This window comes from Amphiura filiformis, chromosome 7, assembly GCF_039555335.1.
Source record: "Amphiura filiformis chromosome 7, Afil_fr2py, whole genome shotgun sequence".
Classification (NCBI taxonomy): domain Eukaryota; kingdom Metazoa; phylum Echinodermata; class Ophiuroidea; order Amphilepidida; family Amphiuridae; genus Amphiura; species Amphiura filiformis.
In genome coordinates this window covers 64,176,226-64,236,617 of record NC_092634.1, presented here as the reverse complement: position 1 = coordinate 64,236,617, position 60,392 = coordinate 64,176,226, and the positions used below count along the sequence as shown (strand labels likewise).

At 37.0% G+C, this 60,392-nt stretch overlaps 3 protein-coding genes across 3 annotated transcripts; all 3 read right to left on the bottom strand.

The window, feature by feature from the left end:
* Window positions 1-20,267: 20,267 nt before the first annotated feature.
* LOC140158006 (beta-1,3-galactosyl-O-glycosyl-glycoprotein beta-1,6-N-acetylglucosaminyltransferase 4-like) lies at window positions 20,268-26,708 on the bottom strand. The gene is made up of 3 exons (XM_072181255.1): window positions 26,703-26,708; window positions 21,939-22,070; window positions 20,268-21,212 (listed from the first exon to the last, which is right to left on the bottom strand). Exons 1-3 carry the CDS (start codon window positions 26,706-26,708, stop codon window positions 20,268-20,270), a joined length of 1,083 nt encoding a protein of 360 aa, XP_072037356.1.
* Window positions 26,709-30,609: 3,901 nt separating this feature from the next.
* On the bottom strand, window positions 30,610-38,870 carry LOC140158005 (beta-1,3-galactosyl-O-glycosyl-glycoprotein beta-1,6-N-acetylglucosaminyltransferase 4-like). The gene is made up of 3 exons (XM_072181254.1): window positions 38,838-38,870; window positions 37,216-37,344; window positions 30,610-31,473 (listed from the first exon to the last, which is right to left on the bottom strand). Exons 1-3 carry the CDS (start codon window positions 38,868-38,870, stop codon window positions 30,610-30,612), a joined length of 1,026 nt encoding a protein of 341 aa, XP_072037355.1.
* Window positions 38,871-43,043: 4,173 nt separating this feature from the next.
* On the bottom strand, window positions 43,044-57,294 carry LOC140158004 (monocarboxylate transporter 13-like). Its single transcript, XM_072181253.1, has 5 exons — window positions 57,259-57,294; window positions 55,632-55,818; window positions 54,116-54,256; window positions 43,964-44,773; window positions 43,044-43,214 (listed from the first exon to the last, which is right to left on the bottom strand). Exons 1-5 carry the CDS (start codon window positions 57,292-57,294, stop codon window positions 43,102-43,104), a joined length of 1,287 nt encoding a protein of 428 aa, XP_072037354.1. The 3' UTR covers window positions 43,044-43,101.
* Window positions 57,295-60,392: the final 3,098 nt, after the last annotated feature.

Genomic DNA, 60,392 nt, shown 5'->3' with positions numbered 1-60,392 from the left:
ATATTAGGCTTCAAAACACATCTAAACTATTGCTTTCTTCCTTTTTGTCTATCTGGATATTTGTATACATTGTATGTCGTTTGTTCGGGTTTTTTTATGTAGGACATGCTTTGTTTGAACAAAATCTTTAACCCATATAGCAGATAGTGCACATAAATGGAACAAAAAGTGCATCTGGCCGTTTTCAAACCGGCTACCTTCGAAATACTAGCACAATGGTAACCACCCGGGGTAACCACCTGAGGCATGTTGCAAAAGAACAGAAAATTTACATGTAGCTCTATAGATATTTCTGGTTCAAAGGAGTATACTAATTTCATATGCTTTGTTTGTGGGTGTTACAGGAATTGCCGTGTATTTCAAATACCGTATTGTTTAATAACGCTCCCCCTCTAAAGGCCCCCTCCCATTTTTCTGTGAAAAATTGACAAAAATTCCATGCTATATTGTGTGAGTAAGCTTAAAACTGGCATCATCACACCAGTCAGTCAGTCTTGTCAGGGACGATCGGTAAATTGCATGGACAAAACCTGTTATGACTCACACTTCCATCCATTCCATTGCCTAATTATGGTAGAATTTCACCAGATTCTTGCTTGATGACGTATTTACGGGTGTAATTTTGATGTATTTACCACGAAAATGATATTTTCCATGGGTGTCGCCATTAGTATAGCCGTAAATCCTCTTTTCTACAGGAGCAACATCAGGAAATTTAACCTGATTTTTAAGTTTTTTTCACTGACAATTCACCTACAATATACACCCCCCTTTTGGAAAAATGCAACGCCCCCAGGGCGTTTATTACAAACGATACAGTATATCTACTTTTTACACAAAAGAAAACAGATTGAAATAATAGTAACTAAACTGCAGACAGATTTTCACTAAAAAATCAACAAGGGTTTACAAATTTGCACTAATAAGGGAAATTATTTCACCATGGCACTACGAACTTACACACTATACCGCTGTATCTAAATACTCGACAGCTTTGTAAGGTCAAACTTTTCACTGTGAGGTTACCACACTTGCGCGAAGCTGTTTTGTGTGACCTTTATGCTAATTCAGTGACCTGTGTTCACTCACGCTGCACTGCACTTCCCGCCGTGAATCAAATCATCCTCCAGACACGCTCTATAAGATATGCTAATGCATGGAGTACACAGAATTACTTTGATCAATACCAGTTAAACAGGTGATTGGTATTGTACTCCATGCATTTGCATGTCTTCTGTAGCGTGTCTGGAGGAGAAAAAAATAAAAACATGTTTCTCGAGAAACATGTTTATTTTTATTCGGCCTTATGATCTTTCATGCACCCTATACACGTAGAAACGGGAAAATCCGAAATATTACTCAAATTTGGTCCAACTTTGGCGTAAATGTAACACAAAACTAAAAAATGTAACACATTAAAATTTGCACAGTGTTATACTGTGTAGTTTTCCGATGATGGAAAAAATCAAAGAATTCATCGGAAAAATCCAGGAAATTGTGAATTTTGCGATGAAATTTATACCACAAAATGTTCCCGAATTGTCAACTTGCCTAAAACTTCCGATGATCAAAAAGATCTGCGCTGAAAAATGTCATTATTTTCCTTATTTCTTCATCGATTTTCAAGGTTTAAAACACTTTGTGTACATTGTCATTTTGTCTAAATGCAAGTAGAAAGTTGTCAGATTCAAAACATCATTCAACCCTCAAAGACCTTTCTAAAATCCCCGTATCGAACACACAAAGATTAAAAGTTTGGCTGGTCATTCGGCAAACATCGGCAGGATCTCGCTGAGTCGACGGTGATTGGTCCAGCGGCTGGAGCATGCGCGAGTAATTTAACAAGCATTTGGATACAGTAATATTTGTAGTGCATGGACAATTATATGTCAGGACTACATAATTAAAGCGATTTGTTACAAAATTTACAAATTGACTATTAAATGTCAGGACTACGTACTTAAAGTGATTTGTTACCTAAATTTACAAATAATAAAATATAATTATACGTATATGGGATGTGTCATCTTTTAAGTGAAAATAATTAATGGATTTCTTATTACTTGCAAGTTGAATGGGTTTTTATCTTCTAAATCAGTGACCTTCATAAAATGATATAGCTAAATTATATCATCCCTTGGTGAAAATTGCTTATGGCATTTTAACGAGGCTGTTGACTCCAAAATTTGTTTGTCTGAAGAATTTTGCATTTTGTGATTAATATATACATGTGGACACTTTCTTCCCACTTTGAATGTCCTTTGGTTTTATTTGGGAAAAGAAAGTAAAATAAATATTTATTAAGGCAAAAAAAAAGGTTTGTCTCATCGCATGCACATTGGATTTCTGATGATGTAAACGTTCAAAAATCAAATTTTATTTCACAATTTTATTTTATTTTCTAAAAATGAAGGCAAATTGCCATTGATTTTATTGATAAAACAAATGTTTTCCTGTTTTGCCAAATGAAACATGGTTAAATCCTAATCCTTAGCAGTTAGAACCAATGGCATTAAAAGTCCAATTTTGGAAATAAGGCCAAAAACATTCAAACCTAATACCTAATATACCTAATACCAGAGAACTAATGACTTTGTGTATTTGTTATAAATATGCAGTTCTGATACCTTCCACTAAGAATGCGACAAACACCATTTGACACAAATACCTATAGATTTATATCTTCCGCTCTTCTCTAGCGTGCCTTTGTGACTCAATTGGCTAGAGCGTTGTGCTAGTATTACGAAGGTCGCCGGTTCGAATCCAGCCAGATTCACTATAGCTAGTTTGTTTTTTTGGGGTGTTTTTTTTTCAACGTTTATGTGCACTGGCTACTCTGGGGAAAGATTAAAAATTAGTTCAATGTGTATTTGTGTTCTGTTAACAGAACAAAATTACCGGTACATCACAGTGGTCTTTAGGGCAGGGTAATACAATCATGCATATACATGTATAATTTGCAAGTGCCAAATCTGAACAAATAGAAATTTTGGGAACAAGCTTTTTTGTGGATATCTACCGAAACATACCATAAAAAGAGGATACTCCCTATACCAACTTACCCCTTAGGCAAAAAAAAAAGATTGTTTGTTTGTCCTCCACAACTTTGTCAGAGTTGTGTCAGTCGGTCGGGATTTTTATTTTCTAGTTTGGCCTTAGCATGATATTTCACCAGTAAAAAGGGCAATTACCATTTTTATTAGTACCAAGTCTCTTTCAAATTGTTTTCCTATTCAGAATTGTTTAAGGCCCATTCACTGATCCCAGCAAAAGTGGAAAAAAAAATTGTGTATAAATTGCTTAGTGAAGGATAAGTCATTTGGTATTTTTGAAATGAAAAATTTGGCAAACAAAAAGAGAAAGCAGCATTATTAACAAAGTTGAAGCCCTTTTTAATAAATACATGAAATAAATACAAGGCTTTCAGCCTAACCACAAGCAGGCTATGTTAACACATCTACATGTATGCTACTAATAAATGTGCAAAAATATGGATAATTTTTATGATTTTCAGAATGAGCAAATTGTCATTTTGACCCCCCCCCCATATTTTAAACAAACAAATTAGTAAAATAGTGGTAATGAATGACAATACAGGGTGTAACAATAAAATTTGTACAATTGCATTTTGACTTCTCAGGAACGAACTAAAAGAGTTAAAGCACAAATGCTATATGTAATACAATTCGTAATATCTTGGCTAAAAGAAGACGTTTAGTTGGTCTCTTTACTAGATTGGGTTCAAAAGTTATGTCCGATTAATTAAATCATCCAGAAAACGTGTTGGGCCACTTTTGCCATGTTTGTGCATATCAAGTTTGAACCGCGTAGATATGCTTATCGTGCATTAAACATCAAAGAACTGACACAAAAGAATTATAAGTGGTGTTTGTTTGTATAATTAACACCAACTTAATTATGATATTTCTTTAAACTCTATAAATGAAGTCATGAAAATTCTTTCAAATTATCTTATAGATAAAGTAATTTCTCATATCCCTGAGATATCGTTGGTAAAACTGAGAACAGTTTTTGCATCCATTAGTACAAAACAATACAATTTTGAAATTAAGTTCAGCTGGGCTTCTAGCTGTTCTGGGGGCGACCACTATTGCCAGCATTTCTGTTAACAAATTTCTCATACCTTTTACATACTTCTCATAGTATTATGTAATTGTTTGACTTGATGGAAGATGTGATCTTAAGGTTACTGCTTGACTCCATGTGATACCGAATGTCACAACCATAAAAATACGCTCTTCCAACGAGAATTAGGGTTGAAGTTGTTGAGCTGCAGCCACGATTTCTAGTAAATGAGGTTGTTATTTCAGTGCTTAGTTGTGACTTTCAAAAACTCAAGAAGCTATTATATTATGTAATCATTCCTACCACTTTGAATACCCCATTGTTTAAAACTACCTATTATAAGAGCACCGTTCAGGCTGGTCCATGGTTCAACTCTATTCAGTCACTTTCGTAACACTTAGTGGCCCATGCAGTTTTAAGACTAGGTTACATAATTGCCCATATCTTCATTTGTATACCATTAATGTTATTGGAACAAAGTTAATCTGGTGGCTAAAGAAATTATCTTGATAGATATATAAATATCAAACCAAAAAATAAGCGGCATCCTTGTGTCATTCTATTTTCAAAATTGTACAAATTTTATTGTTACACCCTGTATTAACTGAGCACCATCTGTTTTTACAGGCATTGCATTGCCAGGATTTGGTATTTTTTTCTCTGTAACTGTCTCGCCCAAAGCAAAAAAAACACTGCAACCAATGATCTCAAATCAGTTATTATTGCACAGTTATTATTGACTTATTGTTTAAGCCAGTTTCAAGTGTAACTGTTCCATTAAATGGGCTGTTCCAGTTAAAATACATACACCCCCTATGGAAGACATGACCTTAAAGACCCATTCAGTCATCCCAGCGCAAGTGTAAAAAAAATAACATTGTTTATAAATTGCTTAAAAGTGAAGGATAAGTCATTCAAATTGACATTTTGTATTTTTGAAATGACAAATTCGGCAAAAAACGAAGAAAACAGCAGTACTGAAGAAGTTGAAGCCCCATTCAAATACATGTAGCATTTTGTCTTAAATACACAGCTTTCGGCTGAACCAATCGCAGGCTATGTTAGCACATCTATGACAATGACAAAGGTGCCAAAATCTGAATTTTGATGATTTTCATGATCGTCCGGATGAGCAGATCACTCAACGAGTCACCTATTCAGGTAACCCCCATTTGAAATTCACACTCCCTGTGTGGAAGAGTAAGGTCATGTCTTACATAGGGGGTGTATGGATTTCAACTGGAATAACCTAATTGCCTGTATGGGTTAACTAACCACCAATGTCAAGTGCAGACAAGATTCCTGACCTTCCAAAATAGAATTTGTGGTCTGTGAAATCACAGGTATTATTGTATTGTAGTCAGACGTAATGATAAATGACCTTCCTTTTTAGCGTTTGTGTTACTGTATAGGCCAACTGTTGTGTAGGTGCAATGACTTGTTATTGAATTTGAATTGAAAAGGATGAGAAGAATTTGTTGTCTGTGAAATCACAGGTATTATTGTATTTGTAGTCAGACGTAATGATAAATGACTAATTACTTTTTAGCTTTTGTGTTACTATACAATTGCATGGATGGGATGACTTGTAATTGGATAGAAAAGGATGAGAAGAGTAGACAAGGTAATAGCACTTTCGGGAATGTGTAAATCCAACTTTTTTACAGTACATGGGTATCAACTCAGAAAAGATACCTTACACTTTACATGCATTTCTTGCCTTTACTGATTCACTATGTAGTGCGACATGGGTCAATAGTGATAAAAATACCTAAATTAATCGGCTGTATTCCATAGTGGGGTACGACTAATAAACAACTTTTCGAGAAAATCAGAAATGGCAATACATTGTATAAAATCGAGTTGCGTATTCAGACATTCATTATATTTTGCAATTGATGTGAAATTTCTGTAGTAAAGTAAATAGATTTTATTTTTATATAACTTTCGAAAGAAACAGAGACGCATTATTGCTGGCAAATTGAAAACAATAAATACAATGATATGTCATAATGGAAAACACACAAAATGCAATACCCTAAGCTTCACCACCCTGGTCACCGTGTAATCCCTATGGCGTTTCTTTTTGCCGGCTTCATTTCGTAGTGGCTTATCGGTCCGATATGCCACTATGAAATGAAACGAGGTGATACACCACTGAGACACACAATGTTTTTTATTTTGCTGATATTTTCTTAGTTTGTTTACTATTAATGTGTATGAAAAATGGTTGATACACCACTATAGAAAACACAAAATTTCACTTGTAACGATATACCATATTTAATTAATTAATAATTAATTAGCTAATTTTCACTGCTGAGACGTAGCAAAATGAAAGAAAACATCATTAAAACGTATGTGCCAATTTGTAAAAAAATGACCAAAAATCACAATATTCCACTATGCAATGAAGCCGACGTATTGCAAGACCTGGATGAGCTCTGTTAATTGTGGTATATCTTGTCACTACAGGGAAGAAATGCATTGTGGGAAGTGTAAGATGTCTTCTCGGATAAATAATGCAGCTTCTGATTTTTCCTGTTCACCAATAAATCCTACTGATATTGAAAGGGCATATATTTCAATGCCATATGATTTATGGGGATCAGTACAAAACAAGCAAAGATGTTAAACCCACGCTAGAAATAATTGTGATCCAACTTTTCAAAGTCAGATTATAAGGCTTGCCTGTTTAACAATAACATCTGATATCCAAGGACATACTAATAGTCCCATGATTTATGGTGGTACTATAGCTAAGTTCAACAGGGTATAAAATATAGCCTGTATCACTATGCATTCAAATTGCTATAAAAATGAAAACTTTGTAATTCTGACAATTAATTATTCTCTGCTTGTCATTCTGATGAAGTAAAAATCAACTGATTTGCAATTTCGAAGACACCCCCCCCCCCCACCTCTCCGATGTAACCAATAATCAGCTGCTTAGTTTTGTAAGTAGAAGGCAATTCAATCAAGGCCCACTGTGCCGTTTCACTTGTTTTCAACTGGGAGGAATTTTTGCATCTTTTAGTTGGTGAATGACTATAATGTATAGCGGGAAAAAAATAAAACTTTCGGGCCTCATAACTGCTAAATTATTTGTCTAAAGAATATAAAAGTATACATTTTTAGACTGGAAATGACTTGCTGAATTCATCTGTGAGGTCAATTTTGGCCAAAATGCTCATTTTGGAAAATCCCAAAAACAGTTTTTTGGCCCAAATTTTTTAGTGCAACGTAACAAAAAAATTGTTTGGCCAAAATTTTTTTTTATTAATTTTAAAAACTAGATAAAATATCTAGGACCGTTTTTTTTATTGTTTTGAATTTTGAACAAATTTAAAAAAATAGAAACAAAAAAAGTCAAAAAATGCAAATGCAAATATTTTTGGTGAAGTTGGTCAAAATTAAAAAAAATGAAAAAACTGTCCCTAGATATTTTTATCTAGTTTTTAAAAATTAATAAAAAAAAATTTTTGGCCAAACTATTTTTTTTGTTACGTTACACAAAAATTTGGGCCAAAAACCCGCTTTTTGGGATTTTCTCAAAATGAGCATTTTGGCCCAAAGTGGACCTCACAGATAAATTCATCAAGTCATTTACATTCTAAAAATGTATACTTTTATATTCTTTAGACAAATAATTTAGCAGTTATGAGGCCCGAAAGTTTTCATAATTCCAGGATTCAGACCAACCTTAAACCTGGCATTCCCCAATTCCATGTTTGCTAGACGTCCGAATCGCTGAAATTGCATGGAACTTATCCAGTTCATTGACAAATTGTAGCATAAATTTCATTTAAAGAACTATTTTTGATTGAAAATGCACGCAAAAAGGGATAATTTCCGTATCCTACCGATAAAATCACCATGAACGAGCGGCCAATTTTCAAAATGGCGGACCTGGTAATAATGGTTGAGCTTACGTTCCTTTTGGAACATGCAATGACCCTGAGGCATTTAATAGAGTATAAACATGGTATATAATCAGTTTCAGTTGTACGAATAGGTATTTTATTATAATATGTATGTAAACAACACATTTATTGATGTGCAATTTTATTGTTAATGAAATGATACTATATAATTACAACAGCTGCAGACCCATATTTGAATGTTCATATAAAAAGTACAGGATATGTCGCCAAAAAATGTTACAAATTTAGTATAGAAAATATTTTTATTGGCAGTGTGTAGCAGGATGTCGGGTGTGACAGGGTGTTTTTTTGTTTGTTTGTTTAGCTATTTAAAGTTCTTTGTCAAGACCAAAGGAAAAACTTATGTTTTTCTGCTGACAGTTTCGCCAGTGACCTTCTGGCTTTCTCAAAGCCATTTATGTTGTTGTTGATCCATCTGCTTGGAGCGGGAATACCGGCCGGATGTTATTGTTTTACCGGACGTACTCCTGTCTCCAACGTTGGTCTTGAGCAGAGGATCAAAGATGTGGCTTAGAAAGAATGTCCCCTCGTTTCTGTTCATGGTGTTGTCTCCTCTCTTGCGAATCCATACTGATTCCTTGACCCATCTTGCCCTGCGGTTTTCTTGGTCTTGGCAAAGAACTTTAAATAGCTGATGTATAATCAACAGACCTGATGAACCTCTTCAGTCATGTTTGTTTGCTTTTGTGTAATTCACATCAATTTAATAGGGCATGTCAAATTTAAAATTCACCTGTATAAAATACTGAGATGAGATGGGATAAAATGCTTTGTAAAGAGGAAAACAAAAATAACTACCCATTTGGATTTGTTTCTAGATTTCAAAAAGTATTTCTTCAATTGAAAAGATTTTTTGGCATGTATCATCAGCAGACTCATAGCATCACACTAATTTCACACATTTAGTTGACTTCATGCTTGAATGAGCACACATTAAATTCAAGAGTTCACTAGTTGCAAAAAGTTAATATCAAGTACTCGATTATAATGCAAGTTTTCTTGATACCGGGTGCTCGATTATATTCAAAGTGTACTTGCTAATAATGGTTGCCCGATTTTTCCTGATACCGGTTGCCTAATATAATGCAAGTGCTGAATTGCAATTGCCCTATTCTGGTCATACAGGCCCCGGTGGGGTCACTCAACTTGCAATACTGACCGCACGATCGTTACCAAAATCGTGGAAAAAGAGGTTATTTTTAGGGCTTGTCCGCGGATAAAATTGTCTGTGAAATTGGAAAAATAGGTGTGTTTTATCGTACAAATGTCCATGAAATTGATAAAAAATGGGTTTATTTTCTCCCGATCCCGTGGATAGCTGGCCAGATAAATAAGGAATAAATTTGGCTTCCCACTTCGTACTCATCCCATGATCAATATTGTTCTCGGTTCTATTTCGCGCGTATCCTTAGCATAGATTTGCGGAAATTTTTGGGGTACTACATGTAGGCTACTTGAATTCTGTGATGCCCTGTTAATTACAATAAAAAAAAACCACATTCATAAACGCCTCGTCCTTGAAAATGTTGAAATAGGGCTAAATAGCAAATGTGTCCTCAGAATCTTAAAAAATAGGGGTGTTTCAGAGTACCATTTTGTCCTTGTTTTGGAGTAAAAGGGGGTAAAATTTCATGATTTGTCCTTGAAATCGACTGCGAAAGGGGGTAATTTGTACTTGTGGTAACGGTCCTACGTGTCCCCCCTGCCAGGGAGTGACCCCACCGGGGTATACAGGCAGAGCATGATATCAAATGAGTATCGCTGATAATGAAATTCAGTAATCTCTCCATTCATGTGTGATTGCTCATGCATCAGAACACCTGTGGGATCACTGGGTATGAATATGCTATGAGTCTGTAGATGATGTATTTTAAAAATCTTTTCAATCAAAGAAATGCTGTTTGGAAATATAGAAACAAATCCAAACTTGGGAATTGTAGTATTTGGGTACAGGCCTCAATGTGGCGTACAAAACACAATTTGGCCACTTACCTTTAAGGTTATACAATGTATTGTTGGTCGAAGCAGCAGAAAAAAAGTAGTTCACAGTATCTTGCGAAATGGTAGTGAGCTTTAGCAAAAATTGCATTGCTCAATTCATAGCGAGCGTGTAGAAGAATTCAAATATCACAGATATACTTTTGTAGGTCCTGTGGTTCTTGAGTTATGTTTTTAAGAGGGCTGAAACAACAAGAAGTTTGTAAAACGTACATAACTCATTAACAACAATAAATTAAGCAAGTTTTCAAAGTATATGATTTGTAGAATGAACTTTTGCAAAACACCAAAGTGTTATTTTTCAATAATATATTGATTCAGATAATGAAAATAGATTTTTTTTTGGCTGCTTCGACCAACAATACCTCGTATACCCTTAATCGGATTACTTTAAAATGGTTATTTTATATGCAAAGGATTTCACAAACATTGAAAGTTTTTTATTTTGGGTGTTGTGTATAAAACCCATTTCTTTTTATTTGTAAATTGAATTGTTTAATTATGTGTACAGTACTATCAGGCACCAAAGCCATATTTGGTCTTTCTTTGGATCGACCGTCGATGCTGCTTCGATGCTTGTTATTAATGAACTATCAACTAAATTAATAGGATTTTATATTGGTCAATAAATTACATACACGCATTAGTGCCAATCCGGCTTGAAATGTGGGAGGGACAACCGGGCAAAATTGTTAAAAAGTGGCTGAAAAGAACAAAAAGTGGGTCATTTTGCCAAAAGGTGGGGGGAGCATGTCCCCCCTCCCCCCCCCCCAGATTGACGCCCATGCATACACAAATGAAATGTTACACAATTAACATTAGTCAATTCATTGATATTTCATATATAATAAGGATCGACCAAGCATCGATGGTCGATTGACCAAATTTGGCTTCTTTGCCTCTAAGCGAGTTTGTAAATGTTAATCTACCAAAAAACGTTGACAACGTAAAGAAATCAGCAAGTTTAAAAAACCCACCTCGGCTCACTTTTTGAAACTTGGTCCCATTTGTAAAAGGTACTGATTTAAACTTTATCATATTTACATCAATTTAAAACATTTCCAGAAGTGTTATGTATCTTTAATGTGCAGATGCGATATTAATTTGTAAGCTTTCTGGAACGACCTGAACGGTTACTATCTTGTTCTTGCATGATAAGCCAATATCTTTTTGTGTTTTGTTTTATAATATCATGATTAATGATTGAATTAAACGGATAACAAGTAGGCTTGTTTGTCATCTTGTTGGAAACGCTGTATTCTGTTGAAATAAAAAATAAAAACACTGATTTGCTGTTGGTGTTCAAATGGGACCAAGTTTCAAAAAGTGAGCCGAGGTGGGTTTTTTAAACTTGCTGATTTCTTTACGTTGTCAACGTTTTTTTTGTAGATTTCTTTTCTTTTTATGAATGTAGCCAAGCAGCTACAAGCTTGGAAAGTCAGGTTATAAAGTGCACCATAAAACAAAAAACGAAAAATGGATGTTTGAAGTTGCCATTCTTGATTCATGACAATAAATAATTAAACAAAACTTTATCAGTCGTTTATTTTTAAAACTTGCTCGTCACGCGTGACTGTAATGTTCAGAGGCGTACACAATGATCAATAAACATTTTAATATACTTTAATTATTCAAGGCTACGTAAATATGTAAATAAAATGTAAATATGACCAACACACACCCAATGTTGACAATGCCAGAGAGACACACATAGAGTAAATCCGATTTAGGCCTACTTCATGTCGGAACTGGTAAATGCGCATATATTTAAGCCTGTACTACGGAAGCGTCTAAATGCCCCAGATAATCGTGTTTTAATGTTGGTGGTTCTTTGTAGCCCTGCGGGCAATCTACTTGGCTATCCGAATTTCGCGGTTTGTGGTTCTTTGTAGCCTTCGGGCAACCTAGTTGAATATTCCTATTAGCGGCGGTTGTCGGCGATCTTTAAATGGTTTGTGGTTTTCATCAAGCCCTGCACTCTATCGGGAGCTAATTTTTAGTTTAAGCTTGTTGGATATCCATATTTCGTGGTTTGTGGTTCTTTGTAGCCCTGTGGGGCAATCTAGTTGCATATCCAAATTTCGCGGTTTGTGGTTCTTTATAGCCCTCTTGGGCAATCTAGTTGGTATCAATATTAAGCGGCAGTTGTTGTTGATCTTTCGCGGTTTGTTGTTCTTTATTATCGAATAATCGATAGGCCTGCGGGCAATCTAATTGGATATCCCAATTTCGGGGTTTGTGGCTCTTTGTAGCCCAGCGGGGCAATAGAGTTGAATATCGTGGTTTGTGGTTTCAATTTCCCTCATCAAGCCCTGCCCTCTATCGGGAGCTAGTTTATAGTCTAAGCTTGTTGGATATCCGTGCGTATTTCGTGGTTTGTGATTCTTTATAATCGATAGGCCTGCGGGCAATCTAGTCTTTCGCGGTTTGTGGTTCTTTGTAATCTTTCGTGTTTAGTGGTTTTAATTTCCCTCATCAAGTCCTGCTCTCTATCGGGAGATAATTTGTAGTTTAAGCTTGTTGGATATCCATATTTCGTGGTTTGTGGTTCTTTGAAGCCCTGTGGGGCAATAGTTCCATATCCAAATTTCGCGGTTTGTGGTTCTTTATAGCCCTCTTGGGCAATCTACTTGGATATCAATATTGAGCGGCAGTTGTTGGCGATCTTTCGCGGTTTGTGGTCTTAATTTGTTGGATATCCATATAATTGATATGCCTGCGGGCAATCTGGTTGGTTATCCAAATTTCGCGGTTTGTAGTTCTTTTTAGCCCTGCGGGGCAATCTAGTTGGATACCCCTATTAAGCGGCGGTTGACGGCGATCTTTCGCTGTTTGTGATTTTAATTCCCCTAATTAAGTCCTGCCCTTTAGCCCTGTGGGGAAATCTAGTTGGATATCAATATTCAGCGGCAGTTGTTGGCGATCTTTCGCGGTTTGTGATTTTCATTTATAATATTTATATAAAATATAATTTCAGTCTGAGCTGTGAACAGAGCCACTGATAAATAAATAATAAATAATAAATAAATTTCGGTGTTTTAAATGACGAAGATGCCATGATAGTCAGGCATGGTGATAGCATCTGGATGGTGAAAGTAGGCCCAAGGCCTAGGCCTAAATGTGAATAAAAAATCAAACATGTTTGTTTGATGAAAAAATAATAATATCACAATAGCAATGGATGTTCGAAATGGTGTTATTCTTGATTTACGACAATAAATTGATTAATAAAACATTAAAAAAAAAAAAAAAGTGGTGGGAAGTTTCAACTTGAGCAAAAATTCATAAATGGATTAGAAGTCCATGGCCTTAACCAATTACGCCACGGGACGTCCCGTTATTACGATGTGTGAAAGTGGAGTATTTATTAATATGAATATATGCTGTGGTCCGGAAAGAATAAAAGAATTGTGAAAAACTTGATTTTTTGGCGAATGGGGTCCAGAATTTGTATGTAGGGTATCCAGGAAAATGCCTGGGTATATTTGAAAGTGAATCTGAAAAATTAGTGCGACAGTGACAGCCATGTATGGCTGTAGCAGTGTCGAAAGATTGTGGATATCAGTATGATTAGCTATGATTTGCCACTAATTTTGGCTATGAAATACCGCGTGAAATAAAGCAATAATGTTTGTTTATTATCAAACAATCGGATTGACTGTAAGATTCGTGTAACTTTTTGAAATAAAGAGTTATTAAAATATGACACTTTGGACAGTAAATACGATTTAGCATGGTTTTAGATATATTTTGTACCCAGCTTAAAAATATCATAGAACAATAGCGTTTTGTTCCGTGTAAATATAGTCTCGCGGTGCATCTGTTTATTCTTCTTTATCAGTCGTTTTTTTTAATAACTTGCTGGTCAAGCTACCGCGTGACTCTAATATTTCAAAAGTAATTGTTTTATGTATTTTAATGGCTTTAAGTTTTGTTGTATGTTCATAAAATAAATTTTGATATTATATAATTTAAGGGGGTACTACACCCCTGCCCAATATTGTGCCCATTTTTGCATTTTTCTCAAAAATTATAGAGCATTGGTGACAAGTAAGATATGTATATAGGGGCAAGGACTACAACTACTGCACTGGAAATTTTATTTCAGCACAGACAACAGTTGTGGAGTTACAGTCAAAAATGAGGCAAAACCAATATTTGATCAATAAATCAATAACTACTTGCCTTGAGTTGCTGAATTTTCAGTGCAGTAGTTGTAGTCCTTGCCCCTATAAATATACATGTCTTACTTGTCACCAATGCGCTATAATAAAAATACAAAAATAGGCACAGAATTGGCCAAGGGTGTAGTACCCCCTTAAGGCCCTGGTCCATCAATCTGAACCATGCTTCTTATCGTCATCATTATCTTCATCGTCATTCAGCGTGTTTCTACTGAGTAAACAGTTGACTGCAGGGTGATGCAAGTACTATTATAGTAATAGTGTGTCTCGTCTCAAATTGAAAATAATGCCATGTTGGATTTTGCAATCGCAGATTTGAATCAATATGTGGTGCCAATGGTTGTGTCAACGTAGTGTACAATTTGCCCTTCTACGTGTGTATATGCCCCACGGGATTGGGTTAGCGCGCATATAATTCGAATATGCCTACATGGCATTATTCTCGAGAGATGAGACAGACTATATGTGGTAGCCAGGGCCGGATTTACCATTGGGCCAGATGGGCCGGGCCCAGGGCCCCCCAAATTGCCTTGTGTGTGGCCTATTTTAGCCCAAAAACACCATGTTTTGGGAAAAAATATAGAATTACAATTTTTTGCGCGCTTTTCGCACTTTCCCGTTTTATAGCAAAATTCACCTTCATTGTGGGCTAAAATAGTCTGAAAATTGTTCACACAAAGTAAAATCTATGCTTGTCTGCCGCTAAATTATATTGTTCCCATTGCCACTGTCGATCTTATACCAAAACCTAAACTTGGCCACTTACCCTGGCCACTTACATGCGTATGCCTTCCTCACAGTGAGTTTTGGGCCTCCAAATTTTGGCCTGGCCCAGGGCCCCCAAAAAGGTAAATCCGGCCCTGGTGGTAGTGGCCCCAGTAGAAAGATATTAGGGGAAGGGTCACTGTCAACCACCTTTTGAGGTAGTTAATAGTGGGTGACATGTGGTGGTGTTCACAGTAGTTCAGGTGACATTTTAGCGGGTGACTCCAGAAGTCTCTTAAGGAGGCTGTGTACTCTCAGACATGCATGTAGTAAAAGTGCAATAACTTTGTAATTATTCGCACAAGACATATGAAAGTATACATTTTTATGAAGGCAAGACATCAATAAATCTTAATATAAATACAGATTTGGGGTAAAAACAACAATTATGAAGAAAATCACAAAAAGTGAGTTTTTGGCAATATTTGTTAGGTACATCATAACAAAAGACACTCTTTCCAAAATATTTTATTTTGTTTTTAGCTCAATCTTGAGGCTCCATTCCAAAAACGGTTTTTTTATTTTTTTTTTATTTTCCTTATTTTTTGAGATATTTACCATATAAGGCATCAAATTAAACTTTTAAAAATTCACAACGCCTATTTGCACACAATGATGCCTAAAATCGGAAATAGACCAAAATATAAAAAATGAGAAAACCGTTTCTTGAGTCGATCATGCTTTTTACGATGATCATATTTGCTTACCTATAGATGCTGTATTTATTGAGTTATCGTAGTACCTAAATCGTCATTTTACCGAGAAAATGAACATTGAAATAATGGCCGTTGAAGTTTAAAGTGGTCACATTTTGCACTTTCATCGAATCTCGCAGGAGAATGCTGCAGTTTTTATTTTTCTACCTTACATTACATAAACATCGGGTAAATCCACGGCCCCTTGAGAAGTTTGAGCGAAATCCATTCATAACTTGATAATTAAATCGGGGAAAGAACTTGAAAAACCCACATTTTATCAGCTAAAACGGAGCCATTTGACCACTAGGTTTTTGTGCTTCCGTGGTGTTTCCATAAGATGTGCAGCGCGATGCAGATAAGCGTCGCGTATCGTAGCGTATTTGTGCGTTAACAAATTGCGCGATCGCATAACGCGATGCGTTGTTTCTTGCAAGGCGTGTACCCTGCTGGTACAACAAATATTTTCTTTCCTTTTCAATTTCAAACATGAGTGGAATAGTGAAATAAATCCTTAAAATATTGCAGTTGGAGTTTACACATCTGGATTTTCATTCCTTGTATTTATAAAAAACATAACAAAGTACAAACATATAAAAAAACCTCAATTTTGCGAAAGAAACAATGTCTAGAGTACACAGCTGCCTTAAATGTTGACAAGCTACAGCGCATGTTGAAGGTCACAAAAAGGTTTTTCTGGACTTCAGCCACTTCTCCAATGAATCATTACCCTGCATTTGCAGTGTAACATATAAAGCCTGGTTGACAGTTAGAGGATTAAAAATGCAGGGGAATAAAAGCATGGTTAATGCGAGGTGCTCAGTATAAACACTCATTGTCATCATCATTTATCACTGCATTCACCACCACCACCCCCATTATTGACACCACTACCTCACAACCACTAAACTCCACACCACCAACACCAACACTTAAACAAATAATGCCCCTAAAAGGCAACTCAACTACCTCCCCTCATTTACCTATAGCCATCACCCCTACTCCCTACACTTAATGTAGCGAGTAGGACCGTATCATGGCCCCGGATCATGACCCCACGTATCATCATTATGGCCATGATGAGAAATCATCATCTATCATTCAGCACCCATCAGGGAGTGGATCCAGGGGGCATGATGCTCCTCTAATTTTGTTTGCAAGTTTGACCCCAGTATTGGAATATGTTCCAACTCCCAGAGAGGCGTACCCTCTATGACTCCCCAAAAGTGGCAAATAAAACTTAAACTTAAAATTTAAACATCCGGATCTTTCCCTGGCACCCATAACTAATTCATTTCTTTCATTGTCATATGTTTATTAGTATAAACACCTAGGGAAATTTATGTATGTAATTTTTATCACAGTATATTATATTAAAAGTTGTATGCAAAAAATAGTAATTACATTTTGTATAGCTAAGTTGATCGATATATAAAGACATATTTTACTCAACTAAGATCGGCTCCTTTCTCTGTTTTTTATCTCTCTCTCGCTAAATTTGTTTTACTCTATATTTAACTCTAATATTATCCCTTAAACCTAAACCACATATATATCGGGATGACATATAATTCTCAACCCTTAGCTACTACCCAAAGGCAGGCAGTGGCGTAGCCAAGGGGATTGGTACATTAGGTTTCACTGCCTGAACAGAATTGATCATGTCTCACCTCCTTTTTCAACCAAATCAACGGTAATAACTCAATAGAGTGAGGGATCAACATTTAACCAAAAAGCAAAACTTACTTCATGGGAACTGAATACCACACAAGGTCATTTTTATGTAACTCATTGACCCATGTGTATCATATATTGCCTCTAGATATAATGACAGCCTGGTGATGTGGTTGACAGATACATGTACTAACCTCAGGGCAGGAAGCTTCCGTGGTACATCTCCCCAGGCCCCTCATGTCCCTTGTGGGACGATGGCCGCCATGATATTTTCAATCACTTTAACCATCTTGACCAAATATTGCCCTGCTTGAAAGTGGCGTTTTTATCCCCAACCCCCGTATAAAAACCCTGGCTACGCCATTCACAGACGGTGTGCTGTGTCTGGATAGTTGCATTTATGCCGGGGGGCACTCGAATATAAAAGTGACGTACCTGTGCCCACCAGCGTATGAAACTAGGGGTCTATCGGTGTAGAAATTTTCAGAAAAAAGGGATCATTCGGTGTTGGCAATGTCAAAAATGGGGTGATGTTGTATGTGAGCACCCAAAAATCTACATCATTGACAATCAAAAATAGCTTTTTACCCAATTTTACAGTACAAAATAGACAAAACTCGTTGTTCATTTTGCTGAAAATGCAGGTCTTTTCATGGGCAAATGACGAATGTCAATATATGGGAGTCCCCCCCGATTTATTCCCAAGTTGTAGTACTATTCCTATAATCAAGAAATGCCATCTGCTCATGTCTGCCAAGAATAGCTCAGAATTGTAACTTACTCCACCTCACTAATTCTGTATCTCCTCAGGGTGGTGTGTTCTATATTCTAGCAATTCTTCCATACACTGCATTGCAACTGGATCAAAATTATAGTGAAACATATTACCAAACAATTAAGATCGCCTCCAAAGATATTGGAGATAGTCAGAACTAAAAATACGAAGATCTTGTACGTATTTCCCATTAACAAAATAAGGAAGGGACTTGAATTGCCGTAGTCCCATTTACGTATAGGATAATGGCCAAGGATTAGAACGTGAGTGGATAAGAATGGCCGCGGGCCGAATGGCGTGTTATTGTGATCGCTCCATTCGTGGAAAATAATGGAGCGCTAAAACAATAGCGCGACGTCATAGGTGTGTATTAACATTTACGAAATCACACATTACTTTCGTTAGGCCTAATTGCCTGTAGCCTCCAGGTGCTTGAGGTAGTTCATGGATGGATGGATTTAATGCTTTGTCTGGAATATAAAAGTTTCAGTGAGCAAAGTTTTATATAAGAACATTATTGATACATTCCTATCTACCAAACGTCTTTTAGCTCCAATGCAATGTATGTATCTTCGTCGGTGAAGACTTTCCCAACTTGGGTGGCTCTTGGAGTGTTAACATTTGGAGTGTTAACATTAATTGGAATTTATTATAGAGTTTGATTTCAAAGTCTAGTAGGGCCTAGGCCTACCTTTTACTGGTGTTCTTGTAACACAATTACGTTCAGTTTTTAATTGTCAGCCTCGCAAATTGTGCTCTTTTCTTGGCATCTGTTGCTTGTCAACTTGTAATGATTAAGTTGTGAAAGTCCGGGGAAAATGTGCACACATACGGGCCTGCGAAACTTAGGAATATTAGGCTCAACATCAAAATCGTTCAATCTTGGCCCGTATCCTTTACCTAACCGAAGCACTGAATTGTTGAATAGTGGCGACTATCAAAATATCCTCTAACTCTAATATTGTAATCCTAACCCATAATCCTTTCCTTAAATTCAGCCATTTAATCCTTAATCGTTTGAATTTTGGGCAACAGTTATTCTAAAGACGTGCTCCATATAGACTAGTTCTATCCCCCTTATACGTACCCCCTAGTATATGTACTACATACAGTAAGCCAAAAAATTAAGGTACCAGTTGTGTTCACCCCTGTATATCCTAAATAAAGACAAATACGTCCGAATTAAACCAAACAGTCAATACCTGTACTCTTTAGCTCTGATTTAGGACCTTACCTGTTGAAATTGGTTGAGAATTAAAGAAACAGTGATCTAAAACCTACCGAAGAGACGATATCAAAAGTTGCACTTTTGTGTTCTAATCAATGAAAGCACGACGTTGGTTTTAACGTGCTAATCAATGGAAGCGCAACGCTACTTCTCTTCTTCACGAACGCATTGTGTACAAATCAATAGGGCATTTAATGCAGCAAACTGCAACTTTTACATTGGTATCTTCCTTGGGTTTTGGGATCGCAGTGTCTTTATTTATTGAACAATTTCAACGAATGAGGTCTTAGATTCGAATGAGGTCTTAGATATTGGCTGCTGGTTCCAATTATGGCATATCTGTTCTTGTTTAGGATTTACAGCAGGTGAACATAACTGGTACCTTAATTTTTTGGCTTACTGTATTTCGATGAACCTATACTGATAGCCCTAGAGCCTAATTCTACCACCCCTTTTTTCTACCCCTATTCTTGGCGCTAATCGATTAACTTATACTGACTGCCCAAGTGCCCAATTCTAACCCATTTATTCTGGCCCTAGTCTTGGCGCTATTCCTATCAAATTAAACTGACTGTTCTAGAGCCTAATTCGAACCCCTTTATTCTAACCCAAGTCTTAGCGCTATTCCTATCAACTTATACTGACTGCCCATGTGCCTAATTCTAAACCCTTTATTCTAACCCTAGTCTTAGCGCTATTCCTATCAACTTATATACTGACTGCACTAGAGCCTAATTCTAAACCCTTTATTCTAACCCTACACTTAGCGCTATTCCTATCAACTTATACTGACTGCCCAAGTGTCTAATTCGAACCCCTTTATTCTAACCCTGGTCTTGGCACTATTCCTAGCATCTTTTATACTGACTGCCATAGAGCCTAATTTTACCCCTAGCCCTAGTCTTGGCGGTATATCAACTATACAGCATTATCTGCTCCTGTCTGCCAGGAATAGTTCCGAATTGGAAAATACTCCACCTCATGCTGTATCATCTCAGGATGGTGTGTTCTATATTCTAGCAATTCTTCCATACACTGCATTGCAACTGGATCAAATTCATAGTGAAATTTATTAACAAACAATTCTGGTCGCCTCCAAAGATACTGGAGGTAGTCAGAACTAAAAATACAAAGATCTCGTACGTAATGCCCATAAGGACATTGGGGAAGCGACTTATCGTAGTCCCATTTACGAAATCGCACATTACTTTCGTTAGGCCTAATTGCCTGTGCGTAGCCTCCAGGTGCTTGGGGCAGCCTATGGAGGGATGATGTGAATGCTTCGTCCGGTATGAAAGTATCATTTAGCCAAGCTAAGAACGTTTTTGATACATTACTATTGACGATAAAATCAACAAAACCGCGTGTAGCTGCAATATACGTATCTCCCTTATATAGTGTGATGTTGTTTGGAGGTTGGCCTTTCGCCGGTTGGGACTTTCCCAACTGTGGTGGCTCATCGAGTGTTGTCGTATGGAATTTATATTTAGTTCTGATTTCAAACTGAGTACCTTTAACTGGTGCTCCAGTAATACAATTACGTCCATAGAACTGTCCATCGTAAGCTTTTAATTGCTTCACAATCTCCAGGTTGGTTTTAAGCGGAAAATCTTGACCACAGAGATTGATGAAATATCTCCATTGGACACGATGGTCTAATAAGTCTTCCATACAATGGAGATCGGCTAAGACTGGACTAATACCACCCCACTGCATCTTCTCTAGTTTAGAGGCCACAAAGACGTTGTCAAAGCAATCAGCAAGTTTCCGAATAGCCCTGTGGAATTCATGTTTGGATTTCAGATCGGCATGAATGCAGTATACGTTTTGTGGCTGGTAGATTGCCCGTAATAGTCTTTCTACCTGCGAATAAATATAAACAGTCATTACAGGATATTAGAAGTCAACCAATATATTAAACCGCTAAGCTTCGTTGAAATAATAAATGACTTTTTCGTGGCCTGTGTATTTACAATGACATAGGTATTTTATACATAGAGTCAGCAACAGTGAAATAAGAAGCAAAAAAAAGTCCGAGATATCATGGAAACGATTGGTGAAAGGAAATGGAAATTGGTAGGACATGATGCGGCATCAATCAAGGACAATATATAGAGATGGACAAAAAGAGTGACAGGGTGGCAACCATGAACAGGAAAGCGAAGAAGAGGAGGCAAAGACGAAAATGGCAAGAGACTTGGCATCATATACAGGTATTACATGGGCAAGGGATGCTTTGCTCAAGACAGACAGAAATACGTGGAAGATTATTGAAGATGGCTCCAAAACACTAGCCTAGCAATTTAAAAAGCGACCAGTACTAGGACTGCTTGCTAAATGAAGAAAAACAGCCACGACAAGCTCACATTCATGAAAGCTGTAAAATTATTATTTTTATCCAGAGTAGAAGAGTAGTTGAAGGATGTAGAAGTAGCGTTGGATGTAAATTATTCAAAACAGTAAAATGAGCATAACGAAAGGGCACAAAATTAATAACTAGTCAAAACATGCTTTATAACCATTGCCTTCTTGACCCTTCGGAATCATCGAAAGACTGATTAGCTGGTAAAGATATTCAAGTTTATTTACCTGTGCCGAATCTTTGTAGACCACCATGGCATAGGCGACAGGAAAATTCTCTTCTTCCTTTGAAAGTGCACGCGATGGATAGCGACGAAGGCGTTTGAATTCATTGCAGTTATGAAGCCATCTGGTTGAAACCTAGAAGATAAAACAACTGAAAGTCTTAACATTCACATGAACTTTCTCAACGTCAGTGTCTTTTAGCTTCCATCAGTACAATGTTGAGACATTGAAGTTACCATCATCTACAACTTGCTACAAGTTGTAGATGATGCCGGGAGATGATGTGATATACGTAACGTACGAGCGTATAACGGTCTAATACTATTACTTCCTCGGGCATCTGGCCCCTATCCCGTAGTATCAGACACAACTTGCTACATTTCGTTGACGATTCCATGAGTCATGACTGTCTCAGACAACTGACTCGCTAACTGCTTCCGTGGTATCAGACAACGTAGAAAGTTCGGATATTATATCATTGTGTGTTTGGGTAACAACACACCAACAGATGCCCCATGTGTTTCTTGTATACAAAAAAGCAGACAAACGAAGTATTTTTGGTCAGTGACAATTTCAGGATATGTAAAGTGTGTGCTAATGATGACACCTATTGTATTTGAATCGTACCAGAGATGTAGAAACAGAGAAATTAATTAAAACCAAAACACCCAAAAAAAAACAGCAAAGGCATTGAACAGCTTTCCGGTCACCCAATACTGGTTGCTAATTATGTACATCGGCAACTCTTTTATCCCTACCTATCCTACACTAAAAGGCGTTGCAGTGGGTGGGTATTTAACATATGGGTGTATGTTTGCCGTACTCATGATGTTTTGAGCTCTGATATGGGCGCTAGAGCCAAGATAAATCTGGCTAGATCTGTCATTTTGTCTACATACCCGGTAACACTGAGACTAGGTCACTAGATTATACGGAGGTCAGACTAGCATTGAACCAATCAATGTTGATCAATTCCAAAGTATAAAAGTGTCGCTGGATTTCATTGGCTCGCTCTAGAGTCGCCTGGGTTTTATACTAATTTATTGTGCATATCTCCACGCCGCCGACAGACTTGATAATTGGTAAACACATCTGACGGCACAATTCTGACCAGTCAATAGCCTGTTGCATAGCGAAAGTTTGACCAATTAGCGGCGTGTCCACCTTCACAAGCTGCATGACGTAAGTTTACATTACAGCCTATTAGCATAGTGACACCCTCTCATGTCCCGAACATGTATCTGATTTTGTAATGGTAAAATTTTTCGTTCCAGGCATCGTTCTCTGCTTGCAATGTTTTGAATTATGTTATAGGACATTATTCAAGTTTGGTAAAGAATATTAACTAGGATTGCCCATCACTGAGACGAAAACTTCGAAACAAGGATATATTTTAAGTCTTTCAAGTTAAGGTATGAAAATTTTCGCTGTGCAAATTTCACGTTTTATCTTAATAAATGTTCATAATTGTCTAACAATAGGCCTTTTCTTCTCTGATTTATTGTGACTTGTCGGCCCGCTTGTCGGCAAATTTTAGTTATATGTTTGATAATAAAATCGCCCGGTAAAATCGCTAAATTGTAATCTTCTTTTTTTTACTATGAAGCTCATCCAGATTTCAAAATCAGTACAGAAACGTAATAATTAACTTTTTTTATCAAGTATTAGCAAACGAATTTTTGTTTCATCTCTGGATCACCCCGTAAGTTAACTAACTTTTCATTCATATGTTAATTAGAAGTAAACAAAATAGTAAATAAATTAAGAGAACCATTTAAAATTTTAATACTAGTAAAAATATAAAACATGCATTTATAGACTCAAATTTGAAGTTGATTCGCGTAGAAGAAAGAAGAATAAAACAAAAATAATAAAGAGAAATGCAAGAAACATAAAAGAAAGAAAAGAAAAGAATAGACAGAAAGAAACCAAGAGAAAAGAAATAAAACATTTACATTCAAACAAACCATCAATTGCTCACACGTACACCGGGAGATCACCCATCGATTTACACGAGTACGGGAAATCCCCTCGATCGCGTATCGTAGGCCATTTAAACCCAACGTGGTTGTTTGTTATGTATCGAGCAAGCTGATTGGCTTAGCCAATATTTTAGTAGTTTATTCGACCAATCAGAAAATTCGTACTTCGCTTCACTGCCAACAATTGTGTGCTGCCAAACCAGGCCGTCGCATTCATTGATTGGCTTATGATTTAGTAAAATCGTCTGTGCAACCAATCACAAAACGGGTTATGGAGCACGTCGGTATAACAATTTTGCTGATGCCAGTGACAGCGTGTGTGTTTATTTGGGAGCAATACATGAATATCGGGAGATTTATCCGCACCAAAAAGAATTATAAATAAACTCATACGGGGGAATTAATGGCTGCAGGACTCAAACAGGGGATATAGCACGATTAGTTTGTAAGCTTTTGCCAGTATTTGTTGCCTGTCATCATTTATAAATAACTGTAAACGTATAACTTGGTTCATGAGTTGTTAACCGGTTGTTAAGCTTAAATTTATTAATTTTCATGATTTGATTTTGTAAAAGCCTGTAGTTTTATCATGTCATATTCACTGATTCTGTCATGGCAGGAAAAAGTGGGTAATACGGGAAGCTCATTGCAGGGAAATTTTCGGTTTTTGACCAAAAAATTAAAGAAATACATACCGGTATGGGAAATATATGTCATACTGGAGGGAAATTTGGTAAAACTGGAGGGAAATTCTGGATTGCTTGCATGGAAAAAAACATTCTGTGTCTGGAACCGATTCATGAATTCGGCTCCATGCGTCGTCTACTAGGTCTGTTTCAAAGGCAACTCTTTTGAAATGGAAACAAGAGTTGATCGATACGTACAATTGGCAATACGACTCTGACGGGATTAAGGCAGTTAAACTAAAGCTACCTGTAAAGTTTGCAACAAGTATTGGCAAAAAATAAAAACTCATTACCCATTTGGCAATTTTCGTCTCAGATAGTCATATTTAGTACAAGGAACTTATACGATGTCCTCATTCACAAACTGATACTAGATCTGTCTAGCGGTCCGAATTTTGAGACATACAAGTTTACGTGGGGAACTAAAGTCATATTGCCATTTTGAAACAAAAATTTACTGAGACACATTTTCACAATGAAGATTTTGAACATTTCTGGATATATTTCTTGAAATATTGGTCATAAATTTTGTGAAACGGAGGCTCCAAATAAGGACTCAGATTGCACCAGAGAGCATCTAGAACTCCAGAGCTGGACCCCGGCCGTAAGGCCGTATAAAATTAATGTTTTGATTCTCGTCCAGAGGATTTTCATGAATTGATGAGGGAGGAGGTGTCTTTTTTTTTTTTCAATGTAAAATTAGCATTGTCAGTAGTTTTCGGTCTTCTCCAACAGTGCTTGAGGAAACGCGAGGCCCTTTTTTTTTTTTCAAATGTGAGATTCTGAGGATAAACCCCTAGAGTACCACAAAAAGACTTGGAAGTGATGCTTGTTCTCTAATAAACTTATTTGTATGTATGAACATTTCATAAATCATTCCAAAGTCTAAACAAATTGAAAAATCTAAAAAAAACTATACAATTTCTGAATGCTTGAGGGAGTCTAGAGGAATACATTGGAATGGTATTTAACACAATTTGAGCAAGTTTGAAATTTCACCCTGGGGTGCAATTTTAGGTGCTCAAAAGTTGAGCTCCTGAATAATTCCAGGAGAACAAATAATGAGCTCCTCATATTTCTATTAAAGGACTGAGTAACACATATATATGACGGCAATCACTGACATTTTTGTATTGTCAAATGTTCAATTCATCATTTTGTCACCAACAATATTAACACAGGCAATCATTACGGTACAGATAAACTTTAACTCAAATATTACACTATCGTCCATGATGATTTTGAAGAACCATTAAAAAACATACACCATGCTGTTGTTTTAATGTATGATGAAATATTTCTATATTATTTCTACTAACATGCCCAACTGAAGACTAGCCAAGTATCAAAATAGTTGTCAAAATTTCAAAATTCTATTCATATTTCTATTTTTTCATGATTTAAAAGTGTAAAAACCTATGACAATTCCACATAGTAATAGAATTTTTGAGACATGCACTGCATTGGGGTAATTAAAAAGTTTACACTTATTTTCATATATTCTTTAACCATGTTAACAGTCCATGCTCATATGTTGTATTACTTCCTGAAAGGCCTGTTCAGTTATCAACATAATCCGAAAAGCGTAAAACACCTTAAAATTATGTTTTTCTTCCTAGGTCTACTGTATCAGTTCTGTTTTTACACCTTGTAATAAAACCATAGCATAAGTCAATATCAATAATTGCCGAAACTCGAAAAACAATCTACAATTATATTATGTTATTGTTGTATCCATTTTAATATTTAACTCTTCTTTAAATGTTTTTGTAAACACTTTCATAGCAATTTCCAACTATGTCATCTCTCCATATTTAAAACCAAACAGTCTAATTTCCCAATATTACCAAATGCCCGACCCATCGACTCGTCCAAACACACAAGGTTCTGAACAGAAACAGTATACAACCAGCTACAACCACACACGTTTTCCAAACACTACCGCTCTCCATCTAACACCAACATCAGCTAATAACCGCCAAACCCGAGAACCGTGAAAGCCGAGAACCGCTCTAGTTATTAATGATAATCGATGACTGAATGACTGACAGCATATTATAATTTACTTGCCTCACAATCGGACGGCACAAGCGCTTTACCTTCATCTCCGTTAAAACAAAGCTTCTGTTCTCTCAACATTGCACGGACTTTGCCCAGCTCTGTATTATCGCCATCAAACACCGCTGAACAATTCACCTCGTATCGTTTGTGAAATTCCGGCAAAGCTGATTGCGAATGCGAAAGAAATTTCGGCGGACTTGGTGGCGAAAGCGCCGTTTTAATTGATTGACTTAAGTGACCTGAAGTTTTTTAAATGGGCTTCTTCAGTCATTCTCCATGCTGGGTTATTGTTGACATGGCTAGAGAAGTAACTGTAACATAATACTAGCAATAATACCATCAATAAAAACTTTATTATGAATGCTTTCATTGTCACCAGTTTAATACATTCAAAAGTTTGATTACACCAAGGAAAATATTTGTACTACATTCACAAACACAGTGTCTTCACGAATAATACTCCGTAAGTCTTATTTGAAGAGTAAGTAGTTCTACTTTCTGACTGTACCGTTTAACGAGCAGTATTCAGTTGATAATTCTAGTGTTCATTTGGCCATGACACCATACAACAGTTGTGGCGAGGTTCCTTGCTTGGATCATTGAAGAGGGATCCGACCATGTACCTGCAGGTGAAAGAATAATAACTCCGAAGTGGTTCTCATTAATCTAAATATCAGTCATGTTTGAACGCCGTTAATCTTTAAGTACAATATCCCTTTGCTACGCACTTTGCTTGCAGCAAGAAAAATGAATATTCCAAATGACGCTTCTTCCGTATCACGGTGAGCACATGTTTTAGAAAATACTATCTATGCAATGCACCCGACATATCGCTGTAATATAAACTGATCCAACAATGTCCAACGTTGCAATAATTGATTTCATTGTCTTTAAACACTAAACTTAGAAACTCTTTGGGTCTTTTCATATACATCTCATTTTGCGATTGAACATGATTTTGTTCGCCTGAGGAATTATGATGAAAACAGAATATGGGTACCATTGGTGTACCAGTAATATTATACATCATGATAGCGTCAAAAAGTTCGAAAATATCTTAGCATAACTGAGGATTGACCTCGCGTTTAATACCCAATGCATTCAAATGTCATTGCTTCAGTATACAAGCATATTGGGGTTAAAGAACTGTGTCATGTCACATGCGATTAGTACTACACCCTGATATCATCAGTGTGATCCCTCCAGATGCTAGTGACAGCGCGTATGATGAAGATTGACATAAACGACCGGCATAAACGTAAAAATGATAAGGCTTCTCACCCGGGGCTTCTCAATATCAAAAGTAATACAGGAGTCCCAAAATGATTAAACCGGCACATGCTTTTCAAAGACATTACGTAAAGACAGCCGGTTTCACCACAGCAATTTGAAGTTCGTGGCGGAGGATTGTGTGTTGCGCAAGTTTACAGAAAATATATTGTTACTCACGCCATATGTTGATGGTGGGATAAAACTTATTTTCATATTATAAAAAATACCAATTATTGACAATTTCCCAATCGATGGGTACTAATCCATGACACCCTGAAAAGAAGTTTCCAATATCAAATAATAAAAAAGACGTTATATTTGATGGTCATTTAAGAAATGTGGACTTTTAATTAATATATTTCTGTACAGAAAGGTTCCCTTTTCCGTCTATTTTCGTGCCTTTTATAGGACAGCTCAAAACAAACCCTGCCAAAGAATCTTACAGTACAAACTTAATGCTGATAATTTAAGCTTATTTAACAAATTTGAATATCTTCAATTAAAAGTGTACAATTTCAGGTGACATTAACGTTTTAAGTTGTGATTATGTTTTGAAATAAAACATCGTATGTGCAGGACAGTTTGCTGTTCCCTGCTAGACTATCGTAACCCACCACTTACGATAATCTATCGTAACCCACCACTTATGATAATCTATCGTAACCCCAATCTATCGTAACCCACCACTTATGATAATCTATCGTAACCCACCACTTACGATAATCTATTGCAACCCACCACTTACGATAATCTATATCGTAACCCACCACTTACGATAATCTATTGCAACCCACCACTTACGATAATCTATCGTAACCCACCACTTACGATAGTCTATCATAACCCACCACTTACGATAATCTATCGTAACCCACCACTCACGATAATCTATCGTTACCCACCACTCACGATAATCTATCGTTACCCACCACTTGCTATAATATATTGCAACCCACCACTTACGATAATCTATCGTAACCCACCACTTACGATAATCGATTACTCCTCTTCACCCAGGCGTATAAATGGGTACTGGCGTTCTTAAATGCTGGGAAGGTAACAGACTCGCTGTGGAGGAGGTGTAGCGATCCCCCTATAGCAACATTACATGGAGGAAAATCTGGTCCAATCGCCAATGAAAAAGACATTGGCACTCCGATCACTGTTTATACATGATCGTCTCCTTTACCTTATCGTAACCCACCAATACGATAGTCTTGCATTGTAATGCTATTTTAGTTGGGTGCAAGACTGTCGTAAGTACCACTTACCATAGCATTTTGCTAATTTTCTGTTGAAGGCTATCGTAAGGGCAGCACTTACCATATTACAGTCTTGCAATGAAAAGGAGTGCAAAATGCAAGACGATCGTAAGCGGCATATACGATGGTCTTGCAGGAAACTGCAAAACTTAACTCAGTGCTTTCGATATTCTTGTTTTGTTTGTTTGTTTGTTTTGGGGTTGTTGTGTTGTTGTTTTGGGGGGGTGTTCTTTAATATTCTATTGTCTAAATGAATAGATTAAGCACATTTCATTCCTATTGTAATATTTGCTGATCCAAATATTTTCCATTTTTTTAAACACAAAAACTTGAGGAATCTGCCTATTAACGTTTGCACAGTATTTGTTGTGTGAGATAAAGAGTACACCAGACATATCGAATACGAGGAATGTCCTTCTGATATCAAATAATTTTTACTAATTTTATTTTATTTATTTATTGAAATTCGCGACATAATACAAATTTTATGACAAATTATTAAAATGTTTGATATTTAACAGTCCTCGAAGTAAACTTTATGAATCTAAATATGTGTATTTTCGTATTGAAGATATGGAAAAATCGATATCTTTAATACGAAAGGCCCAAATTTTCAATTGATCGTTGGCTTTTCATCCCAGCTACATACACTTTAAGTATATATCATTAGATTTATAAAGTTTACTTTGAGGACTGTTAAATATCAAAAATATCAATTTTTAATATTTGCCATAAAATGTGTATTACATCGCTAATTTCAAAAAATCCAAATTATTTGATATCAAAAGGATATTCTTCGTATTCAGAATGCAATTCAATATGTCTGGTGTGCTCTCATGTCCCGCAAAAATACTGTCCAAACGTTGCTACCAGAGCCTGTAGGTTAAATACCACTAATTATGTATTACACGGGTTTCAATGGGAAAATGCCTAATTTCGGGTGGAATTTTCTCATATTCAGAACTCTCACAGTTCAATGCCACCAATATCAGGTGAAACTAAATGATTTAGATGCCAAATGATCAAAAATGATCAACATAGGTTGACCTGAGACTTTTCTTGTTTTAACGCGCTGAACGGTAAACACCTTAAAATGACAGTGCGCCCTCGAAGCTGAAAGTTACAATATGATAGGGCGACTTTTTACTAAAAACCGAAGCCGTGCGTATGAATTTTGGTACTATTACATCAAAAATGTCATATAATGAGAGAAAATGTACCATTTTGAAGCATCAAACTCTAAAAAGTACTTTTTGGCTAGATAGCTTGATCAATTTCAGCGATTTTAATGCAGTCTTTTCGAATGCCATGAAAACAAATAGTTACTCATCGTATTTCAATGTATCGCCCAGGCCTATTAGTGGTATTTAACCTGTAATGAAATATAGTCTTGAATTCTGCCAATGATGTATCATGTCTTCAGATGACGACTTCTGTAATCCAAAAGCTCCTCCATACACTGCATAGTAATCGGATCGTAATCATAGTAGAATTTATTTACAAACAAATGCGGTACGTCATACAAATGCTCTAAATAATTCGACTCAAATATGCACAATTGTCGCACAAATTTCCCTCGACACGATGGGTTTTTTAAATCTTCCGCCCATTTACGGAATCTTATGTAACTCTCTTTCATTTCTGTAATCTCTCCTCCTGGTGCTCCTATTGAACGATGCAAAGAATTTGGGAACGTTTCCTCAGGTAGATACGTATCATTACACCATTGTAAGAATGCGATAGCTCGTGGATCCTTTACCATAAAGTCTACAAACTCACGAGTTGCCGCCATATAATTATCTCCTTTATAAATCGTGATATTATAGGGTGGCGGTCTTTTCACGTAACCGCTATTTTGGGGTGGTATATACCCATCGCTTGAATTCGAGTAGAATTTAAATCGAGTTCGCCATGCAAAATTATCATCTGAATCTGGTCCTACTTTACCACCTTCAATGTAGTTTTTACCATTGTAAGTTTTCATTAATTGTACGATTTCTAAATTAGTTTTTAACGGAAAATCCTGTCCGCAGAGATTCAGTAGATATTTCCATTGTACAGGGTGGTTGAGAAGTTCTCTCATACAGTGAATATCAGCCATCAGACGAGAAAAATTCCCCCATTGAATGTTTTCAAGCTTAGGTGGTATGATGATGTTCGGAAAACATGAGGCGAGTTTGTGTATTGCGTGTTGGAAATTGGCGGGAGATTTTAAATCTGGATGAATGCAGTAGATGTTTTGTGGTTGGTAGATGGCTCTGAACAATCTCTCGATCTGAAACAAGCATTATTGTATGATCATAATTACAGCAAAATGAAAAAGTAATATAAAATAATTGTACAAAAAATATGTAAGTCTGTATAGGTTTCAAAGAAGATTTGTTTACATTGTGCATGATTGTAAACTGGCCTCAAAAAGAAACTTATAATTTTTCACAAGATCATATCTTAAAATCCTGTTCATAAAAGTGAACAAAAATTACACACATGATTACTTCAATACTCTACTCTCAACACTGGTCAGTAACCAAACAGTTGTCAAACTGACACAACAGCAAAATGCACTGACATGGAACACCTACCTGGACCACATTCACAGCTCAACAGAATTATTCGCCTGTACATCAACAAAAATTACACACAGGATTACTTCAATATTCTACTCTAAACACATATCAGTAACCAAGCAGTTGTCCAACTGACACAACAGTAAAATGCACTGACACGGACAGCTTTGATACCCCTCGTATAGCAAAATTAAGCTTGTTTTATATTTATGATGTTATCATGACAAGAAGAACAATTCAATTACCTGATGTAATTTAATAATATACTAATTGCATCAGATGATTGATTTACCTGATACATCAGCAGCAGTAATTGCACAGGTAATTGCATCCGTCACGTTTAACACGTGCTTAAGTAGATGTGTTAGAGTTCATGTGCTCCCATTGTTAAATACCCAAAGGAAAGTTTGAAGTAATATAGCGATACTATATAGATATGAGCAACAAATTGCAACATACAAGATAATCTGATCTTCATAATATCAATATTTTTAAATATTGTCTTAAAAGACAATCCGATGTATGTATCTTCTGACGATACTAGCTTATGTATAAGACGGTTCAGGTGTAAAGTATAGCGAACTTCAGAAGATAACAACATAATCTAATAACATACAAGACTAAATGTATGATATATCTTCAAAAGATAGTAACATATAAGACAATCTAATGTAATGTATGAGCGATCTTCAGAAGATAGCAACATATAAGACGATCTAATGTATGAGCTATCTTCAGAAGATAACCACATAAGACGATCTAATGTATGAGCTATCTTCAGAAGATAGTAACATATATGACGATTTGATGTATGAGCTATCTTCAGAAGATAGCAACATATAAGACTATATGATGTGTGAGCTATCTTCAGAAGATAGCAACATATAAGACGATCTAATGTATGAGCTATCTTCAGAAGATAGCAACATATAAGACGATCTAATGTATGAGCTATCTTCAGAAGATAACAACATATAAGACGATCTAATGTATGAGCTATCTTCAGAAGATAGCAACATATAAGACGATCTAATGTATGAGCTATCTTCAGAAGATAGCAACATATAAGACGATCTAATGTATGAGCTATCTTCAGAAGATAGCAACATATATGACGATTTGATGTATGAGCTATCTTCAGAAGATAACAACATATAAGACTATATGATGTGTGAGCTATCTTCAGAAGATAGCAACATATAAGACTATATGATGTGATGAGCTATCTTCAGAAGATAGCAACATATAAGACGATCTAATGTATGAGCTATCTTCAGAAGATAGCAACATATAAGACTATATGATGTGTGAGCTATCTTCAGAAGATAGCAACATATAAGACGATCTAATGTATGAGCTATCTTCAGAAGATAACAACATATAAGACGATCTAATGTATGAGCTATCTTCAGAAGATAACAACATATAAGACGATCTAATGTATGAGCTATCGTCAGAAGATAGCAACATATAAGACGATCTAATGTATGAGCTATCTTCAGAAGATAGCAACATATAAGACTATATGATGTGTGAGCTATCTTCAGAAGATAGCAACATATAAGACGATCTAATGAGCTATCGTCAGAAGATAGCAACATATAAGACGATCTAATGTATGAGCTATCTTCAGAAGATAGCAACATATAAGACGATCTAATGTGTGAGCTATCTTCAGAAGATAGTAACATATAAAACGATATGATGTATCATGAGATATCTTCAGAAGATAGCAACATATAAGTTCACATGTCGGTCGTTAAAACCTTGCCTCGCATAGTTTTATACAACGGGGCCAAAAATCCGAATTTGACACTTTTGGCTTTAACTCAAATTCTGCTAATTCGACTCATCTGCACTGTGGTTTTTCATATTTAATATTAAATTATTTATTTCTAATACAAATCGCGTTTTTTTGTGATGCAATTATGGCACATAAAATGTAGCCAAATATAATGGTTTTAATCTTTAATACCTTTACTTTTTTGCATTTCTTCTTTGTAGTAGTGGGCCATTCTAGTTAAAACCCGTACATCCCTTTGAAAGACATGACCTTAAGGGCTGGGGTATGAACGTTTGGACAGTATTTATTTTGGGACATTAGAACACATCAGACATATCGAATTGCATTCTGAATACGAAGAATGTCATTCTGATATCAAATAATTTTGATTTTTGAAATTCGCAATTTAATACACATTTTATGGCAAATCATTAAAATTGATATTTTTGATATTTAACAGTACTCGAAGTAAACTTTATAAATCTGATGATTTATACTTAAAGTGTATGTAGGTGGGATGAAAAGCCGACGATCAATTGAAAATTTGGACATTTCGTATTGAATATATGGATTTTTTTCCAAAAACACCAAAAAAAAATTAGGTCTTTTGGGGAAAAAAATCCATATATTCAATATGAAAGGTCAACATTTTCAATTGACCGTCGGCTTTTCCTCCCTGCTACATACACTTTAAGAATATATCATTAGATTTATATAATTTACTTCGAGGACTGTTATGTATCAAAAATTTGAAAAATATCAAATTTTTATAATTTGTCATAAAATTTGAATTATATCGTGATTTTCAAAAAATGAAAATTATTTGATATCAGAAAGACATGCTTCGTATTCAGAATGCAATTCGATAGGTCTGAGGTGCTCTCATGTCCCACAAATAATACTGTCGAAACGCAATAAACGCTCATTCTAGATCCCTTAAGGGTAGACTATTATTCGTATTATTCATGGTTTATTCAAACACACTCGCAGCTAAAAGCTGAATTGCTGTGAAGTTCACATATAAACAAGATATTCCTGAAAAAAATTGGTGTCAGTTCCAATTTACAATGTAATTATTATTTGAATGTAGGCCTAATGTTAAAGATGGCTCCGAAAAATGGCCAAAAGCAATTCGACAAATAAAAAAATAGGCAAATGTGGTGACTAATTTGCATATCTTGCGACAAAAAATGCATCGGATCTTACGACTGCCGCTTAACACAACCTCATCAAGTTACATCCCTATACGTCTCACCAGTTCGAAATGGAAAAAAAAACACCCAAAAACAAATTTTAAGTTAAATATGCAAATTAGCTACATAATTTGCGCCAAAAATTGCATCAAGTCTTAGGGCAGCCACTTACCACCACCCTACCAAGTTATACCCCAATACACCTCACCAGCTCCGTGAAACTGCCGCTTAGGGGCTGGCATTTTCTTCGGAAGGGGCGGGGGTCCCAAATATGTCGGTGACCGGAGTCAATTGTTTATGACCCCCCCTATCGCGGGCAAATTTTTTTACGACCCCCCTATCGCGGGTCGAAAAATTTTATGACCCCCCCCCCTTCCAACTACGCAGACTCAAGAAAATTATTCATTGCTGGAACTAAGGCGCGGAGCGCGCCAAAACTTAAAAGTGAAGAAAGTGTGTGGAGCGTGATAAAATTTTTATTGTAAGTGTAAAGAAGGCGCGCGGAGCGTGTAAAAATTTTGCATAGATTGTATGCACATTTCGATTGCGAAGTTAAAAAATGCGCGCGCAGCGTGCGCAAATTTTGAGTCACCAGCCCTTAATAATTCTATAACCCCCCTATTTTGGGTGTTAAAAAATTATAACCCCCCTATTTTGGGTCTGAAAATTCTATGACCCCCGCTGTATTTTTGTGACCCCCCACTTCCGAAGAAAATGCCAGCCCCCTTACCACAACCTCATCAAGTTATATCCCTATACGCCTCACCAGTTCTTCGAAATGGCAAAAAAAAAACCCAAAAAAAACTATTTTTAAGTTAAATATGCAAATTAGTTACTTAATTTGCATATTTTGCACCAAAAATGCATCAAGTCTTATAGGGCAGCCACTTACCACCACCCTACCAAGTTAAACCCAGATACACCTCACCAGCTCCGAGAAACTAACCTGGAAGCCAAAGGCATTTAAAAACAAAGTTCACACAATACAAATGTATTGCATAAGGCAATTTATAAGTCATTTTAAATGATTTTAAATGTGACGTATACAATTTGTCTATAACACAGGGAGATATAAAATGTAGGGATTTGGGTACTTTTTGTTCAATTTTCACAGAAATTGAAGGATTTTGACCTTTGTTTTTGTTTGTCTGTTTACCCTTGGGTCGCTGAAACAAAGAATTATATTAATTAAATCACCTAATTATTAATAAAGGACAAAGAAGGATAAAAGCAAAAGTGTGCTTCATTTAGTTAAAACAATAGTAACATCCCTGTTGTGTACAAAAATATAACTCTATACGACAATGCAAATCAGGATCAATTCATGGACTAAGTGGCAGTGAGTGCACAGGGATGTGTTGAGTATGTAAATTAAATGGTACAGCCAAAATGCCAATGGGTATGTAATTTAACTAGAACAGCCTTAAATTGATATCGATATTAACATTGACGTCACAGATTCGATTTGTCACGTGATCGTCAAACCTGTACTAAAGGTGTCAGTTCTGCAGGAACTGACACAAAAATACAATATACAACATGAAATATAAAGGATATTAAAGAACATCAAAAACACACATTTGACCAAACAGGCGAAACTCCCTCCCTGCAAACCTAATCCCAAGGTGGAAAAGTCCTCTAAAAAAGGAGAGGACATAAACCCCAGGAAAAGTTTGAAAAGAGGTGGCCTCGCCCCCGGACAAAAACATTATGACCAATGAGTTGGCAATACTATCCAGAGCATAAATAAACACAAGATCGATATTGCACATAAGTTAAAGATACATTGTTCAAATGACATATAAAAGAGAATATATTAAGCATTATTTAACCATGTTAACAGGTTGACCATGTAAGGGATTGCGCTGTCACGATATCTATTTGTGCGCCACCTAGGAAGAGTAAGTTTGTGTCCATTTCTGAGCTCACGGCCATGTATTTTCACCCTTTCTTCAGGAAGTCATTCACGAAAAGACTAGGTATTGTTGGTCGAAGCAGCCAAAAATAAATCGATTTTCATTATCTAAATCAATATATTATTGATAAATAACACTTGCACAAGTTCATTCTACAAATCATATATTTTGAAAACTTGCTTGATTTATCGTTGTTATGAGTTATGTACGTTTTATACAAGTGTTATTGTTTCAGCCCTCTTTACAACTTAACTCAAGAATCGCAGGACCTAGAAAAGTATATATGTGATATTTGCATTCTTCTACACGTTTTGAAATGATCAATGCATTTTTACCAAAGCTCACTACCATTCGCAAGATGCGGTGAACTACCAAATCGCAACAGATTAAAATGGTTGCTAAACTTAATCTCATATATAGACAGGGAATATTAATTTCTAATGGGGTTACCTGAATGGGCCACGCCATTTGAAAACTACACTCTTCTCCCTGTGTGGGAAACGAAGGTCATGTCTTCCATATAGGGTGTATGGATTTTAACTGGAAAAGTCCATTTACCTGAGCTGCGTCTTTGTGTGCAACAATGATGTAAGCAATAGGGAAGTCATCTTCCTCTGACGTCATGGGTTTATGTGGGTATCGTCTGTATTGTTTATATTCCTCACAATTCCATAACCATTCGATGACCTAAAAACAATCAACATAAGTAGGCATTGGGGTACGTTACGCATCCTGTGCACATGAACAGTCTACTTCGGTTATATTTATAAATGCGCTTTTATAAATACGCACGTGACCACCTAGCCCTCCGAGCTGCCATAACAGCTTGTAGAAAGTAAGTCTCGAAGTGACCTTCTACATAGCGGGTGGTCGTCCTATACATTTGAATGTAAAGGCGGAACAACACGAGACTATTGTGCAGCAAAATTATCTATTTTGTTGAACTTTGTGATTATATTGTAAACGTGTCCGACGTTGAATGTTTTCTGCCGTTGTCAAATACTTCCAAAATGTTGTTTTTGATACCATATTACATATTCGGAATCCCCCCGCCCCGTGTATAATAATTTTACACTAATAAATTTGATGATATTTATCTCAGGGTTACTATCCTTTTCTGTATCAATACATGAGGAATTAGTCAAACTTGTTTGGGTAAAAGCACATTTATATTAATATAACTGAAGTATATACTATGAACATAATATAAACACAATGGGAACGATTGCCCCTACAAGAGGAAACTGCGTATAATTAATAAGAAAGAAAGAACAGTTTACCAACCCAAAGTCTTACAATTAAACCAGACAACAAATAAACACAAATCCCGAGTGGCACACAACCCAACAAAAAGAAAGGGAATGCGTCTGCGCGGGATTCGAACCCACGTTGGTTCGAGTTAGGTTATGTTGTTGTCTTGTTAAATTGTAACACTTTGGGTTGGTAAACTGTTCTTTCTTTCTCATAAAGAATCAAACTTTGGGTGAGGCCAGTGGCATACGCAGAGGGGCTATGGGCGACAGCCCTACCACCCCCCCACTTTTGGAGAAATGCAAATAGTCGGTGAAATGACCCCTGTGGGGAAATTTCTGGGGCTATCATATGCTTGTCGGAAGATGAAAATGCTTGGTATAAGCATACCTCGAGAACAAAACACATTTATTTCTATAATTAGCCATCTAGAGAATTGGAACTCTATTCCGCTCTAATGATACAGGATTTTTTAATAGCTCAGTTGGTATAAGAGCGCTGGTTTGGAGCTTCAGGGGTCCCGGGTTCAAGTCTTGGTCAAGGATGATGATTCCTTTATCAATCTGCATTATTGCATACATTACCTCATTATCGGTCGGTACTAGGAATCTCCCATTATTCACAACATCTCTCTGGTAAACCAATTTAGCATGTATCAATTCCCTTTGCGGTGGGGTCCCAAGAAACAACGTAGTACAGTTCACTGGGTAATATTTATGATACGGTGAAATAAAGGTATTCATCTCAGGTCTACTTGTCTGCTGTTGGTCTTCATGTACTTCTGTCTCTGGTGAAAGCGTCTGTTGAATATAGCGATATTGTACTTCTGTTTGTCTCTGAAAGGGGCAATCGCTTCTGGGTCGTTGAGTGTAAAACCCATGAATGACGAGAGCGATGAAAGCAATTATTGCGATATACGCGACTCGAACCTGCAACTTGCTGGTTTTGGCTGACCATGCCATGTTTTACTTTCTTTGACGTTGACCTATTAAGATCTATAATTATTAGCATGCCTATTTTGACCGTATAGAATATGGGGAAACAAGATAACAATATGACACTTACACAATAATGAATTCTACATGTCAAAATTTATCCAAGTGTCATTTATTAGATTAGGAAGATAACGAGTCAGATGCGTACTTATTTATTTACACAGCGATATCACTTATATATGAAATACTCAATATCGCTTTTACGGCGGGAATTTAATTGTCCAAATTGAAAATTTCAAGTTTGCCATCTGACAAGCATGAAACCGATATAAGCTTTCGTCAAAATTAGTTCGAACTTCTTAGGATACAAATAACGGTATTTAAAACGTATGTAGACTTAACCTCCATAGACAACATCTGTAGACTAGACATTCCCGCATTTCAAATATATAGTTTTGGTTTCTCTATTGTTCAGAAACCAAAAATCAAGGGATTAAAATGTGGAGATGAACTGGTATGCAATCATAACACTATTGTGCTGGGAGGACACAAGAGGGTATATATAATCAAAAGTATAATGGCCTATAACCATACGTATATAATAGCCTATTGTGCTCACATTTTCATTATCGATATCTATCAACGCGGGCGACTTTTGCCGTAGATGGCACACTTCCATGACACCATAAAATTACACCCGAGTTCCGAGATTCGTTTGATAAGTTATGCATAGACATCGTTGGATATATACGAGACCTAGGCCTACATGTAGAAATCATGTGCATATATTGAGGGGTGGGGGGTGTTTTGTTTATTTGTCTGAAATATATACGATGCATGATGATGTAGATGATTTGATTATGAATTAGATTATTCCCCGGAAAGCACAACCCATACCTCTTACCTATGTTCCCTCCGCCACCTATATATAACCTCCTCCTCCCCCTCCCCACACTCGATATCGACTCTTCCCTATTATTCCACTCCACTCTTGAGCCCCCTCTCCCCTCCTTTCCTTCCCACTTCCAATGCTCTCTCCCCTCTGTTTCTCTTTCTCCCTTACCCTTACCCCCTCCCCCTCACACACACCCCCCTACCCTCTTTCCCTGGCGATCTCTTCTATCTCTCTCTCTCTCTCTCTATTCTCCAATAAATAAATTGAATAAAAGTTAGTTTAAACCAGCTTTCTATGATATTGATCTTCCGTCATGCGACATGCACATAAATAGAGTTGTGTATAATAGTGTTGATATCAATGAAGTCATAATCTGTCAAGTGGCTATTGTAATGTCTGTGGAAATATTTCGATGGTCTATATATTTTCACAGTGAAATCAGCTTAGCTAATTCGTAGTCTCAAGTCAATGCTTTCAAACTAAATCAATGCTTTCAAATGTAGACTGCTTTGTTCGACTTCTCTGCTCGTGAATATTGCACTGCAAAATTTAAACATTTCTTTTGTATACTTAGAGTAGGTAACTTCAAATCAAATAATTTTACGATCCACACCACTTATAAGAAACTGAAACCAAAACCGAAACTGACTGACACAAATGTTCGGTTTTAAACAAAAGGTAGAAACAATGAGTTCGATATCTTATGATTCAAGTGGTTAGGCAGGACAATAGGAAACCACGTGACCAAAACCAAAACTAAAACTATATATTTGAAATGAGACAGTGACGACCAGGTTGACAGCATATCTATGTACACAAGGGGCAGTCTACATGCCGAACTTCCTCTTGTTATTAATTTGAATGAAAAAGAGGGCATTTGTATTCTGGCCAGGTACCCATGCTCGATCAAACAAAACCAAAGTAGTACTGCTGGTTTCGAGAATCCCATCACTAGGGGTTTCAAATTCACATCTTCTGGTCTCCAAAGGTGTATCAAATTTCTGATTCCTTGCCCACCAGCCCACGTATTTTTTTATATAAAAATAGAACAAAGTGTGACTTTTTGACTTTCAAACTTCAGCTCTGGTACAATAAATTATATCATTATTTGTGTACTTGGTCGTATAGGGAGAATTCCACCGAAATTTGCGGCGACAACTACTCTCGTTAGGAATATGTTTTCATGGAAATCTGGTCCCGCTAGCTTAATTTTTTCTGCAACCATTTATAGGGCCGCAATAAACCACTACCCGCATAGTCCGAGGCAAGGTTCATTATTGATCGGATATTATATACGTATTCATTGGTAATATACGGTACTAGTCATAGTATATCGTGTATATGCGATTTATTCCGTAAACAATAAGTATGATAAACAAACGCCTTTCTGACAAAACGACTCATAGCACGGCGGTATATCCTCTGGACTATGGATCTATAGATTATGGGTTCGAACACTAGTTAATTCCTGCTAACCAATTTCCTTTTATTTTGTTAAGTAAGATGGTAATAAACCTGTGTTATATCTAGCCTCATAATGTTTTATTATTGTATAGAAACGGCCTTGTTACGTAGGATGAAATAATAATGGTAATAAACCTGTGTTATATCTAGCCTCATAATGTTTTATTATCGTATAGAAACGGCCTTCTTACGTAAGATGAAATAATAATGGTAATAAACCGGTGTTATATCTAGCCTCATAATGTTTTATTATGGTATAGAAACGGCCTTGTTAAGGATACGATACATGATTTACCGACAAGTGACTCATTTCGGAATGCGATCATGAATTTTGAAGAAAAAAAAAAGTTTCCACAGGTTTCGTTGGGATTCGAACCAGCGATTCGGAACTTCCTTTGATTACGCGTCTAGCGCTTTACCGCTCTTCCACGGTGGCAGTTGAGTAGAGGAGTGTAATGATAAATGATAAATCTCATAATGCCATCTTTAGCCTTTTGTTTACTAAAAAAGACGCGTTTTGTAAAGATAGATTAGCCGTTTTATGCATAAAGAGCACGAACGTTTGGGAAAGGCCTCAAACAAATAATAAAGACACTGATGTGATGATGAAATTGCGTAAGTCGGGAAATATCTGCGTCGTAATGTTTTGTTTTGGTTTTAGGAATTTACGACTTCATGACATTATCATTCGAAATCAACAAAAGATATTTAAACAGTATATGGCCCCATTCTTTCTCTAGAATGTTTTGTACATGTATGTGAAATAGCTTCAACAATGGTTCGCTGCATAATGGTAAAAACAGCCTTGACCTAAAAAAGGGCCAGAGGTACCATATTTACCGATTCAGGCTAAATTTAAAATTGATATAAAACGTTTGTTTTTGATCGATTACAAAATTAATTTTGTCATATAAAGAAATTGTGTCTGGCGTGAATTACACTACAGTTTTTTATTCTTAGGGCTCTTAACTTCTTCAAATAATTTTTTAAATGATAGAGTGAATCCCCTGGCCCTCTATAATTACGCACAAAAGATCGAGTCCCCTTAAGTAAGATGAAATAATAGTGATAATAAACCTGTGTTATATCTAGTCTCATAACATGGTTTATTATGGTATATAGAAACGGCCTTGTTACGTAAGATGAAATAATAATGGTAATAAACCTGTGTTATATCTAGTCTCATAATGTTTTATTATGGTATAGAAACGGCCTTGTTAAGTAAGATGAAATAATAATGGTAATAAACCTGTGTTATATCTAGTCTCATAATGTTTTATTATGGTATAGAAACGGCCTTGTTAAGTAAGATGAAATAATAATGGTAATAAACCTTTGTTATATCTAGTCTCATAATATGTTTTATTATGGTATAGAAACGGCCTTGATGCACGTGGAATAGAGTCTGTGCGTAAAATTATTCATTGGCTCCAAAGGATTTGAACCGGAGTCCTTCACTGTAATCATGGCGCAGTGCAGTCCATTCAATCAAATGTTGATATCAACCTATTTGATCGTAGTGCATTTGTTATGTGTGTACGACGAACTGTCGTGGTAGATTGCAATCATGCCGCCATATTTACGGTATGATACGTCACTATGCACAACCTCTATAAGGAAATAACACAATATAGCTCCGAAATCTCTGTGTAGAAGCTACTGAAGCGTAAACTGCTCATTTGCATAACAAGGAACAACGTTAGTAGGAGCCAACGCCCTTAATGTCAATTTAGTTAAGAGCGGATTTCTCATGGTATGTTTTTGCTTAAAACTAGTCCCGGTAGGCGTTACTTCCAGGTACGTGCTCCTTGAACATCATTGAGACACCTCCCCCCTAATATTACATACACACATGGGATTTGGGGTGAGGTGACCAGCTGTAATATGATCGATGTCATGCTATGATATTATTTGGGGTGTGTTGACCAAGGCTAGCAGTCCAGCAAGAAGTTCAATACCTGCCATAGCTATAAATGCAGCGCTGTAACTACCCGTGGCGTCAAATACGATCCCTGCAAGGAAAATAACAAACAAATAAAATAGCATAAGCCTGTATTGCGCGATGAGTACACTGTGAAAGAGTGATTGAAACTCTATGGATATTTCATATTAGCGTAGTGATGGTAGCTCATGCTAGTGAAATTACTTCAATTCAACTGCAGTGCGAAGGAAGCTTTACGCCACAAGTGCGCAGTTTTCAAAAAATAGGATTTATGTTGGATCTTCGACAAGCGAACCTTAAATAGGATAGGAGTAATTGTGTATCATTGGACAACTGTGAGAATTTCAGAGGCGTACCAACCTGAGGGCAGGGGGAAGTTGCTCCCTGGCACAAAATACCGGGACAAAAAGGCCTCTAGTACCGTCCCGGGAAAAGTTATACCGGGCAAAACTGTAGTGGCAACAATTGTTCTTCTATTTTGCCAATTTTAGCATTAAAACTGCAATTATCAATATGAGATAACTTGTTTTTGTCCCTACCACCACTCCCTTCCCCGACGCAACTCTTTATATTATCGAGCGCCCTGGCGAAAAAAAATGGGTCAACGATTGGACAATTGTATTCGGCAAACAATATTTCGGATCAGGAGAACAATTTGTCCATTTGCCCACCCCAGAATCTCTGTACACCCCTGCAGTCAATTATGATACTCTGTATACATGAGACAGCCTACATTATAACAATTTTAATACTCTTGTCCTGAAGAAATATAGAGCTAATCCTGGTGACAGCTTTTATACATGTCCAACATTTACTTACCAGTTAAAGGACCACCTGATAATAATCCCATTCCTAGAGCGAAATAATGTAAACCAATAGCTCCTGTAAATGCGTCTTTATCCGATGGTAAGAGTTCCTTTAACATCACAATAACTACAGGGGTAGGGGTTCCAATACATAATCCAACCAAGAATGAAATTACTACAAGCACCCAATAGGATTGCACAAATGGGTAAAGTATTAAAGTTCCTGCGCTTCCGAAAGACAAAAATATAAATAGCACACGACCAGTGACAAGTCCACGTTGGGTAAGTGGTCCTGTAAGAAGACGCCCAATTAGCGTCCCAACTCCACCAATGGAGGATAAAAATGATGCAGTTTGGGCGGAATAGCCTAAAGTTATGGTATATGGAACAAGAAAAATCACCCAACCAGCAGATGCAATTGACCATAGACAAAACGCGGCTAGGTATGTTACTAATATCGGTTCTTTCGCTAGAACAGAAAAACCGAAAAACGACGAACACGTTTTTCTAAATTTCGCCAACTTATCATCTTCATCCGCATCATATGTTTGTAAACTTTCTTGAGAAACAGTTCTGTAAATTGATTTCTTTGGCGGCCTCATGATGACTCCAGCGATGCATATATTAAAACAAGCAGCGCCTAAAAGCAGCATGGCGGGTCGCCAGCCGAAAAGGATGTTCAGATATTCGGCAAATGGTGGAAAGATTATCATTCCCACTGCACCTCCTGTAAATGCTAGTCCATTTGCGACGCTCAGATCATCAGGAAAGTAATCGTTTAATGCCATTACTTCTGCTACGGACGGTAAACCCATGCCTATACCTAAAGAAACACAAAACAAAGAAGAACAAGCGAAACAAGCACAATGTTTAGGTATCTATAATATTCAGCCCGTCCTTCGTTCTTCCATTATTTGTTGTTGTGTTTATTCCGCAATCAATTATTTTCTATTCGTTCCTTCTAGTGCAATTGATTTCAGTTTACAAGCACTATAATCTTGTAAATCATGTTGAAGTTGTCATATTTGGCAGATGAATAGTACTTATAGGGCCGAATAATTCTAAAAGGGTCAAGTTACAAAAGAGGGTACAAAATTACTCAAACATGTTCAAAACTCACACCGTCGTGATCTTCTGTTTATGAGGATTCAGAAAAAAATATGGGCAAAGGAGTAACAGTGTGACGTTTGCCCCGCTGGGGTCGAAAATGAAACTTGCCCTGATTTTGATGAAAATGGTCTCAAATTATTTGTCTTGTTGCAAGAAATAAAACAACGAATAGTTCTAACCATCCTGGTAACAAGGTCAAATTGATTTAATAGAACTCAATGGGTATTGTCGGTTTTGATGTGTTATTGAGGTAACGAAAGATCCTACATAGCGCAAACTAATATTTATCATGGAAAGACCAATCATTTTCAACAAAATCGGAGCATTTTTCAATTTTGCTCCCTGTGGTGCCAAAATTAGACCTATGACGTCACAATGTTACCTTTTTGCTTATAACTCCATAACCGTACATCGTAGATAGGTCAAAATATACTTTTTATGAATCCTTGTGATTAGAGAAACACATTGCCTGTGTTTTTAACCAAGTCCGAGCAATTTTGAGCTTGACCTCTGTGTAAAAGTTCAGCGACCTTTTCCCACCAAATAAGGGTGCTCTTGAAATGCCTGCCCAGGTAACAATATAACGTTGTGAGAATGTTGCGAACGTCGTGACAAGATTTGGCTTTGGTCATCTGTTTTGGTCAACCAAAAGTGTAGACACTTTTTGACGTCGCTAGAACGTTAGATATAACGTTCTTTAAACGTTGTAACAACGTCCTGAAAGCTTAACTTGACCTTCGTATCCAATCCAACGTTCTCCAAACGTCAGTAAAACGTTCTTTACATGTTATCAAAACATTATTATAAGGCTTAAAATTAAGAACCTTGATCAAAATTTATGTACATAAAAATTTACGTATTATGTAAAACATGAGAGCCAAAACTCAATATGAATGTTGTTATTTTAATATATCACACCAATACATTATTTCATGATATGTTCACGATTCATCTGTTATACTGTACAGGTACTAGATTGTAACCATAAAATGTCTTCACGCATGAAAGATTTGTGCATTGCACTTTGTATACAAGTACAAAGCATTTAAAAATGCTGCATACATATAATCGCTGTACAAACAGGGACGTAGCTCCTGGTGTGGGCTAATTTATGTAAATTTCCTCTCCTCCTCCGCTTCAAGTCTTCCCCCTTTATTCTTTTTTGTCTCCGTTTCTTCATCTTTTATTTCCTTTTCCTCCTTTTTAATCTTCTCTTGACTCCCTTTTACACGCCTCTTCTTCGCTTTCCATAAACTAGACAAGGTACAAGGTTTTGAAAGGGAAAGGGCCGAGAGCCCGATCATGGAAAATCAGCGAGCAGACATTTTGCACACATTTTGTCAAAATCGCCCAAAGCTTCTCTAACTTTTTTAGAGGTCCCAAGCTCTCCTAGACCCTCCCTTGCCTACAAAAAAGCCTCAAAGGCGAGTTGATCGTACAGGTCTATTGTTTTAGGTCAAAGTCGGTTACATTGGGTTTTTTTGTGTTGTATAACAATATAACAAAGTTGCTGTTTTGGTGTCTGGTTGCCACACCCGTACACTTTTTTAAGCTATAATAGTGTAAAACAATGGTGCACCCAAATGGCTTTAATTGGACCCTCTAAAAAAAAACCCTCAGATACCACCTTCTGTGGAGCAAGCACGATGCCATGCGACCGATTCGCGGTCATATTTACACATTTGGTGATGGTTATGTAGTCGCCTCCCCGACTCCCCTCCAACCTCCATATCATCTTAACGCTTTGCTAACGACAGCGTTTACAAAGTCCGGAAACTCACCATTTGCCGGCATGCAGTGACTTTTCCCCACTAAAATGGCCCCTGTCAGTTGCTGACAGGGCCCCCCTTGTAATCTTGGCCTTTGAAGCCCCAACCACAAAATGAAAGAAACAAGACATTATTAACATTGTTTTGCTATTTAAAAAATGCTTTAGCTGTATGCAGGTACACAGGTACGCTTTAATCGGGAATCAACAAGTAAATTACGTGTTAATTTTGGCCCTATTGGCTTATAAGGCTCAAATGTAGATCATATTCACAGGGTATAGCCCAAATATAAATAACATTTACCGGGCCCAATGCCCAATGGTAAAACAATTCAGCTTGTAACACGAAGAAATCGGGAATTTCCCCCATAACGGCACAATAAAAACTATCGCAACTTTTATGGTCTTTCTTTTTGTAAGCCCAATTAACTATGTGTCGCAACATACCAGGTGCTGATCGTTATAATTTGTCAAATGTGTTTTTAATGTTAAATTGAAAATATATGTGATCATAATTTTTATACTTTTAATTTAATTTTCCATGTTGATGAACTTTCCTGTTGTAAGCCCCATTAACTTTGCATCGCAACATTGATTATTATTATCATGGTTATGGAATGCGACTGTTTTTCAAATGATCGTTTCATGTGAAATTGAAAATACATTATTATAATCGTTAGTTTTAAAGGTGGGTAACCTGATTGACAATCTCATCCCCCACTTTACCTCATCAAAATGATATTTTTCTCATAAGCATATTGAAATTTGGCGTTCCAAATCGGTATATTTCCGAAGAAATCATCAAAAAACTGACGAATTAGTCTCAAATATGGTATACCACATTTGAGACTAATTAGGCAGTTTTTTTGATGATATCTTCGGAAATACACTGAGTTGGAACTTCTAATTTCAATATGTTTATGAGAAAAGTAAGGCCTTTCACTTGAAATCAATGTATTACATGATCATAATGATTATCATTAATAAAAACACTGTAGACTACCAATATCACGCTGTATAAATGTCGGTAATTCCATTAGGAATTAGTCACATTTACATAAATCATTTACATGTTCTTTTTGCACGAGTATATACACGAATATAACAATATAACAAAGTTGCTGTTTTGGTGTCTGATTGCCACACCCGTACACTTTTTTAAGCTATAATAGTGTAAAACAATGGTGCACCCAAATAGCTTTAATTGGACCCTCTAAAAAAACTCAGATACCACCTTCTGTGGAGCAAGCACGATGCCATGCGACCGATTCGTGGTCATATTTACACATTTGGTGATAGTTATGTAGTCGCCTCCCCGACTCCCCTCCAACCTCCATATCATCTTAACGCTTTGCTAACGACAGCGTTTACAAAGTCCGGAAACTCACCATTTGCCGGCATGCAGTGACTTTTCCCCACTAAAATGGCCCCTGGCAGTTGCTGACAGGGCCCCCCTTGCAATATTGGCGTTTGAAGCCCCAACCACAAAATGAAAGAAACAAGACATTATTAACATTGTTTTGCTATTTAAACAAATGCTTTAGTTGTATGCAGGTACACAGGTACGCTTTAATCGGGAATCAACAAGTAAATTACGTGTTAATTTTGGCCCTATTGGCTTATAAGGCTCAAATGTAGATCATATTCACAGGATATAGCCCAAATATAAATAACATTTACCGGGCCCAATGCCCAATGGTAAAACAATTCAGTTTGTAACACGAAGAAATCGGGAATTTCCCCCATAACGGCACAATAAAAACTATCGCAAATTTTATGATCTTTCTTTTTGTAAGCCCAATTAACTATGTGTCGCAACATACCAGGTGCTGATCGTTATAATTTGTCAAATGTATTTTTAATGTTAAATTGAAAATATATGTGATCATAATTTTTATACTTTTAATTTAATTTTCCATGTTGATGAACTTTCCTGTTGTAAGCCCCATTAACTTTGCATCGCAACATTGATTACTATTATCATGGTTATGGAATGCGAATGTTTTTCAAATGATCCTTTCATGTGAAATTGAAAATACATTATTATAATCGTTAGTTTTAAAGGTGGGTAACCTGATTGACAATCTCATCCCCCACTTTACCTCATCAAAATGATATTTTTCTCATAAGCATATTGATATTTGGCGTTCCAAATCGGTATATTTCCGAAGAAATCATCAAAAAACTGACGAATTAGTCTCAAATATGGTATACCACATTCGAGACTAATTAAGCAGTTTTTTTTATGATATCTTCGGAAATACACTGAGTTGGAACTTCTAATTTCAATATGTTTATGAGAAAAGTAAGGCCTTTCACTTGAAATCAATGTATTACATGATCATAATTATTCTCTCTCTGTGTCAGGTGGCGCTGTGTAGCGCTGCTGTGGTCTTCACAAGAGTACGCCATCTCACTCGATCTGATGCCGAGTGCGTTGCACCTTGCATTCCCTGGTTAGAAACCAGCTTCACGTCATTAGTCCAAGATGTTGGTGGACGTCCTCTTCCTCGTTTGCCTTCCATAGCCCCTTGCAAAATCTGTTTTTCTACACCTCCATGTTTCCTGACAATATGGCCAAAGTACTTCAGCTTTCTCTCCATTATGCCGCTTCTGATGGTTAGACTAGTACCAATCTTGTCGAGGATCCAGGAATTTGTTCTCCTGTCTTTCCATGTCACTCGTAGAAGCCTCCTGTAACACCACATCTCAAAAGCATCTACTCTTTTCCTATCATTCTTGGTCATAGCCCAAGACTCGCATCCATAAGTGGCAATGGAAAACACAGTTGCACGAAGTAGGCGTACCTTGAGGTCAATGGATAGGCCTCTGCTTTTCCATATGCTTGACATGCCCTGCACAGTTGTCCTTGCAATAGCCAGTCTTCTCTTAATTTCAGTTGTGCTGTCACCACTGTTGTTAATCATTGAACCCAGATATTCAAATTGCTTCACCTCCTCAATCTGCTGTCCATCTATCACAAACTCATCACTTTTCCGCTCTCTGTCTACAACCATTATTTTTGTCTTCTTTGTGTTCAGGAGAAGGTGTTTTTCTTCGCTGGCCTCTTTGATGCGCTTCAAAAGATCAATCAGCTCTACTCTGCTGCTACAAATAAGAGTGGTATCATCGGCGTACCTCAGGTTAGTAATTCTTGTACCGCCAAACTTCACTCCACCTTCAAACCCCTCCAAAGCTGTTCTCATTATGTCTTCAGAGTAGATGTTAAATAGGTTTGGTGATAGCACACAGCCCTGTCGTAAGCCTCTTCCAATCTTGAACCAATCTGTGTCTCCACTACTTGTTCTGACTGCCGATTCTTGGTCTTCATATAAGCAGCTGATCAGATCCACAAGATGACTTGGGAAACCCATCTTTTTCATAGTTTCCCACATCTGAGGGTGGCTAACATAGTCAAAAGCTTTACTGTAATCTATGAAGCACATGTAAAGAGGAAGTCTATGCTCTCTGCATTTCTCAATCACATTCCTGATATTGACAATTTGGTCCCTAGTACCCCTTCCTTCACGAAATCCTGCCTGCTCATCAGCTATTTCTTGCTCCATTTTGTACTTCATTCTCTTGATGATGATCTTCAGAAGCACTTTACTTGCATGACAAATCAGGCTGATGGTCCGGTGATTGGCACACTCTTTCAAATTTCCCTTCTTTGGCAGTGGAATAAATACTGCCCTGCACCAGTCTCTCGGCCATTTCTTCTTTTTCCAGATGATACCACATAGACGCCACATTAGGTCTATCCTTCTTTCCCAGTTGCCTTCCACAACTCAGAAGCTACATTATCAATGCCAGGTGACTTAGCATTTTCATTTGTTCCATGGCAAGCTCAACTTCAGATCTCAATGGTGGAGGTTCTTCCTCACTCGTTTCACACTGTACATACGCCTTGTCATCTTGTGCCTCAAACAGCTGGGAACTATACTGAACCCATCGCCTTTTGATGTCTACACTTTCGGTAAGAGTGTTACCTCTCTCATCATTTATAACATCCATCCTGGGGTCCACTTCTTGGTAAGTTCTTTGGCAATACCAAAAGCTATTTTTGAGTCACCCTTACATCTTTCCATTTCCACACATTTCCTTTCGATGTAGTTTCTTTTGTCCTCCTTAACACTTTTGGAGACCTCTTTGTTTAAGCGTGCCCATTCTACCTTTCCTCCATCTGCCTTTCTCTCTTCCTGTCATCAGCTAGGTTTAAGGTCTGCTGAGAGATCCACGGCTGTTTCCGTTTCATCTTTCTAGGGATGTACTTCTTTGCTGTGCTCTGGACTGCTTCTTTCATGTCTTCCCACAATTCATTTGGGGTCTGCTCCTCTTCATTAACTTTCAGTAACTCGTCAAACCTGTTCTTCACATCTACTGAATATTGAGTGGGAATGTTGTCAACATCATACCTGGTAGGTGGTGCATTGCCTCTCTTAGCTCTCAGTTTTAGTTTTAGTTTTACTTTGGCTACAAGTAGCTGATGGTCACTACCACAGTCAGCGCCTGGTCGTGTCCTGACATTTTGGAGTGATGTTCTCCACCTCTTCCTGACCATGATGTAATCGATCTGGTTTCTTGTTCTATCTCCTGGGCTCATCCAAGTCCACAGTCTCCGTGGATGATGCTGAAATAACGTGTTCCCAATGACTAGGTTATTAGCTTCACAAAATTCCTCCAGTCTGTCTCCACGTTCATTTCTGATCCCAAGTCCATATTGGCCTATACACCCAGTTTTCTCCTTCATTTTGCCAATCTTAGCATTCCAATCCCCCAGTACGATGAGTAAGTCTCTTCTAGGTATACTATCCATAACTCCTTGTACCATCTCATCTCGCTCTCTGATGCATCTGATGTTGGTGCATACACTTGTATGATAGATACATTTAAAGGATGTCCTTGCAGTCTTACAGTCATCACTCTTTCATTTATTGGATTATATCCCAAAACACACTTGGCTGTGGTTCTTTCTATTATGAAACCCACACCTCCTCGTTTCCTTCCAGTATCTTTTCCAGAATAGATGAACATACTTCCATCATCTGTAGTGAACCGCCCTTGACCAAGCCACCACAACTCTGTTACTCCTAGGATCTTAATATTGTTTGCAACCATCTCCTTCTCCACAACTTCAATCTTTCCTCCTGACATACTGCGTACATTCCATGTAGCAATATTTATTGGCTTCCTTAAAGGGGTGCTGTTCCTTTCCTTCCTGGGACCGTCAAGAACAGGACTTCCTGTAGCAGGCTTTAATCCTGATCTGTCATCACCAACAGGTGTACTCTGAGCAGCATCTCTCTCCCCAGTAGCCATTGACGTATCTTCCGGCCTGCGGGTCGCACCTTCCGATACCATCGTTTTCTTTTGACTTTGTACTCTCATGCTTACATTCAAGGCCAAATAGTACGGTGGGTGGCCAGGTCCTTCCGTACCAACAGTAGAGGGCCATTCCTGAGTTCTTACAGTACTAGCCTCCTCTTGACACAAACCATCTCCCTGGATGCCAGATATGATTATTATCATTAATAAAAACACTGTAGACTTCCAATATCACGCTATATAAATGTCGGTAATTCCATTAGGAATTAGTCACATTTACACAAAACATTTACATGTTCTTTTTGCACGAGTGCTTGAAATGGATGACATTTTATGTTATATGTAAGTTTTAAAGAATTTGATTTTCCAAATATATCAGGTCACCTTCCTTTAATAAATTTTTTTATTTATTAATGCCTCATTAATTTGTGTAGAAATATGTTTTTTCGTGATGATCAATTTCTCACTTTTTCAACCTTGCCAACCTTGCCTAAATCGTGACATACGAGGGGCGGTCAATAAGTTCGTAGAACAAGGTACTTGAAAGAGTACTAGCCAAATTCTTTCTATCTCTCTCTTTAGCATGGTCATTACAAACCTTAATGCACCCGTCGCAAATTTTCTTGAAACCTTCTATGACAACAAAATGGAAGTCTTCCGAAAGCTCCTTGAGCCACTCTTCGGTGAAGGCTCACCAGCATTGATCACCAGCAAACCTGATATTATGAATAGGTTTCACTAACTGGAGGTCATGCCTGAACCACAATATGGTTACTTTAATTAACTGACCCCTCTGTCGTGAATGGCAGCTTGACAAACTAAGAATAGCGTACAGGACACAATCCGAGAATAGCCACATTCCTACCATCAACTTTCTTCACATGATGGTTTGCCTCAATTTTGCTATCAAAATTGTATGATATATGCCTATGATTGTACTTTCATTTAGCAAATGATCTGTCATCAAGACTATCCCTGGATCTCAGAAACAGCGATGAAGACCTTGCACTACGGTGACCGAGTGATGATCTTCTCAGGGGTGTGAGATCCAGGTGCTTCCACTACATTCACTCATAATTCCAGTGATTAATGTATGTCTTATCACCTTTAGCCACATATAGATTAAACCTGCCTTGGTCCTCATTCTAAGTATATAGAAGGTGTGGACCTGAATATGTCAACTGGTATCAATTTTGTGCATGAAGATTCCGGGACCCCATCTAGAAGACACCCTGGAATACCCAAATGTTAATGGATTAATATTGAAAACACATTCATCAGAGTTGTCATATTTTGTGGCTACCTCATCTTTCTTATTTGGCTCTTTATTCATTATCAATGCCACTGTACCAGCGCGTATATCATTAGTGGTGACGTCAACAAGTCTGTTGGACCTTGGATGATCTTCAAGGACGCTCATTCCATTCTTGAACTCTAAGAACCATTTCGTTGCTGTTGAATACCAAGGACTTCATTACCATTTACAACAACTCTACATTGTTAAAGTTTATTTGAGTTTTCACCACCGTCGGGAGTAATTTCCATGATGACCATGTATTCACTTCTGGTAGTACCTGCGAACTCATGGAGGTACGCTTCCTCTGAAGAGTGTCCTGCCCATATACAGTGATGCAAAAATATAAAATCTTTGCAGTAATGTTTTGAAGGAACAAGCTTTCAAATGAGACCAAATTCAATACCGTGCGACAAAGTAACATACCGAGTTCTACGAACTTTTTGACCGGCCCTCGTAGCTCATAATACCTACAATCAAAGAAATATTTAGTTGGCACACTTTGACAATATGTTGGAACTCTTCATTGCTGCTTTGAGAGTTCAGTGAAATTGAAATGTTTGATGAGAAGTACAAACCTTCCCCTTTCCCCTTCCCTCCCTTATCCTCCCTCAACCAATGTTGGGGGGACTGTATGAGCTGAAAAAAATATCCGTAAACAAACTTACTAAGCAACGCCATACTCAAAGCTAAGTGGGAGGTCAAAGTTGATAGATGAACGCATATCAGAGACAGTCCTGCGAATATACCTCCAACTATAGTAATCAGTCGATAACCACTAATCTGAGTGATTGCTCCCCACAGTGGCCCTGTAAAATATAAGAAAGATGTATATCACTTTGAGTTGATATGATTGTTGTTATTAAAAGGAGGATTGCGTGATCCTAGCATCCTCTTTTTATGATATTTTTCAGTAGATGTCCACGAAAAAGCTTATTCCCAAAATTTCACTTGATTCCGATTTTGCGTTTGCGAGGTATGCATGATTATGTGCATTAGACTCCTCCATAGGCCAGTGTTGTAATTTCGTTCTGGTATACCAGAATGAAATTCAAATTTGACGATATTTTGGCTAAACGAATTTATCTGCAAGAAAATTTTAGTACATAAAACAAGTGGTATAAAAATCTCAACTTTTTTTGAAAAAAAGTGGGGGGGGATGAGGCTGTGGATCACAAAATGCCCTTTTAAGCTATTTTCAAAACGATCCCCGAGTTAATTGGAAGCTTAGTGGGTATTTGAATCTCGACCACTGCCGGTAATTATTCCAGAAAAATATAGCACTCATTTTTTGGAATCAAAAAAATATTATCTCGTTTTACCAATTGAAACACAAAGAAATTCTAATCGTTTGGTTAGTTCTCACTGGTAATAAAAGTCAAACATTTTTGTAATTTGACGGAAAATGGGCCAAAAACATGCAATTTTCATTTTTGCTTGGCATAAGTCTAACCATTCAAAATCTTGAGTATAGGCTGAGAGTTTGCTCATACTTTTAATAATTAAAGTTTTTTTGATAATTGGTTGTGAAAAAGGTTAGAAAACGTGTTATTAGAACGCATGGTTTGAAATTAGTCTTTGTACGAGTCTTTGGGCTTGATTGTCACAGCATACGTAAAACGCTCTAAAAACGCATGTTTTGGGCCCTTATTTCCAAAAATAGAACAAATATTATTATTTGACTTTCTTTGCCAGTTTAGAATACACTAAAAGATTGAGATTTAGCTGTGTTTCATTTGGCAAACATGATCATATTTGTTTAAAACAAATTAAGGCTGTATTTTTAAGGAATATAAAGTAGAGCTCCATTAGACTGCAGGTCCCCATTAAATTTTCAGTATTATTTTCAACAACTTATATTTAAGAAATGTCCCCCGTTCTATAATATCAATCATTTTTGTCATACAGCCTGGGCAATATAGGACCCAGTTACATCAGGCGACCTTGACCAATCCAGCTTTCCAGACAGTAACCTGCGTCTGAAGCAATTGGTTGTCAAATGTTGACAGTTGGTAACAAGTGTCATGCTGTAAACACATTTTTGTCATAGTATGGGCGAATGCGTTATTACCGCCTTTTTCAGTCAAAATGTTGGTGATGAAATGGGAAAGAACGTGCTGCCTCATTGGTCAAATACCAATCGCTCGTCGCTCAGCGATGGAGTATAAATTCATCCCTACATACCGAACAGGAATTTCAAACCACCGCCTAAGCTACACATAAGTCCAACAGTTGCCACGCTAATTTGAAACTCTTCCTGGAAGTGTGGTACGTAAACACCTAACGCTTTGAATGTGCCCATCTGAAACATAACCACGATGAAGACGGCGAAGACGACCATCCATCGCCAATATCTGTTGGGTGAATTTGTCTGCGAGATAATAAGCATAATGATAAAATAAATATTATTATTAAGCCACAGGCGATGTGGGACCGATTCGTGGGACCAAAACTATATGGTAGAAGATTCCAGACAAGTTTGTCTCTCAACTCCACACCCATTTAGCAAACATATTAATGGTCAACTTTTGAGCACCGAAGTGAAACAAGAGGTCATGAAAATGTCGAAAGTGAAATTAAAACAGGGGCGAAAGCGCGTACGCTTCTCGCCCAAAAATTTCAACTTGTTTCGCTTCAAAGGACAATTCAAATAAAGAATTTTGGATCTTGGATGTTATTATAGGTCACATCGCCAAATTGGCCATATTATAGTCAATAGAGGTCAAAGGGGGAAACTGACGAACAATTTTACGATGTTGATCACTGTAGAGACCAAAAATTACATTTGACCTTTTCGCTAAAAATTGAGAATGACGTGTCACAGATAGGTCAAACTATACTTATTCTGAATTCATATGCCCAATGGCATACAATAGATTTTTTCAACAAGATACGAGCAATTTTACTCCTGCATGTATCGGGTAGTGTCCCTTTAAAATGAGAATTTGACCTCGTTTACAAGCAGAGGATTTGAACGCAGCACCCTCAAATTGAGCTAAACCACCTCTCAGATCTTTTAGTACAAATTATCTTGTGTATGGTTCCTAATATGTGACCGTACACCACGAATGAGCCGTAAAGTCGGCAAATTGTATTCTGAGTTACAGTGTAAAATGTGCATGAAGGTCGTATTCATAGGTACCTCAAGTTGGTGCTACGCGTATCTCATTTTGGTAGTGCCAGTCAAACACCTTTTAAACCAATCAATAATCCTATTGATGAAGAGGATAATAAGCTTCTATCTATGTCTAGCTCTAGTCTTTGTTTGCTTTGGCTAAATCCTGTTGAAGTGGTGGGTTACAAAGCATTGTATTTTGTCTAGGTATGTATAACCAACAATTAACAATGCGAGGATATTCCTGAAACTCGTTGACTTGGGGTGATTTGAAATGATCGCCAATTATGACTGTTTGATATTTATTACCAGCAATGTGGAAAAAGAGACACATGTAGAACCGAAATAAAGTACCATTTTTTTGAAGGTGCAAAGTTCAACAATCCATAATCCCGCTTCTGGATATCGTTTGATATACCATTTTAAAGCTTAATGATATATGTTTTCTAAACACGAAATAAAACAAATTGACCGGGCCAACTTTACGGCAGGTTTGTGGTGGACGGTCACATACGTTACCTATGGGGTTCCCATACTCTAAGGTAGGACCCACTTCATACATAAATACTGGCAAACGCGCGCGTTAGCATCAACATAATATACAGACGTTAGCATCGAACATAATATTGTTTCTTAATGTCAAACATTTGAATTGCGACATATATAATGTTGCTGCACATTGGCAAATAACAATACCTTCAAGTCGTCATTTTCTTGAGTGTCTGTAGCCATAATGCAGACATGGCACCAATATTCATATCAAGAAGACTATGACAGCATTATGTTACAATAAATTGGGTAAATCGTACTAAACTTGTGTACCTTGACCCCGTACTATTTCCATATACGATAAGAGTGAAAAGCCCGGATTGAAAAGTCTAAAGTTTCCTATTCATGCACAAAATGAATGGAATAAATTTAAGTTCAAATGCAGTTTCGTGCAAATCCCCCCCCCTCCTCTTCATGTAAGGAGGTGATGGCTAAAAAACGGCGGAAGTGGCAACTGCACAGATAGGTCAAACTATATTTTGTCTGAATCCTTAAGGCTAGAGGGATATATTGGTGTGATTTTAAACCTGATTTGAGCAAGTTTGAAATTAGTATAAAGATCTGTTGCCTGTTTTGAACATGTTACTCCGCAGAAATTCTAGGTAATTTTTACATCTGAAATAGTCAAGACCCATACTTTCACAAAATACCAAAATTAGCTTGTAGTATGATCAAAAAATCATGTTCAGTCTGCGGACCTATCCGGCACCGCCTTCAAAAACAGGATCTGTCTCTGGTCCAAATGGTGGTAAGCTATTAAACAACCCCATGTTATTATAGGATCTTTTAAGGGCTCTGATATGAACGTTTCGACAGTATTTGTGGATATAAGAGCACATCAGACGTATCGAATTGAATTCTGAATACAAGGAATGTCCGTCTGATATCAAATAATTTTGAGTTTTGCGATATAATAAAAATTTTATGACAAACTATTAGAATTTGACATCTTTTAAATTTTTGATATTTAACAGTCTTCGAAGTAAACTTTCTAAATCTATTGATATGTACTTAAAGTGTATGTAGCTGGGATGAAAAACCAATGATTAATTGAAAATTTTGACCTTTCGTATTGAAGATATGGATTTTTTCACAAAAACAAGGTCTTTTTGAGAAAACAAAATCCATATTTTCGAATGGTCGGAATTTTCAATTGATCGTCGGCTTTTCATCCCAGCTACTTACACTTAAGTTTATATCATCGCTAGAGGGGGGTATGGGGGTGTGACACCCCCCAATACACAATTTTTCGGCAAACATTGACTGTCGGCAAATGTAGTCAAATGTATATATGTGATTGTCGGCAAATTGAAAGAGTCACATTAAAGGTTAACGTGCTACGAAATTGTGCAATTGTTACGTAATAAACCTATTGTTAATGTTGTAGTAGTTACTAGTTAGAAAAAATTAGTCGAAAAAAAATTTGACTCCATGTCCATACCGCCAGCCCTTAAAAGAACACTCCGACAATTACAACATTATGCCTTATATGTTAGAAAAACAATTATCAAACACGAATCACGTGGTTTTATTTGAAACAAACTCGTATTGACTACAAAACCAGCATTCTATCACCACGCGATATTCAAATTTCCCGGGCACATAAATTGCTTATGGCAATGACGTCCCAGTAACATACAATGAAAGCTGACGACAATTGAGCACATATAACCATGACGCAACAGGCAATTTCGCCATTTTGAATATCGCGTGTTGAGAGCCGGCTGTTTTTATTAGTTTTTATGGTCAATATGCGTTTGTTTAATAAAACCACTTGATTCGTGCTTGATCATTGTTTTTGTCACCAATAATTCTCGTTGCATTATATACCAGAACTCAGCGTGTTGAGTTCAATTTGAAGTATGGCATTAAAAGCACAATTAAAATGGCGATGCTCAGCTTCGCGAATGCTTCAATGTGTCAAAAGGATAATAGACATGATAGATTATAGACGAATCCAAATACACGCATTCCTACACCTGATTAGCAGCCTTTAGTTGGGTAGCCGTTGGCTACAATGCACTCAAAATGTGAAATGATTCGGCCTTGGCGGAAATTTTAAACTGCATTCCATCACCCGTTTTACACCTTCCGCGAAACACAGGTAGACAAAAGAATAACACAATACAGTTCCCTTCGACAAAACACACAGCATGGTCTATTCGTTGTTGAATGTTGAAGTGACATAATAATCGGATTAACTATACGCGGTATCTATGCATTGATGTACTTGCGAACAAAAGGACTATATGTATATGAATAGATGCGACGGGATTATCTCCATTGTATATATTATTAGCTATGCTTCTATTAACCCTCCTCGTCCTTGCATCTTCTCTAGGTGTTAGGCGGCTTTTATTTGCACAATTGGACGCTCAAAACACCAGGTTGGTGCTAGCGGCTACCCAAAGATGTCCGACCAAATCCTGACCATGACTTGGCTACTTGGATTCGTCTATAGATTGTTTGTTAATTTTATATGAAACGTTTGTACAATACCTGAAACATGACTCGGTGATTTACTCCGATGGTACTATGGCGACATCATTTGCTGTAGCGAGATTTCACGAGTGGTCACTAGTGGTTAGCAGGTCAACTGAAGTTTCTTTGTTCAAAGGAATAACAATTGATATAATCACCTGTAGGATACATGTATTGTACTCGCTGCGTTCTGGAGGACAAACAAACTGAAGTCGTGTTCACACGGTCGGATTTAAGCCACTTAATACCGGTAATAAAGCACTACTACCGGTTATAAGTCGCCTCACAGTGTCAACACGCTATATTTTTTTTTCATAAAGCTTCATACTCCGTTGGTGATCAATATTCTATTGTTGACACAGATAAAGAAAGTTTACATATGCATTGTAATATACACGTGTGATCGAATTTTTTATTATACACGCACCTTTATATAATTGTAATTCTCAAAATTAAATATATCACAATTTTAACTTTCGATTTAAAAATCGTTACGCCAAAAATGCAGTAAAAATGTATCCAGAGCAAACAGTTATGGCCGCTAATTAGTGTATTTAATTTCAAGGGAGTGTATTTAAAACAAAACCTTGGTTTTACCTCAAAACAAATCGAATTTCCTTGTAATAGCAACACCATATGGGATACTAGAGCATGCGCAAATCGTAATAATGTGTAGAATAGAACTTGATTGTATCCCATATGATAGTCGTACTATGCTTAGCCTGAGTCGCTCGGCCTATCTCGAACAAAATCGCCATGCGTAGCTATTGAAAAACGAGAGGATTCGCCGTACTATCACG

Coding starts and splice junctions, on each gene's coding strand:
- LOC140158006 (XM_072181255.1), bottom strand. Junction 21,213..21,938: donor TCTACAAAGATTCGGCACAG/GTAAATAAACTT, acceptor ATTTATTCGCAG/GTAGAAAGACTATTACGGGC.
- LOC140158005 (XM_072181254.1), bottom strand. CDS start 38,870: ATGGCATGGTCAGCCAAAACCAGCAAGTTGCAG. Junction 37,345..38,837: donor CCAAAACCAGCAAGTTGCAG/GTTCGAGTCGCG, acceptor GATTGTTTTTAG/GTCATCGAATGGTTATGGAA. Junction 31,474..37,215: donor CACACAAAGACGCAGCTCAG/GTAAATGGACTT, acceptor TGCTTGTTTCAG/ATCGAGAGATTGTTCAGAGC.
- LOC140158004 (XM_072181253.1), bottom strand. CDS start 57,294: ATGGCTACAGACACTCAAGAAAATGACGACTTGAAG. Junction 55,819..57,258: donor AAGAAAATGACGACTTGAAG/GTATTGTTATTT, acceptor ATTATCTCGCAG/ACAAATTCACCCAACAGATA. Junction 54,257..55,631: donor TGGTTTGAAATTCCTGTTCG/GTATGTAGGGAT, acceptor TATATTTTACAG/GGCCACTGTGGGGAGCAATC.